General features: G+C 33.9%; 6 protein-coding genes and 2 long non-coding RNA genes across 8 annotated transcripts in view; 7 read left to right on the forward strand and 1 right to left on the reverse strand.

Moving 5' to 3' along the window:
* The first annotated feature begins 8,383 nt into the window (after positions 1 to 8,383).
* Positions 8,384 to 9,695, forward strand: LOC142613985 (GATA transcription factor 15-like). Its single transcript, XM_075786511.1, has 3 exons — positions 8,384 to 8,719; positions 8,835 to 8,957; positions 9,176 to 9,695. The coding sequence occupies exons 1-3, from the start codon at positions 8,702 to 8,704 to the stop codon at positions 9,452 to 9,454; spliced, it is 420 nt and encodes a 139-aa protein (XP_075642626.1). The 5' UTR covers positions 8,384 to 8,701; the 3' UTR covers positions 9,455 to 9,695.
* A 3,080-nt stretch (positions 9,696 to 12,775) lies between these two features.
* Positions 12,776 to 15,218, forward strand: LOC142612292 (uncharacterized). Its single transcript, XM_075784403.1, has 2 exons — positions 12,776 to 12,964; positions 14,667 to 15,218. The coding sequence occupies exons 1-2, from the start codon at positions 12,776 to 12,778 to the stop codon at positions 15,216 to 15,218; spliced, it is 741 nt and encodes a 246-aa protein (XP_075640518.1).
* A 5,562-nt stretch (positions 15,219 to 20,780) lies between these two features.
* LOC142612294 (uncharacterized) lies at positions 20,781 to 24,685 on the forward strand. The gene is made up of 2 exons (XM_075784404.1): positions 20,781 to 20,796; positions 24,066 to 24,685. Exons 1-2 carry the CDS (start codon positions 20,781 to 20,783, stop codon positions 24,683 to 24,685), a joined length of 636 nt encoding a protein of 211 aa, XP_075640519.1.
* A 6,281-nt stretch (positions 24,686 to 30,966) lies between these two features.
* On the forward strand, positions 30,967 to 31,428 carry LOC142612295 (uncharacterized). The gene has a single exon (XM_075784405.1). The coding sequence runs from the start codon at positions 30,967 to 30,969 to the stop codon at positions 31,426 to 31,428; it is 462 nt and encodes a 153-aa protein (XP_075640520.1).
* An 8,715-nt stretch (positions 31,429 to 40,143) lies between these two features.
* LOC142612971 (uncharacterized) lies at positions 40,144 to 41,174 on the forward strand. Its single transcript, XM_075785146.1, has 2 exons — positions 40,144 to 40,405; positions 40,497 to 41,174. Exons 1-2 carry the CDS (start codon positions 40,325 to 40,327, stop codon positions 40,944 to 40,946), a joined length of 531 nt encoding a protein of 176 aa, XP_075641261.1. The 5' UTR covers positions 40,144 to 40,324; the 3' UTR covers positions 40,947 to 41,174.
* Positions 41,175 to 64,211: 23,037 nt separating this feature from the next.
* On the forward strand, positions 64,212 to 65,369 carry LOC142612755 (uncharacterized). Its single transcript, XM_075784905.1, has 2 exons — positions 64,212 to 64,881; positions 65,028 to 65,369. Exons 1-2 carry the CDS (start codon positions 64,442 to 64,444, stop codon positions 65,041 to 65,043), a joined length of 456 nt encoding a protein of 151 aa, XP_075641020.1. The 5' UTR covers positions 64,212 to 64,441; the 3' UTR covers positions 65,044 to 65,369.
* A 4,745-nt stretch (positions 65,370 to 70,114) lies between these two features.
* LOC142613016 (uncharacterized) lies at positions 70,115 to 71,316 on the forward strand. Its single transcript, XR_012840220.1, has 2 exons — positions 70,115 to 70,347; positions 70,891 to 71,316. It is a non-coding gene; the product is annotated as an uncharacterized LOC142613016 (long non-coding RNA).
* A 523-nt stretch (positions 71,317 to 71,839) lies between these two features.
* The window catches only part of LOC142613017 (uncharacterized), a 2,020-nt gene continuing 1,770 nt past the window's right edge, over positions 71,840 to 72,089 (reverse strand). Inside the window, exon 2 of the long non-coding RNA XR_012840221.1 lies at positions 71,840 to 72,089. This exon is cut by the window's right edge and continues 202 nt beyond it. This is a non-coding gene — a long non-coding RNA (uncharacterized LOC142613017).

Raw genomic sequence — 72,089 nt, forward strand, 5'->3', positions numbered from 1 at the left:
GAGATGGGAATAGCAAGCCCCCTCGCGCCAAGCACTTCTCTAGCGGGAATACTTTTCTGAATGCATTGCCAAAGGAAGCATTTGATCTTGGGCAGAGTAATAGTTTTCCACACCCAATTTCCCATAAAAGGCTCGTACAAATGGGATTCTTGACTTGCACAAGCTAAATTATAAGCCTCCTTCAGATCAAACTCCCCATTAGGTGAAGAACGCCAAGAAATATGATCTACAGCCGTAGCTGCCATTGGAAGAGGAATTGCTTTGATTCTCTGCCTTAGGGAATATGGAAAGGAAAAAGAAATATTTCCCAAGTTCCAAGAATTATGCTGAATCACATCCTTAATACTCAATGTCTCCTCTCCTCTCAGCAAAGCTCCCTCGATAAGGCTTCTAATGGTACCATCCCTCACCACTTATCATGCCAAAAGGATAAATTACTATCTTTTCCCGCTATCCATTTTATACCCTTGTTAAAAATAGACTCACCTTTCTTGATTGCTGCCCAAGTGGTAGAACAGGACCTGAATTTTTTTTTTTTTTTTTTTCACTCTTAGCTTTTTAACTTTTTTTTTTTTTTTTAACTTTTTTGATTTAATGGTGAAAAGTTAATTTTTTAACTTTTGATTTGAACTGTTGGGAATGTATTGCATAGTAATCTCAATCCGAATGGATGACACTACTCTTTTGGGTATAGGTGATATAGACTTTATGCAAATGTATGAAAAGACGGGAAAAGTGGCAGTGCTTTGAATTGTGTAACTGCTTCTCGGTGTAAGTACAGCTGGGTTGATATGACAATGGGCTCATTCATTGTTGCCCCCACACCACGCTGCTCCTCTCTTGTTATATTGAAAATTTGAAATACATGGCTCTTGATTTCATTTATTTCAAAAACTCACTTGCCATGCATGTATGCTTGGCAGTTGGCATAGCTGTTGTCAACAACTACTGAACAGGTTGAATGATATGATTACATATCTCTGTATTAATAGCATTTTGATCTTCTTTGGTCCAATTCGGTCCGTTCAGTTTATTTGGTTTACTTTGGTCCATTCGGTCTATACGGTCTACGTTAGTCCATCTAGTCCATTTCTGTCTATTTCGGTCCATCTTAGTTTACTTCAGTCCATTTTGGTCTAATTCTTCCACCTTGGTCTAATTCGGTCCACCTCAGTCTACTTCAGCCAATTCGATCTAATTCATCTAATTCGGTCCATCTCAGTTCAATCAGGTCTACTTCGGTCCATTTCGGTCTAATTTAGTCTACCTTAGTGTGCGTTTGGCTCCAGCTTAAAAGACCAGCTTATTTTTACTATTATTTATGGGCCCCACTGCTCTTTTTGGTACTATTTATGGGTTCTACTGTACTATTTTAGTTAAATTTTACCTTTATCTACAGTACTTTCAGTAAAAAAATTTCAGTTTCAACAATATAAGTGGATCCCAAATAGATCCTTAGTCTTTTTTTTTTTTGAGAAAAATATTTGAGTCTAATTCAATTCAATTCGGTCTACTTTGATCTATTTGATCCATCATAGACGCCAAAAGGTGCAAACTACTTGAGTTATAATACTCTTAACATTCGGGATCACGATTTCATTTGATACTGAAATTATTTGTTACGATGCATGCTTATCTATATTGAAGCTAGCATAAATATCATTTATTGTATATATTTTACAAATGTGTACCATATTGTACACATTTTGTGTGTCTATATTGTACACCTTAGTCTACTTTAGCGTGCGTTTGGCTCCAGCTTAAAAGGCCAGCTTATTTTTGCTATTATTTATAGCCTCCACTGCCCTTTTTGGTACTATTCATGGGTTCTACTGTACTATTTCAGCTAACTTTTACATTTATCTACAGTACTTTCAGTAAAAAAATTTCAGTTTCAGCAATATAAGTGGATCCCAAATAAATCCTTAGTCTTTTTTTTTTGCTACTATTTATGGGCTCCACTGCCCTTTTTGGTACTATTCATGGGTCCTACTGTACTATTTCAGCTAACTTTTACCTTTATCTACAATACTTTCAGTAAAAAAATTTCAGTTTCAGCAATATAAGTAGATCCCAAATAGATCCTTTGTCTTTTTTTTTTTTTTTTGAGAAAAATATTTCAGTCTAATTCAATTCAATTCGGTCTACTTTGATCTATTTGATCCATCATAGACACCAAAAGGTGCAAACTACTTGAGTTATAATACTCTTGACATTCGGGATCACGATTTCATTTGACACTGAAATTATTTGTTACGATGCATGCTTATCTATATCGAAGCTTGCATTAATATCATATATTGTATATATTTTACAAATGTGTGTGTCTATATTGTACACCTTAGTCTACTTTAGTGTGCGTTTGGCTCCAACTTAAAAGGCCAACTTATTTTTGCTACTATTTATGGGCCCCACTACCCTTTTTGGTATTGTTCGGGGGCCTTTTTCGGTTGCTCGGCCACGTGTTATCCACTAGATTAGTGACCTTGCTAGGCCCGGGTTCTTTTTGGGAGAGTTGCGTCCCGGAACTCAACATTGGGCCATGTGGCTTAACGGCTACCGGTGTACCTTTTAAGCCTACCAAACTATTAAAGCCAAAATCTAAGAATCACGATAATGATTGAATAAATATGTAATATGTGCTTGATATAATAGGTTTGATTAGTAGTTGAAATAAAGTAGTATTCATTTAGAAGTAAAGTAATCATGTACTCAATGATGTAAATTTAAAGATAAGGAGGCAAAATCACTTATCTTTGTATGGTTTGTAGCCCAGCTGTGTAGCATCAGTGAGCTGATAGGATTCCAGCAGAATGCCAGAGGTAGAGGCTAGTTAAGCTTACTCTTCTTGTCATGCATTTAAATGAGTTTAAGCCTTGGTTAATAGTTGTAATAATAGTTGGAATAAAGTAATATGTATTTAAATGTGAAGTAATCACGTATTCAATGATGTAAATTTTAAAGACAAGGAAGCAAAGTCACTTATCTTTGTATGGTTTATAGCCCAACTGTACAGCTTCTGTGAGCTGATAATATCCCAGTAGAGTGACCCTAGCGGTAGAGAGGCAGTTTGCTATGATAACTTTAAGATTGAGGGGGAAAAATGGGTGTAACTGGAGGGAGAGAGAGTGTGCCCAGCTGTGTGTAGGGGCTGGTTAAGCTTGCCCCTCTTATCATGCACTTAAATGAGTTTTCCTCTTGACAATGCTCTTTTAGTTGTTGTGAAATTATGAATAGTGTTGCCTTCCATGAGAAGGGATTTTGTATAGAGTATTTGTGCCTTCTAAGAGAAGAGTTTTATGTAAGATGAATTTCTGCCTTACATGAGAAGGGCTTTAATGTGAGATCTTGGTGCCTTCTAGGAGAAGGGCTTTAGTAATAAAAGTTTATGACTTCCATGAGAAGGGCTTTTATAAGAGAGATAGAGAAGAGTATTGATATGTGTTTATGAGCAGCAAAACAATAGAATTTCAGAGTGAGAGAGTATAAGAGTGGAATTTAGATGAGTGTAGTGAGTCATATGTAATGGTGTAGTAAATGTGTATGAGATTGTGTAAGAGAAGTGGAGAAAGAGATGTTTAGAGATATGAGTGTTTGTAACATGTATGATGTATGGAAGTATGAGAGATATGGTGGTTAAAGATAATAAAAATATAAGATTATAACCATTGGAGAAGTTGTAGAGATTGCTTTCCAAGAGGAAAGATTTTGTAAGAGAAGAGTATGGAGATGTGTTTAGGTATTTAGAGGTAGCAGTAGTAAGATAAGTGTATTTTTAGAAATAGAGAGTGAGATAATGAGTATATGAGAGGTAATAGTGCTGCAGTGTGTTTAGCAAAGCTGCTGAAATTTGCTGCTGGGCTTTTTTGCTGGTATGTACTGCTGGGATTTTCTGCTGGAGGATGGATGAGGGCTTATGAAGGCATTTATGAGCTAAGGGTTGACGAGTTAGTTCTTGATTTTGAAACTAAAAACTCAGAACTTCATTCAGAGCTTAGAGAGAGAGAGAGAATAGAAAGGTTTGTGAAAGAGTTCTTCTCCCTTGGTGTCCCTCCCTTGAGGTGTTGATGAGGGGTCCTATTTAAAGCTGAGTTTGAGGGGGTATTTTAGCAAATAATATCAGCCAGAATCTGTCCCAACTTGCAATGAATCTTCAGAAAATCCATCTTAAGATTTGGGCAAAATGGTAAGTTTAACTTCAAGGTGTTCTTGCTGTTTTGGGTAAGAGCTGCTGGGGACAGAGCAGCAGAAAAGGAAGGTATTTCAGCAAGAGAAAAGATAGTTACATAGTTAGTTTTGATTTTAGCCAAATGTGAAAAAAAATAGTAATGCTAAGGCTGCTGGGTCAGCTGTTACATCTGTCTTGAAAAACCTGTCCCAACTATCAGGAAAAGCTATCCCAGCTGTCCCAGCTGTCAGGAGTAGCTGTCACTTTGGGCAAAAGCAAAAGAGGTCAGCATGGTGATTGAAGAGTATTGGAGAGGTCATTCAACATTTACTTTATGGTTTTAGCTGAAAATGGTAAAATCTCTTTCAAGGGCATCTTGCTATTTTAGGCATAGCAGCTGGCAGCTGGGATTTCAACATTAAATGGGTGCTGATATCACTCCTAGCCAAGTGTCAAGTTCTGGATACACTGCTGGGGGTCTGCTGGAAATGTTTCCCCTTTTGGGTGTTTGTGTTTTTAGTGCAAGGTTCCATTACAACACATTTCTAGCAAGTAATAGAAGCATTGGTTGAAAGGTAATGAAGGTTTAGAGATTTAGTTGAGGTCCCATTGTGCTGTGACATAATCTTGGTGGGCAAGAAGAGAATTTAATGTTCTGCTCTAGCAGCTGGCAGAGAAATATATGGTTTGATTATGGCAGACAGCAGCTGTGTATGAGAGATATAATGAATATTTTGCATATAGTTAGAGATAAAAGGTAGCCAATCAGATTAGGCCATGTGTTTGAGTTGAATTTTAGCTGAAAGCAGTAATGAGATTTATGTAGAATAATATAATGAAATTTCTAAATTTGTATAGTAACAGCTGAGGATTGAATGAACAGTTATGTTCCCAGCAGTTAGATGGCTGAGGATATTGAGTATGTGTCATGTGATGAATATTAAGCTTTTAGGAAAAGAGCAATGGAGAATTTTATCATTTTAAGTGCTATGTGATAAGAGATGCTTACCATATGTTACCTGCTACACACGGACTCGTCAGAGTTTAGGGAGTTGAAGAAGACACGCCAAGTAACATGTTTCTTTTATCAACTTTAAACCGCTGGAGCTTTACTGAACATACCTCTTGGCCCTCCAAACCACGACTCCCAAATTTTTCCCAAAGAAACTTATGAGCTTGGATCATAAGCCGAAGATGAGATAACATACCTCGGGTTTTGTTGTCATTTTGTGTGAATATGGGCTCTTGTTGAAGAAGCCGCTTGCCATGAGTGTGAGAGAGGTAATATGGATTGTGAGCTTTGATTCATTACTTAAGCCCAATCCATATGTTGATGTTGATGATGTTATGAGTTATGATCCCAATTGATGAAATGGAAATGTGGACCATGAATTCGTCTCTTGAAGTAAGGATCTTGTGGGCCATGCTAGCCCAATCCATGAGATATAAGCTTATTTTGGGCTTCATAGAGATTTACCTAAAAAATAAGTAATGCGTTGATGTAGCATGAGTTGCCAATGAAGTGATGCCATGTGGGCCGAAAAAAGAGTCCTCAACAGGTATTATTCATGAGTCCTATTATACTATTTCAGCTAACTTTTACTTTTATCTACAGTATTTTCAGTAAAAAAATTTCAGTTTCAGTAATATAAGTGGATCCCAAATAGATCCTTAGTCTTTTTTTTTTTTTTGAGAAAAATATTTCAGTCTAATTCAATTCAATTCGGTCTACTTTGATCTATTCGATCCATCATAGACACCAAAAGGTGCAAACTACTTGAGTTATAATACTCTTGACATTCGGGATCACGGTTTCATTTGACACTAAAATTATTTGTTACGATGCATGCTTATCTATATCGAAGCTTGCATTAATATCATATATTGTATATATTTTACAAATATGTACAATATTGTACACATTTTGTGTGTCTATAATGTAAGTTTACATTGTTAATACAATGTAAACCGAGAGTTTTCCTATTAGAAAAAAAAAAAAAAAAAATTCCAAACAATATACGATGAAAAAGCAAACAAAAATGTTTATGTTGTGTTTCAAAACCACAAATGATGAAAAAAGTCTATCCCTCTTTTGCCCCCCAGGAAAATGGAGGTAAATGGTGGAATCGCTTATAAACTTAAGCAAATAAACCAACTCACGAATCATTTGGGAATTATTTTGTGGAGGCAGATCAACAAGAGTACCCTCTATTCCTCATTGTTGTTTTTAATAGTTTTGTTCTGTCTGGGGTCTTTGGACCACACTACAGGAAAGAAGTGACTGAATGGGTTCCACTCTGGCTTTTCTTTATTCTTTCTGGTCTTTCAGACAAAACACAAATAAAGAAGTGGTTGTCTCTATGCGCATATGGACCAGAATATATGGCCGGACTTTGTATGTTCTTGCATCTTTTATGCCCTTGCACTAGTTTTCTTTCTTCCAAATGATTAATATTTCGTGTTAACTGCTTACCTAATGACTACCAAATTCTCATTATTCTAGCTCCTTCCGGTGTCTCTTCCATTATCATCATCCACATACAGCATACAGAATTTAATGGTGGTGTAGTTTTTCTTGTTTCAGTTTCTTACACAGTGTGCTTGGTCTTTTGCCCTCACTTTCTAACTTTTTGCATTAATTTAATATTGCTAGAGTGTGTTGCATAAGCAAAATTAAATTTTAAGCATTTTCTTAATGTATACTTTTTGTCTTTAATGCAAGAAGCAAAATCAGTGATGCTTAGCTTTAATTAGCCTTTTAGAAAGGCTAGTAGGAAAGTGATACAGTAAGTCAAAGGACATTACTAATACCTTATATTTCTCTTTTAGTTATGAGTTAAATTTGTTGTGCACAGACTGTTTTGAACACACTTTTAAAAGTAATTGAAATTGATTCCGATTGCATTTGGGACATGGGTAAAACTGTGTAAAAACACTGCTCTTTATTAGTTATTAAGATTTTCTTTGGGTGAAACAATATTGTACTTCTGCGGTTGGTCTGACATTTGTTGGCTAACTCCTAAATGGGACCAAATCTATTTTATTTAAGCTATATAGGGATAAATGAGGCTTATCCTGCGAAGGTGTTGGATGTTGGTAACCAGCGTTTGGTTCCTGTACTGCTCTAGAAAAGGAAATTTGGGTTAATTTTGTACTGTGCAATATATCTTTCTATTAAAGGGCAAACAGGTATACGAGGATTAAAAAAAAAAAAAAATTGCTCTTCCCGTTGAATTTAACAAAAGCACGTGTGGATCTCCAAGATGAACAAATTACCAAAAAATAAAAATAAAAAATAAAACAAGTAATTCTTTGAAACTGATTCTTGAATTCTATTTTAAATAACACCTCCTCCTACTTATAAGACTCCCCATAAAATACTTCACAACTTATTATCCAAAAATAGAGACTAATAAATTAAAATCTTTAAACAACACACACACACACACACACACACATATATAATTTGATAATTGAGAGAAAGAAATTGAACCTTAATTCATTCTGTTGAAAACATCGAGTATCAGTTGAGTTACAAAACTTTTAATTTATATTTATAGTAACTGTCACTTACAATGTCAACTCTTCTTGTGGTCTAACCATGTCAAACTGTTTATTAATATTAAATTGAAAGTGTAGCTACAATTCTAACTATGGCTTGTCTTTCATTATAGAGCATCTCTCTAACAAGATCAATTAATTATGACAAGTTGATCAATATGTAGTTTATGTCGTTGGTTTCAATTAACTTAATTAATATGAAATAAAACATAGTTTATATTAAAAATCAATTAGTAGCCCTTAAACGCTTTCCAAGCAAGACCTCATTTTGATGAAGTAACATCAACATGTCATTAGGGGGAAGGGTGGCTTGACCCCAAGATACTCCACAAAACGAAGTCTTGTTGGCCCAAGGCTCCAAACACTAGGCCACCAATGGCATTGGTAATACCCTCTATCTTACTATCATATCCTCAATTAATATGAAATTCCGACATGTTTGAATAATTTAAATGGCTGAGATTTCTCATGCGGTTAGATTTAACAAAACATACAAAAAGTACCCGTGCATGGTGGAATGACAAATGATTCCAATGTTTGGGGAGCTTAAGTGGTGTTTTCGTCATTTTAGAACATATTAGAGCTAGGGTTTTTGTGTTCTTTGTTTTGCGGCTTTGCTTTGTTTATAATTGGAACTTTGTCTTGGCCTTTTTCATTATGTTATTTCTCGCAGCTTCTCTCCCCCTGTTTCGCTCTGTTCGTCTTTTCTTTTCTTTTTTTCTTTTTTTTTGCCTAAGCCACATTCCTCAATACTCAAATTCTTCTGACTTTCTCACTCTCCATCCCAATTCGTCTCAGTTTCTCATTAAGATACTCACTCTCTACCTATGTCTTTAACAAGCATCACCTAAAGGATTTGTTAAACTTACTACACCAACCATTTTTCTCGCTAGCTAGACAACCAACCAAACTTAGCCATTATTACTGGGTTTTGTTCAGCTTCCTAATAAGAATAGGTGGTAGTGATCAATCATGGAATCAAAGACAAAAGTGAGTATATGATCTCTTGCTCTATAAAGGGGTTGAGTTCGTTTCTTGTTTAAAATGTACACTATTCTACCTTATTGTTCTGACTTGATTACATAACCTTATTCCTTTGAAACAGAGGTCAGAGTCAGAGGACATGAATAGCACATTGTTAGGTGGGGCTGAAGAGCTCAAGAAAAGCTGTACAGATTGTCATACAACAAGAACACCTCTATGGAGGGGTGGTCCAGCTGGGCCAAGGGTAAATGATTAGTCTTATTCATATTTTGCCCTTTGTTAAATCTCAATCAACATTTTTTAATTCCTATTTTTCATTTATAATTCGATAGTTACAACATCGGATTCCATTAGAAAAAAACAACGGAAAATGCAAGTTGAGCTACAAAGCTTGGCTCTCTCTACATTTTTAATATAACAAACTATTTGATTCTTTTCTCATATAATATTCTATGTTTGCAGTCTCTTTGCAATGCATGTGGTATCAGATACAGAAAGAAGAGGAGGGCGCTTCTGAGTTTGGACAAAGGAGAAGCAGAGAAGTGCAAGAAAAATAGCATTAATAGAAGCAATAAAGGCAAGGTGGGAGTCAGATTGAAGCTGGGATTGATGGCTTTAGGAAGAGAAATGGGCTTGCATAGATCATTGGGGAAGGAGAAGCAGATTATGAGGAAACTTAAAGAAGAAGAACAAGCCGCCATGCTGTTGATGGCTCTATCTTGTGGCTGTGTCTACAACTAGCCCAAAGAAAAGAAAAGAGAATCAGAATTTTATTTTTTGCTTCCTTTCTTTGTTTGGGTGGAAGGAAATTAAAGTCTCGGTGGTCTTTTTTACTTTTTAACTTTCTCTTTGACCTTTGGATCCAATCTTGTTACTGCTAAATGGTTCCATTGTTGAGTCTTCATGAAGAATTGGAAGTGGATGTAAAGAAAAAGCATTTGGGATTTGACACGAAGAGATGGTACTCACAAAGATTGAATTACTTTTTCTGTTTTATTATTATTTTTCCTATGTAGACCTTTGCTTTTTAGCACGAGGGGACAATGCATTGTTTGTGCTGCCAAATAAGTAGCATTAATAGAAGCAGAGAAGTGCAAGAAAAATAGCATTAATAGAAGCAATAAAGGCAAGGTGGGAGTCAGATTGAAGCTGGGATTGATGGCTTTAGGAAGAGAAATGGGCTTGCATAGATCATTGGGGAAGGAGAAGCAGATTATGAGGAAACTTAAAGAAGAAGAACAAGCCGCCATGCTGTTGATGGCTCTATCTTGTGGCTGTGTCTACAACTAGCCCAAAGAAAAGAAAAGAGAATCAGAATTTTATTTTTTGCTTCCTTTCTTTGTTTGGGTGGAAGGAAATTAAAGTCTCGGTGGTCTTTTTTACTTTTTAACTTTCTCTTTGACCTTTGGATCCAATCTTGTTACTGCTAAATGGTTCCATTGTTGAGTCTTCATGAAGAATTGGAAGTGGATGTAAAGAAAAAGCATTTGGGATTTGACACGAAGAGATGGTACTCACAAAGATTGAATTACTTTTTCTGTTTTATTATTATTTTTCCTATGTAGACCTTTGCTTTTTAGCACGAGGGGACAATGCATTGTTTGTGCTGCCAAATAAGTAAATAATAACAAGCTATTGGTCAATTGACCTGGCTAATTTATTCACAAGTTCGATTATTTTTCTCGCTCAGATTTATCCGAAATTTTGAAATATTCATGAAACCGAGGAATAAAATATTACTCCGTAATAATAGATTTGTGTATTTGTGTTAAGTTCGGTTCTAGAAAGTAGAATCTAGAGTCAAAAGCTGAAGTATATGGACAAAATTGATATACGAAATCATCGTTACTAATTAGGAGCAAACCCGAGTTGCAATGCCCAACAAATTTAGTCCATTTCATTAATTGTTCATAACTTTACTTGATGGTACAACTTTAACTAGACTTAGCTTAAGAGTACTTGATTATTGATGATATGTAAGATCATAGTCGTGTACAAGCCTGTAGGTAGGAAGGTTTCTACTCGGGCCTTAAGGCGAAAATTAATTATCTTGTTTTAAATGTAAAATTATTATTAATTGACATGAATTACTTAGATTTTTTTTTTTGAAATTTTATAGACATAATATTTAATAAAACTTTTCACATTTGTCGATGTGCCATATTGATAGTGGTAGATAAAACAGTGGTATTCATGGTAGACCGAGATGAAAACTAGTAAAAGTTTGTTAACTCAACTCTTAGGGTATGTTTGGTTGGAGTGAAAACATGGAGGATGGAAAATAGGGAGAGAAAAATAGAGTGAAAAACGACATTTTTCATCGTTTGGTGCAAGAGAGAAAATAAGAGAGACAGAAAATGGGGAGGAAAATAATCCCTTTAGGCCCATATTTTTTTATCCTCCCAATTTGAAAGAAAAATGGAGAGGAAAAGATGCTGAATGATGTAATTTACACAAATATCCTCACTTTATTGTACTTACCAACCCCTTTTACTTTATAACAAGGACATAATAGTCAATTTATATAAACAACATTTTCCATCCTCCCATTTTTCTCTCCAACCAAACAAAAAATTTTTCCAGTCTCCCACTTTTCCACCATCTAACCAAACACACATGAGGGAAAACCAAATCTTTTCTATCCTATCATTTTTTTATCCTCCCACTAATTTTCTATCTTCTTACTTTTCCACTTCTCCAACCAAACAGACCTTTATTATTACTTTATTTTTTAAAAGTGTAACATTCACAATATTTTTTATAACAAATCCTAGGTTTTAAGTTGCTTCTTATTTTCTATTTGAAAACACTACTATTATTATTATTTTTGCTATCAATAATAGACTGTAACAACTTGCTACTTAGCATTTGTTGTAAAAATATTGTGAACGTAGTATTATTTTCTCTTTTTTGTTTTTTTTTTCATTTGATAAAAAAAATTACTTTATTTATTGATTATAAATAACCCTATTGATTAAAATTTGGGGACATTGTTTTTACTTGGGGTCTTAAGCCACCGCATCTATTGCTGCTACCATCCAGCTGGCCCTGTTTCTACTATCAGCCGACCTTATTAAAGTCAAAGTATTGGGCTTTGAAATTAGAAAAATGATAGGTTTACAATATTTTTACAACAAATTATGTGGTAAATTATTATTGGTTTTAATTTAAATTTATTACTAAAATTATTTTTTTAATTATAGGATTTACCATGAAAGTGTTGTGAAAATATTTTGGACATAATATATCTCTTAAAATTATTTCATATTTTTACTAAGCTAGATCTAGTGAATAGATAGTAGTATAGTATTGGTGGTATCTAGAACCAGAAACTAGGGATTACTGTGATTCAGTCTCTCTTTAATTTAATGCAAAATACATGCAAAAAGTATTGCGACTACAATATTTTCACAACAAATTTTATGTTGCAGGTTGTTATTGAGATTAATGGATTGTATTTAATTGAAAAACCTATACAAAAAGAAATATATCTAAATTTTATCCACACTATCCGTGAATTTTTACATGCTATGGAGGCATTGAATTTTGATTCTATTCGTCTATGAATGAAAGTGATTCCTTCTTCAAAAGAAAAAAGAAAGTATTCAATTATTTGCTGTACTGGTTGAATTTAATTATCCTAAAAAATAAGATTACATTATTTATAATGTATGAGTAGATACAATCATGTAAACTAATTGATGCAAAGCATGACATGAACTCTGAGCTGACCAAATCTTCGAGAGCCTTCCATATCATTCCGAAAGCTTACTCTACTTTCTAGTCCTAGATACTGTGGAACCAATTTCTCCATCTTTCTAGGCTTTTGCCTGGAATGGCTTCTGGATGCCTCCCGTAAAAATAAAGTGCATCAAGGAACTGTAATCTGCTTCCACGTCATTACTCTAACACACGTGACTTCTTCACATAACTCTCTTTAATTTCAAAACCTTGTGATCCATTTCTTAGTCTCCACTTCTCAATTAGACCAAAACCAAAGAAACCCAAAAAATTAAGTTGAGCAAAGCAAACCATTGATTAATAATAGCTAGGCAAGCCAAAATGCAATCAAGATTAGCAGGCACAGCCACAAGGTGGTCTTGGGTTTTAGCTCAAGCCAACAACAAACAAGCTCTCCGTAGAGGACTTGCCTCGACCTTGGCTGGTCGCACTGCTGACCCTCCCAATGCCATTCACTCTGGTGAGGTTGAAGCTGGCCCTGCTCATGCTGTTCATTATAGAAAACCCGAAGTAAGATTCTTTCTTGGCGAAATTAATAATTTTCATTCTTTAAATTGGGTCTAATTTTGATTTTTAATCTTTTAATTATCTTAATTCTTCAAAGTTTTATTATAGCTCAACTCATACCTTATAGGCTTTTCAATAAAGATTTCTAACAATCAAACTATTATAAATAAATAAATATAGCTCAACTCATAGCTTATGCCTTATAGTATTTTCAATAAAGATTTCTAACAATCAAATTATTATATATAAATAAATAATTCACGCTTGTTTGATAAGAGTTTATTTTAATTGTTAATTGAGCTAAAAAAAGAAAAGAAAAAGTGGATGGATATACTAAATAAATTTATTTAATTATGCCAAGCTAAAATTTAGGTAAATCAAGTTCCTAATTAAATTTAGGGAAAACTAAAATAGAAACATTGACAGGGTTATAATCGATTAAATGCAACACATATATGAGAAATGTTATAGCCATTATATTTTCATAACAAATCTTACGTGGCAATTTGTTATTGGTGGGTAAAAAATTAATTTCAGTTAAGTTCAAATTAGATCGAATAACATCTCACTCCATAGATTTGGTGTGAAAATATATGAATGCCAACTCAGATTAGCTCCTACCCATTTTTTTTGTTCATCAAAAACTGCAATACATATGTATGTTTGAATTTAATAAAAACTTAGTGTACAACTGTAATTTTGTTTTTGGAAAATTTATAAAGTGTCAATTTTAATCATTCTATTTATCTTTTGTTTGTTCCAATATTTGAAAAGTGTCAATTAGTATACCATTAACATAAAATGAAAGAAAGTAAGAAACTGAGGCATGTTTGTTACATGTGTTTAAACGCATATTTTTAGTTTTTAAACAACATTACACATATTTTTAGACATTTTTTCGCCTACTTGTATTTAAAAAAAAAAAAAAACAATTGTTTAAACATACGGACCAAATGGACTCTAATTTTTTTTTTTTTTTTTCCGTTTAAAAATGAACTCAATGACTTTTTAAGTTAAATCAAATGTAGGCACTTTTTTTTAGGGGTGGCAATTCGTGTTCGCGTGTCGGGTTCGTGTTGTGTCAAGTCATGAGTATTCGACTACATAGGTCAACACTAATCCGACATGTTTATTAAACAAGTCAAGATTCCTCAACCCTAATACGACCCGTTTATTAAACGGATAAGTCGTGTCGACCTGTTTATCAGATTTTATCAAAATGAAAAATAAAAATTAATGAAAAAATAAACAAATAAATATTTTTAATATAAAATTCAAAATTAATGAGTAACTGCATCACAAATAATCATTCAAAATTAAAGCATATCCCAATATCACAAATAATCAATCACAATATGTCAAAGAAAATAAATCACAACAACTAATAAGTTTATATACCTAGAGTTTGAAGGGTATATTGATAAAATATCATTTAATTAAACGGGTCAGACGGGTCAAACGGGTTCTATGTGTTCAACACTAACCCAACTCATTTATTAAACGAGTTAGCCATGTCAACCCGAATATAACATGAACCCGTTAAGCCTCAACCCATAACCTGCTAATTTCGTGTCGTGTCGGGTTCGCGGGTCATATCAAATTTTGCCTCCCTTACTTTTTTTCAGCTTTCTTTTCTCTCAGACTCCGAGCTTAAACTTGAAATATGTAAATTAAGTTTGAGAATTTGTAATTCACAAATTCATAGGGCCAAGGAAACGTGGTGGATGCTGATACTGAGAATCAAGAAATAGAACTCAAACCCAGTAAAGAAACGGGACCATTAGTGCCTCCTGGAACGCCTTATGGTTCTCCGCCGAGGCTAGAGAGCACCGGTTTGAGCCAAGCCTCGAACCCCATCACTCAGCAAAAGCGTAGCCATAGCCATAGCCATGCAACGAGCCTGGAAAAGGTGAGTTGTGCAGGGCTTGACGGCACACCATGGCCAGAGGAAATAGAAAAAGAGCAGAGTGACAGAGAGAGACAAGCTGAAGATGACAGAGAATACTACAAGCATCACAAGGCCTCGCCTTTGTCAGAGATCAAAATGGTTGATACGAGAAAGCCTATTACAAGGGTAACTGATGCTTCGAAATTTGAGGTTGGCGGAGATGTGATTGGGTGGAGGCCGGAGCAGCTTGACACGGCGGAGGAGGCGCTTCTGAGAGCCGTTCGGATTTGGAGACAGAATGCTATGCGTGGAGACCCGGATCTTCCACACGGACGGGTTCTTAGAGAGCTTCGTGGTGAATGGTTTTGAGGTATTAATTGTTGTACTAAACAAAACAAAATGGCTTTTGTAATTTTAGAAAGCCAATATCTTCAAGTGTTTTTCTTTTCGTTTTTTTTTTTAAGGAAAGGTTAATGTTGTGAAGGTATTAGTATATTTGTGGACACTGCCCCGGGAATGGGTCTTGAAATGCGACAAAGATTTAGCATGATCACCCCAATTTTTGAATTTAATGGCTTATGTCGATTTTAACTTATCTACACAATTAAGTCTTAATTGTTATTATGATTAGACAATTTACATATGCATAGATACACAATTATAATAGCAAAAAGTGTTTATGAAGATAAAAACTTAAGACTGATCAAAAAAATTCTCTAGGGTCTATAGCTAATTTTATTAACAAGAGTAGCTGTAATTAATCTCATTTACAAACTCTTCAAGCTATATAAATGACATATTTGAGGTTTTTGTTCATGCTACAACTAATTGTACCAATCTTTTTTTCCTTATCAGTCACTGGTTTCTATATATTGAGTTGTTAATCGCAACACCGAGTCTTCTATGTCACTCCAAGACTTTTTGAAGGTTTGGGATTGCTCTAATGGATTTCAGCACTAAACAACAACAAAGAACACTCAAGATTTTCGTATGTGTGTAGTTTTAATCTCCTTTTAAAGGATTTGTAAATTTGAGAGGGGTGAAGGTAGATAGAACAAATGCTTTTTTGCTCTAGGATGGAAGGATTGCTCTCTATAGGTCTTCAATATGGGAATTTGGTGTAAAATCTCGTGGGTTAAGATCACTATATGAAAGGGCTCGGTGGATGGGTATAGGAGAGTGCGACTCTAACAAATTTCTCTTAGGTTCGCAATCTTGCTTGACCAAGAGAGGGGCAAGTGTTGGGCAAGATCACTAGATAACTATTTTTCAAAAACTATACTTTACTTAACATGCAAATTTCCCTCAAATGAGATTCTCATTGCAACAACTTTAACTTCAGCTCTTGACTTCTCAACCAAATACAAAGTAACCTACAAATGTAAAAGTTACAATAAAAAATTCAAAATACAAATAAGAAAATATTAATATACATGAAATTTTGGTATTGAATATGCCAACGCTAAGATCCTAATAAGTATTACCAAAACTGGACAAATCTAACTTGAATATTGTAAAGATGTTGTCACTTGATGTATATCCTCACTCTCAAAAATAGAATCTTGAATTATTATTTCAATGAAAATAGAAATAACTCAAGATTGGCAACTAAAACCAAACAAAATCAAGAATGTGTTTTTTTTTTTTTTTTTGGAGGTGGTTGGTAATATAAATAATTTGTCATACTTTTTGCATTCCACTTTATATTCTACTAATCACAATTTATTAGGTATTTTTTTGTCTTTTCTTAGACAATAACCAAAGTTTAAATTAAAAAAAAAAACTTACATGTGACATACTGTGTTTGGTAGAGTATAAGTGAAACATAAAAAGTGAGACAGAAAACTTGCATTCATTTGTGAGACTTCATTTGTGAGACTTTACGGTATATTGGGGAAAATTTTATTTCTGATTAACTCAAAAATCTATTTTTGAGGCCCACTTTCCTTCACTTCAGCTCATTTACAACATCAACTCATCTGTTTGAATCTTGGTCCTTTTATTTTATTTTCTTCTTTGGTAGGCCAGATACCTCGCTCACGTTCTGGGCTTAAGTAACACGTTATTTTTCTCCATAGAGACAAAAAAGGACACGATATGGGCTTAGATTAGAGTTTTATGGGTTCGGGCAGGGACGAAACTATTCAAAGGCAGGGGGGCATGGCCCCAACCTTTGGAAAAAAATATACTAGTATGTGTATTAAGAAAAATAATTTTAATTTTGGCTCTTAAATTTATATAGTTGGCTCCTCCCAAAAAAATTTACAGATTGACCCAAGAAATCCTACAAATAGATAACAAGCAAAATCTATAAAAAAAAATATGCATATCCAGATAATAAGAAAAATCTTTGGACAAATCATAAATCCAATCTAAGCAAAAACAATAACAAAAAATAAATTTAAATCCTAGCAAAAAAAAATCACAAAAATCCAATAACCCTTACCCAATTTCTCCCTCTCACTTGAGAGTTCTATGTCACTCTCAAATGACTCCATCCTCATAGCCATAGAGACAACTTTTATGCCACATATTGATTGCTTCATTCACATATTAGTTAGACTTTGAAAATATCAAAACGTACCAATTGACTTACAAAACTCTTGATTATAAAATTCTATTATTAAATTTTTTTTCAAAAGAAAAAATTCAAATAAAAATTAATAAATTAATGCTAATAATGCAACTTTGTCAATCTCTAGTATTGATATTCCAATTTTTTAAAATCTAAGAACAAAGAACTTTGGCCCCCCTAAGTTTGAATCCTAGTTCTGTCCTTCGGGAAATATTCATCCTTCTTCCGTACTTTGGATCTTGAGACTGGTCTACTCGCACATTTGATTTAATTATATTAAAAACAGTCAAGAGGTCAAGATCTTTATAATTTAATGGGGTGGGTTCATCCATTACCACAGTAAAATTTGTTTTATTTTATTTTATTTTTAAGATAAAGTGGATAGTATGTAGTTATTTTTAAGATAAGTTGAGAACTTGAGAGTAGATAGTGGGGGACCGGGAGGTAGAGTTCAAATCAAAATTGAATAGAAACTTTTCCCTATTATCGTATCCAATAAAGCAATAACTATGAAGTTCTAATTGTGACCTTTGTTGTCACATAATCTCCTAGTATTAAAGAAGCATTGGCACTTCAATTACAGATGTTTTTAATGGAGGCCACTTGTGAGGTTATAAAGGACTAATCTTACCTGTTTAAAGTAATGCTTAAATCCCTTTTAAAAAAGTAATAAAATGAGTGTTGAAGTTTCAAAAACAACTAGAGTCGCCATGACACGTTTAAAGTTTGGGCAAATTTTATACATTATATTTCTTAATTAAATTCAAACATATACTTGAAATGTATTTACTTCTCTATAATAAAGTTAACATGATTTATATTGTATTGATGAAAATAATCATAATCATGTGTTTAAATTTAATTTAAAAAAAGGCTTATGTCTATACGTACCTAAGACACTTAAGTTTTGTCCTTAACTTTAGAAGAAAAAGAGGGATTGAGATACGGTGATGAGAAACTGGCAAACTGCATTCATTTGCAGTTTTATAGAATTTAACAACATTGTTTTTCACATAGGAATTACTAGTAGGACCAAGAACTTCAAGCAGTCGACGCTGCCTCAGTTCCGTTTGTTCTCTTGTAGTGATAAAAAAATCGTGCAAAATGTGGACGAAATTAGGGCAATCTTCTTTTGCTATCTTTTAGGATTAATAATTTTTGTTCATTTTGTTTGTTACTAACGCTGGTGTTACCAAAACCATAAAAGATAAAACACCGACAAATGGTGCGGTCACCAATACACATGCACACTCCTATCTCCATCTCCCTCTCCCTCTCCGTCACAACCAAGCCTACATTGTCTTTATATTTCTCCCCCTCAACCCAATTCCTCACTCTTTCTACCACTTTGGTCTGAAATTTGATGAAACAGTATTCAAACATAGGAATTGCAAACCCCATAAAAATGTTACCTTCACTTTTCACTCTCCTTATCATCATCTTACACTGCAACCTCTCCTTAGCCACACCAACAACTCCAACAACAGATTCCAGTCAAAACCAAACAGTGTCCAAAAAAGACCAAATAGCATGCACAGTGTGCAATGAATGTGAGAACCCATGTCCTGTGCCATCAACACCACCACCACCACCAGTGGTTGAGTGCCCGCCACCACCACCGCCTGCTCTGCCACCACCACCGCCTGCTCTGCCACCATCACCGCCTGCTCTGCCACCACCACCGCCTGCTCTGCCGCCACCAGAACTCCAGGAATGCCCACCGCCACCACAACTTCCGTGTCCTGATAATTGTAACACACCACCATCACCATCAGGGCCTACAGTGGAACCAGTTCCACCAAATAATCGGCCTAACCAACCTCGTCCACCAAATGGACCAAAACCGTACCTATCACCGCCAAACCCAATGGTTCCTTACTTTCCATATTACTATTGCTGCTCTCCACCAGGGTTCTCTAACTCTGTGCATTTGAAATTGAACCCATTTGTTTCCTCCATTGTTATTTTCCTTACTTCTCTCTTATGCTTCTTCTAGACGCGTTTTATTAACTGTTTTTAAGTGGTGGGTCTTAGTGGCTCTCTCTCTCTTAATTCTTTGTCAGTTAAATTTCAAGGCTGAGAAATTTTCTGTAGAAGGAATTGGTGATATATTTAGCATTCCTTCAATTTAGATCATGCCACGCTTCCCATTGGAGAAAAATAAGTGCAAATAAGGCTTGGTGGTTGAAGAAATCTTTCTTCCCTGTCATTTGTATATTGTAATTCAATTGTTCTACTCTATCATGTTATGTTATTAACGTTGAAAAATAAATCAATTTATAATATTCTTGTTATTATGTGCTCGTTACTCATTTTCCTTTAATTTTTTTTTCAGTTTATATGCATAACTTATTTCATGTTCTCAAAAAGATTTTTTTTTAAGTAAACTTTTTTCTTTGAATCTTCATTGGCATCTTTCGTGAAGTCTACTCCGTTTGTCTCAGTTTTTCTATTCATAGGAAAATTTGAGGTATAACTTTTATAAAAAGGAAATTACACTTTGGCCAGGTGTAGTTTGCCAAAAAATACTTTATTTACATGTGGTTTTAAAATTGACATTTTACTCATCTGAGGTTAGTTTCGTTTGTCTCCCGTTATTCATCTCTGTTAAAAATATGAGTAAATTTGTAATTTTGTTATCCTTTTATATTTCTCTCATCTCAAAACATAAAAAACTAAAAAATCAAGGGAAAAGAAAATCTAAAAGTTAGGTTTTGTAAAAATTAAAACCTAACTTTTACATCTTCTTTCAATACAAATAAAAGAACAAAATTAAATACTTAAAGCGAAAGAGTTGAATCATACATAAATCCTTAATACAAATTGAATAATCAATTCTAACAGTGTACGAAAGTTAAATCAGGGCTATGTTAGTTTTGCCAAAAGAACCAATTCTATAATCATGAGAGTCGTCCACCTTCACAATTTCGTCACTGCCATCCACACCAATCAACTTCCCAATGGTACCACGTTGCACACCAGCCATAATTTTAACCTTGTCATTTTTCCTTGGTGTCACTACGTCCATTTCATCAGGAAGAGTTGTCATGGTTTCACCATTATCGCCAAGAACAATCCTACAGGAACCATTTATAAGCACCTCTCGAACAATTCCTACAACAGATCCCAACCTGCGTACATTTACCACTGTCTAGCATGAAATATGGTCCTTCATTGTCACCACTTATAACTGGAGACCTTGTTTCACTAACTTTTAATTTTTATAAAACCTAGCTTTTAAATTTTTTTTCCCTTAATTTTTTAGTTTTTTATGTTTCGAGAGGAAATAGACATAAAAAGGTAACAAAAATACAAATTTACCCATGTTTTTAATAGATGTGAGTAACGGGAGACAAATGGAGCTAACCTCAGGTAAGTAAAGTGTCAATTTTTAAACTACACGTAGGTAAAGTGATTTTCAGGCAAACCACAGGCAAGCAAAATGTAATTTTCCCTATAAAATATCGTTATTTTAAAGGTATAACTATATTTTGTACAATAATTAGCATAGGCAAAATAATCTGTATCACATAGCACTCAATTGAATCGTGTTTAACCTTTTTCTTTTTCTTTTTATAATCCAATATTTAAGAAAGAAAAAATTTTAACTTAAGATATTTCCAAAAAAAAAAAAATCAGTTAATGTACAAGACTTTTGACATCATTGTGTTTAAATTAATTTTCCTCTAAAGAATCAAACTTAAAATTTATGTATGAGTATACATATTAAATTCTTTCTTTGCATCAGTAGGTTTATTGTTTTTAAATGATCCGATCCAGTTACAAAACACAACTTAAGCAGTTAATTAATTATTGTCAAGCCTTGCACCCTTGTATTGTCTAGTTATGATAATCTTAGTACTTTTGTATATTTACCTTGTACTTGCAATGTAAATTTACACTGTAAACACATAAAAAAAATGTTAAATGTTATACACATTTGCAAAAACAAATATACAAAATTTACTATTTTTTTAAATATGTACAATATTTGCCACTTTTTGTATATCTATAATGTAAATTTACATTACAGGTATAATGTAAATATAGAATTTTCCATAATCTTATTATTATCCCATTAGTAACATTAATGATACAACATCAAATTTTCTTTTTTATTTTATTTCTTATACTGAGATAAATTTGGGTAGCACAAAAGAGAAAAAGTAAAAAAGGAGGATATGGTTCAGCTTTTGTTGGTTCGCTTTAGAAGGAAGGTTCCTTTAACATAGAAGGAAGAGTGACATGAGGTGAATCTTTTTTGTGAGAGACTTGAAGCTGATTCTGCGCACCAATACGGATCATGTCCATCATTTTTTGTAGGTTATAATGTAAGCTAGGCAATTGACGCCTCATACCAATGGATCCAGATAGGGTTTCTAGTTTTCAGAAATGTGCTCTCATCACATGTCAGTGGAATATTTTTATCACGTTCTACTCCTAACTTTGTTTTGAGTATAAAGGGGTGAAAGAAATGACATAACGTAATGCAGATCGATCGGGACGAGAGATAGGATAATGGGCTCGTGGGTGGGCATATTGCTGCGGGTCCACCATCAAAGTGCAAGGATTTGGCTCTTCTGTAATAATTGTAGGTCCTTCTGTTATAAAGTATACATCGCCCACTTCATAAAAAATAAGTCTAAATCGCCCATTGCGTAGACAGGTTACATTTTGTGTGGTGTTCTAATGAGAAGAAGCTATCCATGATATTGGTAATTAGCTCAAGTGGTAAAGTTTTTTATTGTTAAATAAGAGATTTAGAGTTTAATCTCCTGTCTACCCCAAAAACTAATTGACGGTGTAAAACTGAGAGACTCTTGAAGAGAATAGAAAAATCTTATTAATTATCAATAGCTTTTGGTACCTACACTATTATACACTAAAACAGAGACTCAATTTCCCGCCTAAATAACTAACTAACAAACTTTCAACAATACAACCAATTAGTGTTTGATACTTGTTTTCTTCAGTGCTAAACAGCTGTCACTGATTTCTTCTCTCTTCTTTCCTTGACACGTGCTATGCCTTTGCCTCTTTCTGTTACTTTCTTCTTCACCTCACACGTGCTACTACTGTCCACTTCTTCAATTTTAACAGGCGGCTTGGTTTGATAATAAGGAGCTATCATTATAAGCGAACGCTATAGATTGAAACTTTTTCTAAAAAAAATGTTATTGGTAGAATATAAAGTAAGAAAACCAATAAAGTGGGACAAATTATTTGTATTCTTTAACAAATCAACATGAAGGAATAAAAATCATCCATATATTTCATCAAAAAAGAAATCATCTATTTTATTTTTTGTGCTTCACTTTATACTTGCTAGTTATGAAATCCCATGTGTCTGGGGTTTTTTTTTTTTAAAAAAAAAAAATTCTAAACTGGTAATTTTATAAAGAATATAAAAAGAATAAATAGACTTTATGCTCCATCAATTGTGATTTTCAATGTGTCCGATTTTTTTTTTCCATTTTAAACTTCAGTTATTTTATATTAAAAAAAGTAAATAGACTTTGTGATCCACCATTTGTGATATTCCATGTGTTTGATTTTTTTTTTCTTATCTTAAAATTCAGTTATTTGAGACATACAAGAGAGAGGATATAAGGTTTCAACACAATAATGCATCATAAATTCCACTAAAAAAATTATTGTAACTTCTAAGGAAGAATGAGATAGATTATACTATACACAATATACTATTTTAAACAATGTGAGACAATTATGTTGTACGAGGTACGATCCCAGGCCCACTGGGCCTTGGGCCTTGGGCCGAACATTATCTAGGATCAAAACTGAGCCCCATCCTCATAGTAAGCCCATTTCATTTCAAATGCATGATAGACAAGCTCATATCGATCAATTATAACCTGATCAGGAATGTGCTTGCTTGGAGCAGTCATGCCCTCGGCAACTCGGTATTGCCTTGGGGAGTATCGCTGCTGAGCAATCTTTTAGAGGCAGGAATCAGTTCCATTGTCATTACCACTGTTTTCAATGGAGCATATTCCTTGTCATGAATAATCAAATTGGACACCACCTACACGAGTGAGACCAAAAGCTAGAAACAAAGAGTGATAGAGAGAGCATACTATCTAAAAAGAGGAACTCAAAGAGAGGAAAAGGCACGTTTGTGAGAATTGAGGGGTATAAGATACTTGGTAGGGAACTACCCTTAGTAGGAAACTCTAAACCCACCATTCAAATAAGTTGTGATCCCAATTCTAAGCCTGGTCCATTAAGTAGGATTTTTGTACGCACAATTGGCGCCATCTATGGGAATTTCCTACGTAGCTGTAGTTCTACCGAGAAGTGAGTAAGAAAGATGTCTGAACAACACTTAGCCAGCTATGCCACTAGTGGTTCGGGAGGATCTTCTCGGGGTTCAAGTTGGCGAGAAAAAAGGCATAAGAGAAATAAGGACCGGTGTCACGACTAAGAAGGGGGGCATTTTGGTTCTGCAGAAGGATCGTTGCAGACGTATCGATCAACGTCAAATGTCTCCGGCCATGAACACCATGACAGGAGGGACTAGGAGTTAGACCGCATGTAGAGAAGGATAAGGGATTTGGAGCTAAAATTACAAGAAAGGCGCTGACAAAGGTACCGTGATGAGCATGCTGAGGGGTTTGAAACAGTGAAGGGTTGCCATGGAGAATCATTCCACCAGTCAGGTTCGCATCGGTCTAGGGATTGGTCTTGGGGTTATGGCGACAAAGACTCGATTTCCCTTGACCGACAGAGGCCCCGAAACACCACGCTAGATGCTATGAGCCAGACGTTACGCAGAGCTGCCCGGTCCCCATTTTCGGAAGAGATTGAACGAGCACCAATGTCGAGCAGATTTACCAGACCACCGTTTATTTCGTACTATGGGAAAACAGACTCGGTGGAACATGTGAGTCACTACATCCAAATGATGTCTTTGCATAATCATAATGATGCCCTGATATGTAAAGTGTTCCCCTCTAGTCTCAGGCACAATGCTTTGAGGTGGTTTAAAGGGTTGAAGAAAGGCTCGATTCATAGTTTTGGAGAATTGATTCAAGAATTCAGGGCCCGGTTTATGACATGTAGCCGTGTACCACAACTCGTGGATACTTTGTTCTCTATGAAGATGGGAGCTGGGGAAACTCTTCGGAGTTATACCAGTAAGTATTGGGAGTTGTATAATGAGATCGGCAGGGATAACGAAAAAGTGGCGACTAGTACATTTCAGCTGGGGTTGCCTAAGGATTCCAAATTACGAGAGTCTTAGACAAAGAGGCCTCCCAAGGATATGAGGCAGCTTATGAGGCGTATCGAGGAGTACAAAAGATTAGAGGATGATAGGCAGCAGAACAAGGGCAAGGCTCTGATTGTAAGTCAATCAAGGCAAGGGGGTTTCCAATTGATACCTAGGAGGGAATTGAGAATACAGGAGCCGGGAACTCAACCAGGGGAAGTAAATGTGACGTTCAAGGAACCATTACACAAAATCATGGATCGAATTAAGAATGAGCCATATTTTAGATGGCCAAAAAAGATGGGGGGTGATCCTTCTAGAAGAAATCAGAATTTGTATTGCAATTATCACAGGGAAAAGGGACATACCACCAAGCATTGTAGGGCGTTGAAAGATCACTTGGAGCAATTAGTAAGGGCGGGGCATTTGAAGGAGTTTGTTGCTGATCCGAAGAATTAGGAGACCTGGAAAGGTGCCCAACCACAGGGGAATCCTCTTCTGCCCCCTTTGGGAGTAATAGAAGTCATCCATGCTGCTTCTAAGGGTACGTTAGTGACTCGGAGGAAAGGGGTATTGACCGTGGTCCCGATGGAGAGCAATTAGGACACGCAGCCATCTGAGAAGAGGTTGAAGTATACTTGGGAGCCCATTTCCTTTGATGATGATGATCTAGATGGAACGACCCAACCATATGATGACACGTTGGTAGTAATAGCATGAATTAGTGGTTTTATAGTGAAGAGGGTGTTAGTAGACCAAAGAAGTGGCACTGAAGTTGTGAGAGACCTCGAAAGTGCACCTCAAAAAAAGAGAGATTTTTTGTGTGCTTTTGGGGCACCTCTCTTTTTGGGTAAGTGGTGTGGAGTCGCCACTTATTTTTTTTATACAAAAAAACAAGAAAAAACTAAATACAAAACACATGACTGAATTGTTCCATTCCCATTGATTGAATAAAAAAGAATACATGTTTGATAAATTGAAATTACATGGCTTTGGGTCCTAGTTACAAACTACCAAATAATTACATGGCTTTTTGTCCTAATTACAATCTACCCAAAATAAAATAAAGACAATGCTAGATCTACTTAACCAATGACCTAAATCCGAAGGCTAGGTTATGGAATGGGAAGGAGTTAGACACCTATTTCGCCCAGACAAAATCTGGTCTTCTAGACTTTTGTGACCAATGTACCATCTATGCATGCTATGTATGACATGTTGTGTATACACATGAAAAACTAAATCACATAAGTTTATTTATAAATGCATCCTCTTCTTTGTTAAAAATTCAGATATGTTTTTGACAAAAAAAGAGGATTTTAGTTTGTAAAAAAATGCCAGAACTATTTTTGTATGTGTAAAAACATGGTTTTTGAAAAGAAAATTCAGATATGTTTTTAATTAATAAAACAAAGACTTTTGGTTTGTTAAAAAATTCAGATTCTTTTTTGAGAAATAAAAGGAATGATTTGGAGTTTTGTAAAAGATCAAATTTGTTTGGTGATGATAAGAAAAATGATTTTTGGTAAAAAAAAAAAAAATCAGATCTGTTTTTTACATGTTAAAAAAATATGAAAAAGATTTTTTTTTTTTTAGAGAATTTCATTCATAACATAAATTTATGCTATATGAACCAAATAAAAAAAACATAAACACAATCATGCATAATCTTTTTCTTTGTTTCAAAATCTGCATATGTAAAAAAAAAAAAAATCAAATTTGTATCTAAGAAAGATACAAATCAATTTTTAATTTGAGAAAAAATTAGATCTACATCTAAGGAAGATGTAAATCTGTGTTTATTTGGAAAAAAAAATCAAATATACATCTAAGAAAGATGCAGATCCATTTTTTATTGAGAAAAATTTAGATCTGCATCTAAGAAAGATGCAGATTTGTTTTTGATTAAAATAAATTCAAATCTGCATCTAAGAAAGATGCAGATCTGTTTTTTAATTAAGAAAAATTCTGATCTACATCTTAGAAAGATGCAGATTTGTTTTTTATTAAGAAAAATTCAGATCTACATCTAAGAAAGATACAGATCTGTTTTTAATTAAGAAAAAGAATTGATTATATGCAGATTATTGAAATTAAGAAAGAGATCATAACAACTATATATAAAAAATCAAGATCATGCTTTAAACAAAACAATGATTAACAATTCATGTTATGGATAAAGAAAAACATGCATCATCATAAAAGAGAAAAACATAAAGAAAAGGAAAAGGGTGATTGAAAACAACCTTCTTGTATGGAGCACTTCTTGTTCTTGAAAGGATATTTTAGGGTTCAAAAAAACTTATTAGCAATCTCAGAGAGGATCGGCAAATATTAGCAATCTGAGAGTCTCAAAACGTATGCCTCTCAAAGTGTTAAGAAAAAAGGTGCTGAATTATGAGACCCAGCCTCTATTTATAGGGGCCAGAAGACTCTAAAAAATAGACATAGACGATTAGGATGTAAATCCAAACACATCTTTTTGCGAAAAGATCAAAAAGGGTGTGCCTTATCGTCACCTGAAGGCTGTTGGGCCAAAGCCCAAAAAGGGGAAATTTGGCCCTTTTGGAGTGCCGTTTAGCACTCCTAAAGTGCCGAATTGTCTCTTGGACACCGAACGCTCTTTTGTGTTCGGGTGTCATTTGGACTCTCCTTCTAGGGTTTTTTGATCCAGTCCTTGCACCTAGACGTGTTTTCATCCTCCGTCCATGATTTTTTTATTATCTTTTTTCCAGATAATTCTGGCTTTTTAAAACAATTATCTTGTAGATAAATATACTAAAATAAATCTTAATAAAATTCAGATTATCCACAATTTTATTCAATTTTAAAATTCAAATTATTCAATTAATTTTAATTGTTTAACTAATCAGAATTAATTTAAATTAATCATGTGTGGTCGACTCTTCCTATACACAATGCATATGGACTGTGCAAACTTTATCATGCGATATCTTTTGATCCGATGGTTCGATTGAGAAACCGGACACACTGTTGCGACCATTAGAATCTCAAGATCATTTTTATGATATGCAATGAATAAACTGATACATGCAATACAAGAACAAATTGATGCATGTGATGCAATAATGATTTTTGGGTACATGGATGGTCATTCCAGTCATCTTCCTTGATTAAATTATGGGTGCAAAATCGAATGTCTACAGAAGTAATGTATCCAGATTTGTTTAGGGGGCTTGGTTTGAACATGAAGATTTGTCTAAGTTTGATGGTCGGATGGTGAAGTATACACACAACCATTTGAGAAAGGTTGAAGTATACTCGGGAGCCCATCGCCGTTGATGATGACGATCTAGAGGGAACGACCCAACCACATGATGACGCGTTGGTAGTGACAACCCAAATTAGTTGTTTTAATAGTGAAGAGGGTGTTAGTAGACCAAGGAAGTGGCACTAAAGTGATGTATCTAGATCTGTTTAGGGGGCTTGGTTTGAAAAATGAAGATTTGTCTAAGTACGATACACCCTTGGTTAGGTTTGATGGTTGGATGGTGGTCCCCGAGGGGCAGATCTCACTCCCCGTGAACATGGAAGGAAAGGAAGTGATGGTAACCTTTATAGTGGTCAATTCATTTTCACCGTATACGGCGATTCTCGGAAGACCATGGATTCATGCAATGGGAGCAGTTTCGTCTACATTGCATAATAAGGTCAAATTCCATACCGGGCACGGTATTACTACAGTAAGGGAAAATCAACAAGTAGCCAGACAATGCTTGGTATCTGCTGTTAACTGAGAGATTAAGCAAAAGGAGTCTGCCAAGGATGTTCCCTTATAGCAATTACAAGAACCCCAGGAGGAAGAGGGGTCTAGTTGTGCCAAGGAGTTGATAATGGTTAGTATTTTGCTAGATGAGAATAAGAGTTTTTAGGTAGGTGCAGGAATGTCTGATGAGGATAAGGTGGAGTTGTTGTTGTTACTTGTACAAAATGTAGATGTATTCGCCTGGAGCCCTTTCGAAGCACCCGGGGTAGATCCAGAGTTTATAGTGCATAGGCTTAATGTAGATCCCCTCTTTCCACCCAAGAAGTAAAGGCTGAGGAGGTCGGCTAAAAAACACGTTGAAGTTGTCAAGCATGAGGTAAAGAAGTTAATAGAAGCAGGGGCAACAAAGGAGGTTTTTTTTCTCGGAATGGTTAGCAAATACCGTGGTGATGAAAAGAAGAATGAACAGTGGAGGCTATGCTTGAACCGAGCATGCCTGAAAGACCCTTTCCCTGTACCAAAAATTGATCAACTGGTAGATGCAACATATGGACACCCAAGGATGAGTTTCCTGGATGCTTTTCAAGGTTACCATTAGATCGCCCTGGCTACCAAGGATTAGGAGAAGACAGCGTTCATTTCTCTTGATGCTAACTATCATTACACTATGATGCCATTTGGTCTAAAGAATTTTAGGGCTACTTATCAAAGGATGATGACGAGAATGTTTAAAGAAAAGATTGGGCATACGGTGGAGGTATATATTGACGACATGGTGGTGAAAAGTAAGAAGGAGCAGGGCCACATTGATGATCTTAAGGAAGTGCTTGAAGTACTTTGGCAACACAAATTGCGTCTTAACGTCGACAAATGCACCTTTGGGGTGGGGGCTGGCAAGTTTCTCGGGTACATGATTACTCACCGAGGAATAGAGGTTAATCCCGACCAAATTAGTGCTATAGAATGCCTTAAGTCGCCAAACAATCCAAAGGAGGTCCAGGTGTTGACGGGCATGCTAGCTGCGCTAAACCGGTTTATCTCTAAGTTTGCAAATCGGTGCCGTCCATTCTATCAGCTTTTGAAAAAATGGAAGAGATTTAAATGGACCGAGGAATGTGAAAGGGCCTTCCAGGATTTAAAGGAGTATTTGATGCGGGCACCAATGTTGTCGACTCCACTGCCCAGCAAGGATTTGTTCATGTATCTTTCAGTATCCAAGCATGCTGCAAGTGCCACGCTATTGAGGGATCAAGGAGTGAAACAACCAGTATACTATGTTAGCAAGACCCTGGTCGACGCCAAAAAAAGATATTTGCCCCTAGAGAAGTTAGTGTTAGCCCTAGTGCATGCCACACAGAACTTGCCCCACCATTTTCAAGCTCATATCGTCTACGTGCTGACCGAGTATCCCCTACAGTCCTTGTTGAAGAGATTTGATTTTATGGGCAGGATAGCCAAGTGGGGAACCGGGTTGGGCTCTTTTGACATAAGGTATAGACCCAAAAGTTCAGTGAAAGGGTCAAGTCCTTATTGATTTTGTTGCAGAATTCTCCCCAAGAAGGGAAGTGGAGATCGTTTGCCATGTGGAGATCCAGCCGTGGAGAGTATTTGTGGATGGTGCGTCTAGTGCACTAGGGGTTGGGGCAGGAATTGTTATTATCACACCGAAGGAGATAAGGTTGGAACATTCCTTCAGGTTGGACTTCAAGGCTTCCAATAATGAGGTTGAGTATGAAACCTTACTTGCCGGACTAAGAGCGGTTTTGGATTTGGGTGCACGAGAAGTGGAGGTTTACTCGGATTCTCAGTTGGTAGTGAATCAGGTGCAGGGAAGCTTTGAAGCCAAAGATCCCCGGATGATCGATTATTTGCAGTTAATAAAGTAGACTATGAAGTAGTTTCAAGAGGTGAAAGTCGTTCAAATTGCCTAGGGAGTTCTGTGGCTACATTGGTGTCATCACTAAATGAGGAAGTTCCGCGGCTGATCAGGGTGGAGGTCGTGAAGGAACCCAGCATTGATGCCAGGGTGAGTGTCTCAGTGGTGGCAATGTCTAGGCCTTGCTGAATGGACCTGATCATTGATTTTTTTTGCCGAAGATCAAGTGCCGAAAAACGTAAGGGAAGCAGACAAGGTACGCCGCGTAGCTGCTCGGTATTGGTTGTCGGCGGACAACATTTTGTACCTTAGGTCTTTTGGACCGTATCTACGATGTTTGCACCCGAGCAGGGTTGATGAGCTCTTGACCGAGCTCCATGAGGGGGTCTACGGTAGTCATGTTGGGGGACACGCATTGGCCCACCGTGCAATGACCTAGAGATTTTGGTGGCCAAATATGTCTGAAAGTACGAGCAATGTTAAAAGCACGCCCCTTTGATACATCAACCAGCAGGAAGTTTGAACCCTATTAGTAGTTTGTGGCCTTTCGTATAGTGAGGGCTAAATACTATTGGTCCATTCCCTCGGGCTACAGGAAACAGTAGATTTGTTCTGGTTACCGTGAATTATTTCACCAAGTGGGCGGAGGCCGAAGCATTAGCTAACATCTGGGATGTAGATGTTAAGAAATTTGTATGGAGAAACATAGTAATGAGATTTGGAGTCCCTAAATCCTTAGTATCTGATGACAGGTTGCAGTTTGACTATAAAGCCTTCCGCAAGTTCTACAGCGACCTCGGTATTAAGAAAAAGTATTCAACCCCGGCGTATCTACAGAGCAATGGTCAGGCCGAGGCTGTTAACAAAGCAATTGTAAATGGGTTGAAGAAAATGTTGGAGGGGACTAAAGGGATATGGGCAGAGGAGTTGCCGAACATATTATGGGCCTACAGGACAACCACTAGAAGGTCCACAAGAGAAACTCCTTTCTCACTGATGTACGGAGGGGAAGCCGTAATATCGGCTAAAATAAGCTTATGCAGTGCTCGGGTTTCAAGATTTGTTCCTGCCGAGAATGAAGAGCTAATGGTGAAGCAACTTGATTCATTACAAGAATGCCGAGAATCAGCAACCATAAGGTTGGCCGAGTATCAGCAGAAGCTTGCTCACTAATACAACAAGGACGACAGAAGTAGGGAGTTCAGTGCCGGAGATTTGATACTGCGGAAAGAAGTGGGGACTACACGAGATCTCAACGCCGGAAAGTTGGCTCTGAATTGGGAAGGTCCTTATAGAGTTACTGTTGATGCAGGTGCTGGAGCATATTACTTGGGTTACAAGTGATGTATTATTGTTGTATAAAGAAAGATGTTTGTGCACGTAATATACATAAGTCAAATTTCCATCCTTATCTAACTCTTCTCTTATTTATCTAAGGATGAAAACCCATTCGGTTCGACCAGGTCACAAAATAGGTGGAAACTTTATCTACATTTATCTAAGGACAAAAACCTATTTAGTTTGACCCGGTCACTGAACAGGTGGAAACCTTATCTACATTTATCTATGGACAGAAGCCTGTTCAGTTCGAGCCTAATCATCGAACAGGTGGAAACCTTATCTACATTTATCTAAGGATAGAAACCTGTTTGGTTCAACCCGGTCACTGAACAGGTGGAAACCTTACATCTATCTTTTCTAAGGACGAAAGCCTATCCTCGGTTTGATCCTCATCACCAAATAGGTGAAAACCTAATATCTACTTCCTCTTAGGACGGAAGCCTGTGCTCAGTTCGATCCCAATCACCGAATAGGTGGAAACCTAACGTGTATTTTCACTGACAAGAACCTGTGCTCGGTTCAATCCCGATCACCAAACAGGTGGTAACCAAATCCCTATTTTTTCTGTAAGAACAGAATAAGTCTCTAAAAGAGGTGAAGTCCTTATCCCTGCTGTGCTTAAGGCAACTATGCTCGGTTGAGGCAAATCACCAACCAAGAGTAAATCTTAATTCGGTTTCATGATAGCTATAATTGAAAGAATAAAATATAGCAAAAATAATTTAACAACAATGCAAAAATTATTCATAAAAATAACCAAAGTAGATGTTCTGTCACCATATCATAAGTGACTAAGTAAACTAAAATAAACACAAATTAAAATAAAACCATTGTTCTTTCACCACGTCCCAATGACAAGAAGCAAACTAGCTAAAACAAAAAACAAAGGCAAGACAAAGTAAAGAGAAAGATAAAGTAAATGAATTAGGCAGGTTAAACACTTTTTCATGCATAAGCGGCAGGTTGGGTCTTTACGGCAGGCTAGGTTGATGCATCCCTGGCGGGCTAAGCAGCTGAGTATGGTAGAGTTTGGGCGGCTTGGCATATTGGGCACCAAAATCTGAAGGTGGCAATGAGACCATTTGTAACGCGGCATCAAGGTTGCTGGTGACTTCAAGATCAATTGACTCCGCATAGGAATCAATTCTTGCACCAACTCCTTCATGCTGGGAGTGTCCTTTTCATCTTCGGCATTGGAAGGATCCTAAACGGGAGGAAGAGGCCCTGAAAAAGGTATTTGCTCAGGATTCCTCAGCGGGGAATCATCAGGCACCCCCATAGCTTGACGTGCGGCCATCCATCCCTCCCCGACTCGTGCCTCCGTGCTTGGTAGACAATTGGTTCCACGGAATTCTCGGCGTTCGTGAAACCGGCGTTGTACCACTTGTCTTCGCAAGCTTCAAGGGCAGCTTTTAGATTTGTAATCTCGTCAACTTGCGCCAAGTTCAGACTTTTCATTTCAGCCAATTTGAGCTCCATTCTCCCTAGCTTCACCTCCATTTTTGTCAGCCTCTGCTCTGCCAGCATCCGAGCCTTCTAGGAAACCTGTGCTTTCTTCTCGATAGCCTCGGCAGCCTTGCCCTTGTCTTTCGCTGTGGCCACAACAACGTCCTTCAAAGCCTTCTCCTAGTCAACATCCTCAGCAGCCTCCTTCAATCGATCATCTATCACATAAGCCAATTGTGTGACCTGATAGCACAACAACAATAAACATGAGAAGAAAGGAAAAATGCAAGTGCATTCATGCAAGGAAGAAAGAGTAAAGTATATTACTGCTATTTTGTGCCACTGCAACTGGGCAACTAGAGACCCATTAGTGCTGCCCGAGAAAAAGTGCACATCCTCAGGCAGTTGAAGGCCCTGCGCAGGCTTTGGGTGATTCGGCCACCTTTGCCTTATGCCCAAATCCTGACACTAGCCGTCACAGAAGAGGCTCATTCCCAAGCTTGAAGATGGTCTGCCAACCCACTTCTGGCCGGGAAGAGGACGCCACATTAGACCCGACTTATGCGGTTGGTCGAGTGTCACCAGCAGGCTCTCGAATGACTATTCCCCTTAACGCTCGAGGAGGTGGAATTTTCGAAGGAGCATCCCTCGAGCCCCTGGGCGGTTGGTTGGTTGTGCGTTGCCTTTTCTGGGAGTGGGTAGGAGGAGGAGGAGGAGGGGGAGTCTGACTCCTACCTTGGGGTTATTGCTGTTGTGCCGCTGGACGGACGCCGGGCAAAAAACGATCAAGGGTCATTGTCCGTTTGACTACCATTTCATATTCACCTTGGTCGGCTTTCACTTCCGAAGAGTTTACTAACTCGGCTACTGCTTGCTCGACTGGTTGGATTTGGGCTTAGGGCTCTTCAATGGGTTTATGGATGGAGCGATTTTGGGAGACAGTATTTGTTGAACCATCCCTTACAAGTATTAATGACTCCGCCCTTGCTATCCAGGGGTCGAAATTCCGAGCTTCACCAACAGTCGGATTAGGGGGAAGAAGATTAGGATGCCACACGTCAATGTATGACAACAAAAGGTTGTCCACCAGTAAGGCTTGTCTGTAGGGCTGCCAATTGGAGTAAACTAGATTTCAACCAAGTATGAGATGGGATGCCCAAAGCTACCCGTCAGAATTCACAAATATCTCTGACCGGAACACGAAATTTAGATCTCTCACGTGCACTACTCTAACGCCCGGCTTAAACCTTTTGCTTTCTGCACCAAAATAATATGAAACTGGTTAGTGTCTGTTTAAACAAAATAAGCAAGGGTAAAACACTAGATTAAAAACAATTAAAAGTGCTCGGTACCAACCAACGTCAAGTGGCAAAATTGGGCAGGTGAGCTCGTCGGCAAGCCAATTGTCGCTCACTCGAACATATTCTCCCACTGAATTTCTATTAGAATCGGGAAGGCATGATATGAGCTGTACCCCTACATCCCTAACCTTTAAGTAGTAGTCAAATCTAATGTTGCCACATGAACTATACATAAAATTTATGTCATGGTGGTTTAGTTGTAGCCTGTATATCCAGTTTAATCTACTGACACAACTTACAACTGGGTAAAAATTAGGGGAAGTTGGTCTGGGCATAAACCACAAAACCCAAGGGTACCAAGTATGAGAGGGTCCACTAGAAATCTAACCCCTCCCTCTAAAATGGCCATCAAAGTAAAAAACACTATGTTAGAACCAAAGCGTCGCTAGAGAGCAGTGTTACCCTCGTGACAATAAGCAACATCTACATCTCCAGGAATATCATAGATGCTCTAAAATTAGCCAAGGACACTTCAGTAGAAAGAAGATGTGAATAACCCATTCTTAACTCTAGAGTGAGGGAAAAAATTGAAAAAGAGAAGGAAAGAGTAAAGAAACTTACTATGGGCTCTAGGAATTGGTGATCTTGGTCGAAAAATCTATGCACGGGAGGAGTATGCTCAGTAGAGAGAAAGTTGAAGGAGAGAAGAAGTAAAAAGTAGTATGAAGAATTAGAAGAAACTATTTATAGGGCTAAAGCATTTTATGAAAAAGAAGGGGTAAAATCTTTTTAAATTATTTTTCGTAACTCCCACACGAGTGGCCTCGGTTCACGAACCGTCAAGTCATGATTATGGTTAGATTTGACAGTCTGGCATAACGCTCCTTTTAAAAGGGAATTAATAACCGTCTTGTTCATTTAATGGCTGACGATTGGGCTTCTCAGGGAGTCTTTAGCACCTGTTAGATTGTCCTTGATTTGTTCTCGGTAGTCGGACACGAATAAAAAGGGGGCTATTATATGGGATACAATCCCAGGCCCACCGGGCCTTGGGCCTTGGCCCTAACATTATTTAGGATCAAAACTGAGCCCAAACCTCATAGTAAAACCATTTTGTTTCGAATGCATGATAGACAAGCCCATACCGGTCAATTATGACTTGATCGGGAATGTGCTTGCTCGGAGCGGCCATGCCCTCAGCAGCTCAGTATTGCTTTGGGGAGTATCGCTGCCAAGCAATCTTTTGGAGGCAAGAATTGATTCCAATGCCATTACCACTATTTCCAATGGAGCATATTCCTTGTCAGGAATAATCAAATTAGACGCCACCCACACGAGTGAGACCAAAAGCTAATCATAGGCATCCCACCAACCTCAAGCTATAAATAGGAGGAAGGAGTAAAGAGAAGGGGCTGTTAGTAACGTCCCAGTCAGTTTTAAGAAAGAAAAAAAAGAGTGTAAAGTCAGATTTTAATGGACCACATGTGCCCCCCACCTAACCCCACTCCCCACCACTCATTTTCACCCACCTCTCTTCTCTCTTGTTGGCCGTCTCTCTTTTTTCTTTCTTTCATTTTCTTTCTTTTCTCTTTACTTAAACACACACACTCACTTCCACACTCACCCACCGGACTCCATTCCAAATCACACCATCTCACCATAATTTTTCTGGCAAGATCACCAGAAAAATACTTAGGAACCCCTAAGCATCTTCATTCTTTTATTTAAGGTAAAAATTTCTATTCTTTTTGGTGGGTTTTACACTCTTGCTTCAGGTTATTTTTATCTAAGCTTTAATAATGATAGCCATGTGATTTATGAGCATTGGAAGTGATATTTATGTGTTTTCATGTATGGGTTTTGTATTGGTGGAATTATTTGATGAGTGGGTATATAATTTGTGCTAATGATGGCTACTTAAGGTTTATGTATGGTGAAAAATTTAGGGGTTTTAAGTTATAACATGTGATGGTTGGTAAATTTAATTTTTCCATTGCCATTGGGTTTATTTAAAGTTAGTTGAAGTCCTAAATCTCTTGTCTTGAAGGATATTTTGATTTTGCTTTCATAGGTCTCTTATGATGTAGTGTAAATTTTATGGAAGCTAGCCATAATGTTGGAGATGATATTAAATGGGTTAACTTTATAAATTGAAGTTTATGCCTTGTGAATCAATTTGTTGAGAAACTTTGGAAGTGGAATATATTATTATTGATGAGGTTAAATACTAGGCTTGCCTAATTAAGTGCTTATTTGGCAAATCCTAAATTGTAGCTAGATACAATTTCAAGCTCTATGCTTATTGTGATAGGTTTACTTGATATTGTTTAAGTTCTAGCTAATCTCCTTGGAGCTTGGAGAATTAGGATTTTGCGGTTGCGAGGTAAGTAGCTTTTTAATGGAAAAATAACCATGTTGCATAAATGTTATTTTTGGGTTAGACATGCTTTTGGAAACTATCTGTGGAAACTATATTTTCCTAAAAACTATTGTGTCGTAACCTTAATATATTTATGATTATATATGAAAATGCATCATATTTGGTATCACATTTGGGGAAATGCATGAATTGTTGATATGGAAAAATGAGCATCTTTTATTTAACCTTTGATAAGGAAATCATGGGTTTGAAAACCTTACAAACTTTGTGGAAGTTAGATTATTTAAGGCTTTCTTGAAATTACCCAGATATAAACTATGTATTTGAAAGTAATGTAACCTGTGAGCTTTATGTAGTTTTAGTTAGGGGTGTGCGCAGTTTGGTAAGTGTGGTTTTTGTCGAAATTTATTACCGAACCGATAGAGATCGGTTTTTTCATAATTGGAACCAATGCACACCTCCTAGGGTCAGTTTTCTGACCTATAGCGGTGCAGTTTTTTGCGGTCGGTTTGGTCGATTTGAAATATTTATAAAAAAAAACTGTTTTTTTTAATAATAAAAAAATTGGGCTTTCAAGCCCAATATCAATGTATTAACCTGTTCAACTGTTTTTTTATTTAGCAAGCCATCAAAAATCTAGTTACACATAAAACAGAAGCAAAAGAAAAGTCAAATAAATAAAAAAAAAAAGAAGTAAAAATGCAAATAATATTTTTCTACGTCCAGCCAACACACCTAACATATTCCAACTCATACTTATACCATAATTACTATTTACTCAATCAGACACTAACCATATACATTACTCAATCTCAATATATATAACCTAAACAACTATAAGCAGAATCGCCAAGTCAAAATCCCCAATAGTTACACAGTAGTTACACTAAGTGTCTCAAAATCCCCAAGTAAAAAAATATAAAAATAAAAACACAAAAATACTGAAAAAAAATATTGAAAATACTAAGCAATATTTTGAATCATTAGTGATTATAGCTCAAAATCTTTCTCAGTGAATGATTGAAGAGTGATAGCTCTCTCAGTCTCCCTCAAAATCAAATTGCTGGAAAAAAGAAAAAGAAAAAAAAGATGTCAATTCTCATGGACTTAGGAGTATAGAGAGAGAAGAAACGGGTTAATTGTTTGTGATTATGAAACTCACCGGCAGTGTTGCGGCGGACTGGCAGGGGGTGAGCACTGAGTAGCAGTAGCGGTAGCAAAGAGGCGAGAGAGAAAGAGAGGGTTCTGAGGTAGGTTACGTGAAAAGAACCATTTATATACTAGCTAAAATTTGTAACCCTAAAGTAAAACTACGTTGTTTTATTGGGTTTTTTTTATTTATTTTATAAATAGCCCTATTACATTGAAACATTCCATTTCATTAAGTCATATGTTAGGAAATAGATTCATAGCATCATCGTCTTTATTAGAAATTTAGAACTGCTGGACTCAGATCAGAAGAACTGGAGAAGCTGAGAAGTGGAGAATGATATACATACAGGTATCGGTTTGGTTCAGCATGTATCGGTTTAGGATTTTCAGCTCCGATCACCGCACCGCACCAACATCGAGATTCCCTTCGCACTCCGATTGCCAGCATCGGCTTCGTCGGTCGTTTTCAATGGCGATGCGGGACGATCGGCCCCGGTCGGTTAGATCGGTGCCGGTGACCTTCTGTCACCCCTAGTTTAGTACCATGCCATCTGTGATTACCCAGTAATCACCCGATTTGGTTTTCATAGTCTTTGTATAACGGAATCAAATCCAGGTCAGTGTCCTTTCACTTTGGATGACGCGTTCTTCCCTGCTGCCCATGGGGGAAGAGATTCTTTGATTGTGTGTGGGAGGCTACTGTCCATGGGGCCAAGAGACCACAAGCAAGAGAGGTCCTATTTGACGCGCTCTCTCTCTGCTGCCCATGGAGGGAGAAAAAAACCTTGAGGGTATGGGTGAGGCTGTTGTCCATGGGGCCAAGAGTCTACATACCATAGAGGACAATATTATGACAATTGTGAATGGGTGGATTTCCTGACTGGTCTATGTGGTAGTGTGGTATATTTGTGATAATTTACTGTATGTTAGATTTTATGGCTTTGAAAATTATATTGTTAGTGCTCACAGATTATGGTATATAGTTTCAAGATATTTACTTTGAGAAACTTTGTGTTTCATTACTTAATCATTCTTGTTATATTATTATTATTGAAGATGAAACTTGCATTTCCCCTACCCCCATTAATTATGTTGCTTACTGGGCTCTGTCTCATTCCATTATTTTATAAACTTTTCAGAGTAGGCAACAATCTTTTAAGAAAGTTTTTTTTTTTTTTTTTTGGGTGGCTAACAGTAGTTAGACTAACTACTGATGGAGGTTGAACTTTTGAAATGGAGATACTAGATGATGTACATCTTAGAATATGCTTGACTCATTCTTTGTATATTATAATGGTTGTAACGTTATTCCCACTGATGGGACAAGCTGATGATATGTAATTATTTATTTAGACCTCTATTCTTTTGTGACCAATGATCCTTGTAATTATTGCTTAGAGCTCTGACTTACTTTGAGAGTATATTCAATGGAATTATTATGATAATTATTAATGTTGGTGCTTGATAGGATTTATGTGGGTTGAATTGTCAAAAAGGAAAAAAAATGTACAGGTACTTGAGGTGTCTTTCTCATGCATGACATTGTTGATTCTGGGTAAGAAACGGAGAGTGATAGAGAGAGTGTACTATCTAAAAAGAGGATCTCAAAGAGATGAAAAGGCACGTTCGTGAGAATTGAGAGGTGTAAGATACTTGGTAGGGAACTACCCTTAGTAGGAAACTCTAAACCCACCTTACAAATAAGTTGTGAGCCTAATTCTAAGCCTGGTCCATTAAGTATGATTTGGGTAACATATGTTATTTCACTTTAATGTGACAAAAGAGTTGCAAACGGCCCAAGTTTTTACTAAACAGAAAGGAGGTTTCAGTGAAGACAGAGAATGCGGAGTAGATCTTGGATCTTATGTATCATGCTTGGTTGATGACTTGATGGTACTAGGTAGATGAGGACCCATAAAATTTACATTCACATTAAAATGGAAAAGTCGTTTACCATTCTTACAACTATTTTGGTAGAAGAAGCCAATGATCGATATTTGTACCATTGCGAATCAAGCAAGCAGGGCAATTAGAGTTTGCTCATGAAATTATATATCTATTGTATTGTATTGTCTTGTCTTTTTTTTTTTTTTTTTGGATGGGTTATTGTCTTGTCATTTGTTTTGGCAACAACAAATCATTTTAATCTTATCACCAATTTTTAGCCCACGATCACACACACGTACAAGTACGAGTTTGGAGTCTAAATCCAAAGTGGAAAGTGTGTAACTTGGAGAGTGAAAAACGGCCCACTTCTCGCCTCAAAAACCCACCAATCAAATACCTCTACGTGACCCACAATCACAACCATCCCGCCTTTACAAATCTAAATCCAAAATTGAAATTCAAATACAATCTCAAAATCCCTCTTAAAAGTCTTTAATCTCTCTTACAAAGTACACAAACAAAACAGTTTTTTTTCCCCCCTTACTCCAGAAGACTTTCAGAAATGGCGAAATCAAGCAAGGACAACAAAAACAAAGCCACCAATTCACAGTCCAACTGGACCCTCCATCCTCCATACTTTGAGGTCCCTTAAAATCCCTTTTAATTTTTTCTTTTTAAATTTTATTTTTGAACAATAATTTTGATGCTTACTTTTGTTGTTTTTTGTTTGGTAGATGATAAGCGAGGCAATATCAACACTAAAGGACCGGACAGGGTCGAGCCAACAAGCGATAGCGAAGTTCATAGATGACAAGTACAAGAAAGAGTTGCCACAAAACTTCAAGAAAGTCTTATCCGTGCAGTTGAAGAAGTTTGTCAAGTCTGAGAGGCTTGTGAAAATCAAGAACTCTTTCAAGTTGGCTGTGAAAGAGACCCAGAAAAAGAAGGGCAAAGATAACGCTAAGAAGGCCGTGACGCCCAAGGAAAATGAGGCCAAGAAGATTTCAGAGAAGGGGTTGAAGACCAAGAGGCTCAATCAGGTTAAGACCCCAGAGAAGAAGAAAAAGAAGGCGGTGGCGGGTACGAAGAAGATGAAGCGGTTGAGTCAGGTTAAGACTCCAGAGGGATTGAAGAAGAAGAAGAACTTGACACCAATGAAGAGGAAGAGTGCTTCAAAGAACTAGCTAGTGTTGTTCTTGAATAGTGGTAGTAGTAGTAGTAGTAGTATTTATTAAGATTTAAGATAGAAAATGCTGTATTGTTTAACTTCGTTGCTACCTAGGTGCTATATCGTATATACTCCCATGTGGTATTGCTTAAGTTTTCATGTGGTCCATTGGATATGGTTGTGGAATGTGGTTTGTGTTTGTAGTTGATGTTGAATGATAAATGGAATTTATGTTTGTAGTTAATGTGGAATGTGGTTTGTGTTTGTAGTTGATGTTGAATGACTAAAAACAAAATTGCTTTCTCAATCTAGTTTAGTGTGAATTTAGCATGGGTTGGGTTATGTATAGGTTATTCAACCCAATATTTTCTGAGTTAAGAAATCTCTTACTCAACCCAATCCATTATACTTCTTTCTAAAATCTAATTCAACCCAACTCGCACGGATTGAGTTGATTTGAATCATTTGAGTTGGGATCATTTTAAAATATAGGTTTTCATTAAACTATTTAAGTATATTATTCAATAAATAATTACAATTTACACAAATGAGTACTGGTTTCTAATATTATTAAATTAAATTTAACATGCCAAAATATCAAATTAACAAATTTAAACTAAGTCTCAAAAATTCAAAATACATCCATTCACAATTTAATATACATACATACATATATATATATATATATATATATATATATATTTTATGTTAGATTGAGTTATTTGGGTTGGAATTTTGCCAACTTGAACCCAACTCAAACCAAATTACAAATAAAAATTTTCATCCCATCAACCCAAAAAACAAATAGTCCAACATCTGGTCGAAATAAATTAAGTCAACTCATCATGTTGATAAGTTGAAGGCATATTTCTAAGTGTGATTTTCTTTACGCGCTTGATTTTGAATAATTTTGTTGCCCATAGTTTTTTTTTTTTTTTTTTTGCTGCTCAATTGGCTTTTGCTTTAAATGCAGTTCACATTTTCCTATTGCACCTTGTTGACAATAGAGATGCTTGGCCATCTTGGTTGTTATCAGCTTATAAAACATGAATTGATTGCTTAGCAATTATGACTGGCATTTTATTAAAGTAGGAGAGAATTTGGTTAACACCGAAAGATAATGGGGTTCAATTAAATGTGAAAATAACCTGTACATGGGAATTGGGGTTGGCGAGGATCTTTTATTACGAATTTTGCCATCATACCTATTTTTCCTTTCCCTGGGTGACTTTCAAGCTAGGGAACCCCTGTATTTTCATTGTTTCTAGACACTAGAGGTCTGTTTAAATATCGCCTGTTTGTTAAAAATTAAAATCTTATGGCTTAAAACACTGTAATAAAATAATTTTTAAATGTGTAAATAGTGCTGTAAGACCTAAATTTACCTTAAAATTTAGGTTTTGTTGAGTTTGGTGATCCCATGAACAGTGCCGTGGGACCCCAAAAAAACACAAAACACAACTGAAATATAATTTCAATGCTGGGCAAACGCACACTTATGCTACTCTTAATTAGCTTTCATTACACGGAATGGAATTCAACTTCAAAATGCCATAATGCACCTCTTTGCTTTATTTTGCTCTCTTTTAATACGTTCGGTAGAATTTATATTTATTGTAAAATTTAAATCTCAAATCTTTTATTCGACAGTTAAAAAGCTTATTAGTTAAATAACTTAAACTAATTGGAATCCACTGCATCTCTTTTTTTTAAATTGATTAGGCAAAGAGCAACCTGAAAAAGAGGTACCATCAGTGGTGACTCCAGGAATTTTGTCCAGGGTGTTCCTATTTCACTTTGAAAAATTTTTGGGTCATTTTGGTCTATTTTGGGTGTTTTGGGACATTTCGGTAAATACCGGCCGAAATTCAAAATTTGGCAAGCATGACGTTTGTACTTAAAAAAAAAAATTCTTAAAACCAAAACAAATTTGCATTCTATACACCGAAAAACCTCAAAAGGAAAAAAAATAAAAAGAAAAGAAATTAATGAACAAAGATACCGGTACAATAAACTATAAGTTCATTTGAAATATTAATAAAATTATTAATTATTGTTGTTTAGTTGTTTCATAAATTTGTTTGTCTTTAATAAACTATAATTTGTTGTATTATTGTTTTATTAATTATTGAATTATTAATTGTTGTTTAGCCTAACATAATTTAATTTGTTTGTCTTTTATAATGTATTAGTTAATTAAATTATTAATTATTAGTGTTTAGTTGCTTCATTCATTTTTTTTACTAACTATTAGAAGTCTAGCACACACTCCACTGTGCGTTAGCATACACCTCATGTGTGCACACACCCCTGCCTCTACATGCCTTTTAGTTCAAAATTTGTTTGATATAAAATTTTTGAGGGTGTTCCTAATATTGCTTGAGGGTGTTCCTATTTTTTTTTTTTAAGGGTAAACAAATAAAAAAATTAAATTATTATATATAAAAAAAAAAAATTCAAGCCAGGGTGTTCCTAGGAACACCCTGGCGTCTGAGTGGCGTCGCCAGTGGGTACCATTCATCCACACAAAAGAATTAATTGATGGCGATTTAAGAAGTATAGCAATTTTTCTTTAAAGGTATTGCAATTTATTAATGTTTCTGCCGAGGGAAGCATGCCTAGATCTCAAACTCCCAACCTCTTAACGTTAACGCGTCCTCATCAATTTTGGGTACCACTATCTTCGGCACAAACCACAACCTTATGGGATGTGGGCCACACCGACCTATGCATAATGCATTCCCCCTTTTAGAGAGTCACCACCAATTCTCAGATAAATGTAAATGGAACATGCTTTAAAAAAGAGAGCCGAAAAAAAAAAAAAAAGAAGAAGAAGAGGCGAGTTATGCATTTGGGAAAAAGGCCAATGGCAATCCTAACAGAAAAGCTAAAACCAAAATCATAAGCAAAACCAAAGTGAAGCCTTGAAAATCAATTCCAACCGCATCTACAAAATAGGCAAATTTTATTGCTCATCTACAGTCACTCTCTTTGTGTGGAGAGTAAGAGTAGTGTAGATGAGGAAAACAATTTGTTAGCTTAAAAAAGTTGATAGGCAAAAGAGAAAAATAATTGTTTACTCTTCGAATAGTACCAAGATATGGCTAAGATACTGACCTTAGTTTAATACTGATCCACCATGATGATAAAGGCACGGAGCTAGTTGAATTGATTGCAAAATATATATATGGTCCATCCTGCTTAAGATGCAGGCAATTTTTCTTCTAAAAAAAATTACAGTCAATTTCTTTTACTTTTTTCCTTTTAAGTACGAAAATAAGATAGGCAGTAATTAAAAATTTTAAATACCAAACTCATAAAAAGACTTATTATAACTTCTAAACTACTTTAGGCACTTATTTAATAACATTTGCTTCATCATACTTTTTGGTAATTTGGTTAAAGATATTGTAGGGGCGGGTATTGAGTCCGAAGCCCAAGAAGTGACTAGATTAGGGCCCAAAAAGTCCAACACAATGAATTTGTAGAAAATTGGCTTAAAAATTAGGCTTCAATGGATTGAGCAACGCGCACAAGGGTTTAGGGACAATAAGAAAACAAAGAAAATTTAAGTTGTGTGCAAAGAAAATCCCTTTTCGGCAAAGTCCGAGGAGAGTAGTTCTTGAATATATTTCTTCAGACTTGATTACAATTTCAATTCTTAGTTGCTACTAAGGTTGTCAAAATCGGGATCCTACATAGGATTGTTGAAGGTAGGAGGGATCTTAGATCATAGAATCGGATCATGAATCGTAAGATCCTACACATTTTTAGATTTAAAGCAAAAAACACATTGATAATGGCTTTGTATGTTGAATAATCATATAAATTATAAATACATCCATAAAAAAAACTTAGATTTACATCATATGATGTAATTTGAATGTCATACATCCCTAAGTCTATATTAACGAAACAAATATATTTAAGTTTAGACCTAATGTATCTAAAAAGTTCAATAAATGTTTAATTAGCAACCAAATACCAAAATATTTATCAAAACATATGGAAAATATTTTCCAAATTCTAAGTTCCAAGTTCCAAGTTTGAAATCCAAAATAAGTTATCAAATAGAAACTAGCTAACTACAATATGAAATCCAAAAGCAAGATAAATATTTAGGTGAAGTGAATATTTAATTATTCTCATTCTAAAGTTCTTATAGTCACCGTCCTAAATTCCTAATCATCATCATCCATTTCATTATCTATGTAGACATTATATATTTGTATACTAGAGCTGCAAAATACATCAAAATACAATTTCACACTTAACTATTCAAGTTATACCACTCAGCAACAATTAAAGAGTATGCTCAAAAAATCAATCAATCAATATACAAATACAACCATAACTGATAAAATTATATATAAAAAAATAATTTAGTAATATTAGAACACAAATTAGTATATTGATCAAACAAATTTAACAATAGTATAGCTTAAAAGGCAGCAAAGCCAACATCAAAATTTTCATTTAGAAATGATGAAGCGTTTCTTCATTTTGATTATAAGTGAACTAGAATCTAGAAAACATTTGCTTAGGTTAACATAATTTTATAAAATAAAGAATAAAAAGTCATACTATCACAACATGAAAAAATAAAAACCCTTAAAGTTTCATCAAAACAAAAAATTTATCCCATAAAAAAAACTAAAAATTTATGTTTTTAATAGGATCAGTAGGATCCTACACGATCCTATACGATCCTACCATTTTTACGATCATAGTGCGATTCTAAACATTTTGGTGTAGTGGGAACGTAAAATCGTGCGATCCTACGATTCAAATCGCGATTTTGAAAACTTGCTACAGTATCCTTTTCTCCCATTTTTCAATGATCCTCCCCCTAGAAGATCTTTTACATTATATAGCCTCTTTCAGCTGATCTTGGCCTTCCACTTGTTGATCGTACAGGCCGTTATTCGAGTGGTTATCCCATCAGATGCCCTTCCCAGGTCTTTTGTGAGTTACAGCAACCAATGCAGCACCATTCAGGGGTCTTCTTTACATAAATGAGCCAGTGGGTTTGGTGGGGTGCATTAAATGTGGTGCAACCATCTTTTCAGTCATGTCAGGGTTTATCCCCATCTCTGAAGTTCTTCCTCTACAATGAGACCTCCTCTAGTGATGTGCCATCGATGTGGCCATGGCTCACCTCCCTGGCCTTGCCATCCAAGGATATGGCCTTCTCGGAACTGCACTGGCCTTCTCGACATCAAGTATGACACGAGGCACTATTACCATATTAAATTTCTGTACTTCACAGATATAATTGTATATTTGAAGTTCTTTCTTACTTTAAATAATTAAACTAAAATTTTTTTAAAAGCACTTTAAAAAAATTAACAACCAAAATATTTTTAACTATAAATAATTTATAGCTAATAATATTTAGTAAATATATCTAATTTTTTAAAATAATTTTTAATTGTAAAATGATACTGACACTTCAAAATTTATTCTTCATATTCAAAAAACAATTTAAAAAATTATTTATTGAATGTTAAGCTTAATGGACCTAAAGAACATGTCATTTAACCATCTTCACCATTCACCAACACTAGCGTATAACCAATGCATATGCACAATACAATTAAAAACAATTACAATCACCCTCATATAAGGGTTCAATTATACATAATGTAAGAGTTACCCATTTTTGTAAGCCATAGATACATACTTGAGTCTTACTCTCTCTCTCCTTTTATTTTTTATTTTTATATACACATGAATTTACTCTTTTTTCATTTTTTATTGGGATTTTTTATGGTTTATTTATATTAATTATATTCTTCGTCTTTTGCACAACATTAACTCACCTAGAACAAAATGTTTTTAAAAAATTAGATAGGATAGATGACACAAAATTAGACAACAATTAGAATCTAATTTAGAATTTAATTGGATATTCTCCCAGCTTTGACTTTAAATATATAATAGTATATAACTCGTGCATATACACGGTATAATAAAAAACAATTACAATTGCACGCATATATAGATTCAAATTATACCTAGTGTAAGAGTTACACAATTTTTTAAATCATAAATGAGTTTTACTCTCTCTCTCTCTCTCTCTCTCTCTCTCTCTCTCATTATATTTTTTTAGTTTCTTTCATATACACATGAGCTTACCTTTTTTTTTATTGAGTTTTTATGGTTTATTTATATTAGACTCTTCATCTGTTGCACAACAATAACTCACCTAGAACAAAATTTAATTTAAAAAAAAAAAACTTCAATAGGACACGTGGGGCAAATTGGACAACAATTAAAATCTAATTTAGAATCTAATTGGATTTTCTCTTAATTTTGGTTTTAATTATATATATACTAGCTTTTCTATTTTTTTGAGAAAAATTAATAATTTGCATTCATTATAATTTGAGATTACAATATTTTTCAACTTTCACCAAAGAAAGCCACTTTAAGTCTGCTTCTTGAGATGTTTCCTCATATTCTTGTATTTGTGGCTTTTCATTTCCTCTTCCTTTTCTTCTTCTTCTTCTCACCCTGTCTGCCTACACAATCCTTGAATCGTCCATGCTATACTTTAGTTTGCTATATACTTATTAAAAAAAATTACTTAAAAAAAACACAATCCTTGAATCATGCATGCTATACTTTAGTTTGCTATATACTTATTTAAAAAATAATATAAAAAAAATAAAAAAACTTTAGTTTGCTATATATTGAGATATTCTATAAGACTTTGAAATCTACTGAACAATTCAAAATGATTTGAGACATCAAAACTTCCAAACTTTTAAACCCAAATTCAATAGAGTATACAATCCATATAATATAATCAGAGTAAATCAAAGGCATGAAATATTGTTGGGTTCTAAGACTTTAGGTTCAAATGTATTAGAACTTCATTTTATAATGTTGGCAAACTATGATCAAAACGTTTAGTCTTGTTTTAGTCTTACTCAAAGTATGTTTAAGTGTAAAAGTTGGAATCGAGGTCACTACAGGATTTACTGTGTAAATCTGCCTGATTCGATCGATCAAAAATTAAATTTGATCGATCGAAGCTCGTGCAAATTGTTTTTCTACAGAATTTTCCAACTCATCCCAAGCCCGGTTTGACGTGTAGGGTTTTATGTTTTGTCTTAAGTACAAAAGAAAAAACCCTAGCCACGTTTTAAGGTTGCTCTTTATGCTGTGTGTGTGAATCTCTTGTGAGATCTAGAGGTGTTTGCCTTCACATACACTTAGGGTTATCAAGATCTAGATTGATGTCAAGAGCTTGGTGATCAATTCAGTTGCAGATTCAAGAGTTTAAAGATATACAAGCGAGAGTGTCTGTGCTTGCTGGGAATCCAAGAAAGAAGTAGTCCGTGGACTCGGAGCTGTCACGTGGTCGTAGTAGTAAGTTTCCCACTCGAGGCAGCAATAGGATGTTAGTGGTCTAAGTCGCTATTGTGTAAACCTCAATTCTTTCATAGTGGATTTATTTTACCTTGAGAATAGCTAGGTTAAATCCTCCCTAGATTTTTTACTGGTTTGGTTTTCTTGGGTTATCATATCATTGTGTTAATTATTTTCCACACTTGTGAATGATATGATTTATATTTGTTAACCTAGATCTGCATAATTTACCTAAGTTAATCACTTGGCTAAATAACTAGGTTAATCTGGTTGTGTTTTAAGGGGTCTAAAAACCGTACAAATATGATGCACAAATATTAAAAAAAAGGCAAAAATGCAAAATTGGCCCTCTAACTTTTCAGTCTTTTTCATTTCAGCCCTCTAACTTTCAGTTTTGTCATTTCAGTCCTCTAACTTTCAATTGCTATCAATTTGGTACTCCGTTAAACCCCAGTTATGTCCTGCCGTTAATTGAGCCAAAACGACATCGTTTTGGCTCTTTTTTTTTTAATAAATTTTGAAATTTAAAGAAAAATTAAAAAAAAACTGATATTAAAAAAAAAGAAAAAAAACATTTAGGGGTTCGTCATTCCCCTTACCTGAAATCAAAACCAAGGAATCATTCCACACCCAAATCCATAACTTAGAGAAATTGGGAAAACGATTAAGCAAACCCAGTTTAGTTCTAAAAAACTGTCACTAATTAGCACAAACATTCATAAACCTATACTCAAATTATCAAATCCAGTGACCAAAACATACATATATATTCAATGACTTTCACCATAGCAATCCAACAGAGAAATAAAAAAATGAAACAAAACTCAGATTGCATTACCGGAGTCCGATGAACGTTGAGTCGAAGCTTAACGAAACCCATTAATGGCCGGGAATGCCGCTTCATCATCTCGGCCTAGATTTTGGCCTTCGACATCTTCAACAAATCAGAAGGCTGCAAATCAAAGTGACTAGAGGGTGTGGATTTCTTGCCCCACTCCTTCCAGGCCTCGTCCTCCTGGTCAACGACATCGTCAAGATCATCCGTTATGTGGATGCTTTGCTTCACCACCGCTTCAGTTTCTCAAACCGGTTTAAGGTTTTGAGAAAGGAGGAGGAAGAGGAGAATGGTTATGTATTTCGCATACTCTCTCTCTCTCTCTCTCTCTCTCTCTCTCTCTCTCTCTCTCTCTCTCTCTCTCTCTCTCTCTCTCTCTCTCTCTCTCTCTCTCTCTCTCTCTCTCAATGTTTCTTTGGTTTGATTTCAGGGGAAAGGGAACAACTCATCGTTCCCCTTAAATGTTTTCTTTTTATTTCTTTTTTCTTTTCTTTTTTACATTTTTTTCTTTTTTTTCCTTCTAATTCCAAATTTTTTTTTAAAAAAAAAAGAAAAGGAAAACGACATCGTTTCAGTGACATTAATGGCAGCCATTTAACGGAATCCTGCATTGACAAAAATTGAAAGTTAGATGACTGAATTGACAAAACTGAAAGTTAAAGGACTGAAATGAAAAGCGCTAAAAGTTAGAAGGTCGGTTTTGCATTTTTGCCTAAAAACAATTTCTCCTACATTCGTGTATATCGTGCAGAGTGAGTGTTGAAACAAGCAACATAGTGTTCTATATTTTAAGCACATCTTATATTCTCAATAAAATACGAACAATCAAAATGAACCACAAAATATTATCCAAACTACAACATGTCTCCAATTGGTGGTAGCAATAAATTTTATCTTGTTGTAGCCACATTAAATTCTTTTGGTGAAATTCCCATTCCCTTGTTCCCTTGAAAACTTAGTTGATGAAACACCATGTTCTATGAATTCCCACACATTCAAACTAAAAATGTAAATTACCAAATCCAATGAATATAATAGATATAGAAATCTAAACAACATATTGGGGGGGGGGGGGGGGGGAAGTACTCATCCAATGGGACAATTTATGGAACAACTTTTGGGCTTCTTCAATTACAATAGCAAGTAGTAATCTAAAGAACCAATAACAACATGAAAATAAAAAACAAATGAGAAATTACATATCTATTCACAAAATGTACCTATAAAAATCCATCACTATAACAAAAAGAAAACAGAAAAGCACTATCATACTCTAAGAGAGAATAGTAGAATACACTTCCTTGCAAACCGCTTTTACTCAATCTCCACCACCACTTTTCTCTTCTTTTTCTTTTTCAGCCTAGAAGAACATTTAGAAACTTTCAGCCTGGAACGATCTTTCAAGAAAGCATCAATAAATAATGATGACGACACTAATTAGAAGTAAGCAAGATTGAATTGGTTACTTTACATTTAATCCTAAAAGAACAAATTACATTTCCATTAAAGTCAATATTAAATGACACAGCAACAAAACCATTTATTTAAACCCAAAAATATATATGATAATCCAGATTAATCCAAGTTTTCCTTTCATTTTTTTGTTTTTTGTTTAATTGAAAAATAAAATTCCTTTCCTTTCCCATAATTCCTAGCAACTGAACGTGAATAAAATTAGTGACATTGGAATGACAGCAAAGAAGAGGACCTTTTTTAAAGCAGTGTCTAACAATATGAGGCAAATTGGATTAGTCAGCCATAGCCAAACATGCCACCCTTTTGAATTTTAATCCTCCACATTCATTGAAAATCAAAAACTCCGGAAAAAATACATATAAGAAACAAGGCACCAAAACAGATTTAAGAAACATCAGTTTTTGAATTTAGAGACAGTTATTGAGTTACATTGGCCATTTGATCAGAGGCAGACTCTATGTGACCACTCTAACTTGGAAAAAAAAACAATTATTGTATAAATTTTAAAAACTTATGATTTTTTTATCCTTAAAAAAACTTTGTGACCACCCTAAATTTTTTTTAGGCCGAACATAATTAAATTTTGGACAAAATTTGGCAACAAACGTAGTTGTAAACTAAGGCTACAAATCTTACTACAAAAAAATCGTACTACAACGGTGTTTTTTTCCCGACGCTTTTCAAAACTGCTGTAATAGATTAACCTATAGCAACACTTTTAGAAACCATTGGTATAGGACACCCTATTACAGCATTTCAACACCAGCGCTTCATAAATCGTTGCAATAGGAGACCTATAGCAGTAGTTTCCAAAACCGCTGGTATAGGAAGCCCTATTGCAGCATTTTCAAACCGCCGCTATAGGTCAGAATTACCGATTTTTTTTATAATTATTTTCTTATTCGAAAAGATCCTATCCCAGCGCTTTAAAAGCGCTGTAATAGGTCAACCCTATCCCAGCGCTCTCGAAAGCACTGGAATAGGGTTATTCCATTCCCTTATGGGAGATCTATCCCGGCGCTTTAAAAAGCGCTGGAATAAGATTAACCTATCCTAGCGCTGGAATAGGATTACTCAATTCCCTTATAGGGGAGACCTATCCCAGGGCTTTTAAAAGTGCTGGAATAGGGTTAACCTATCCTAGCGCTGGTAAAAGCGCTAGAATAGGGTTTCTTCATTCCCTTGTGGGAGAGACCTATCCCGGTGCTTTTAAAGGTGTTGGAATAGGGTTTCTTCATTCCATTATAGGGGAGACCTATCTTGATGCTTTTGAAAGCGCTGGAATAGGGTTTATCCCACAAGAAATGACCAATACCCCCTAAAGCTTAAGCAATGACCAAAGTACCCCCCCAAAACATCAAAAAGACCAAAATACCCTCAATTACTTGAATAAGACCAAATTACCCTCATAAATCGAAAAAGTGACCAAAATGCCCCAGTAAACACAAAAAATGTCCAAAACACCCCTGATACCTAAAAAATGTCCTCAATATTTTTTTTATTGAATGTGAATTTTAACAAATTTACCATTTAATTACATTTTCTTCTTAAATCCTCCATACTTGCAAAATTTCAAGAAGATAAAAAATCAATAGCTATGTCGTCAATCAAATATTTAAATTTTGAGTTTTTGTAGTCTAAATTATACATAAAAATAATTTTACGGATCGAATGGTAAATAACATCCGATTGGCATGAAATTTAGACATGTTTAAGAACATAGAGAATATGCAATTCATCGATTAGATTTTTAAAATATATAACAATATTAATTTATTTAGTGAGGGTAACTACAACTGAGTTTGTAGCCAAATTTTGTTCTTAAACTTTGGTCTCTTAACAATATATTAGGTCCTTATAAAAAGAAAAATTCAAGAAAAATTTTATTTAACTAAATTTTTGAAGAAATGTGGCTTCAACATTGATAAGGAGACTATTAGGTAGCAATTTCAAAATAAAAAATTTGTAGAAGGAAATTGTAAGATTTCATGTACTTGTGTGTGTGTGGATGGGTGTGTGTGTGTATGAAGTTCTCTGTTTATTAGATTTTGTATAATTTAAGTTTCTTAATGCCACCCTCAAAAAAATTCCTAGAACTGTCACTGCATTTGATGGGGAGGACTAAGGAATGAGGGAAAAATTAAAGAGAGGGTTGAAGAAGAAAGGAGACGTGAGTTGAAGAAATTAATAGATGCATGAGTGTGTTTTTTAGGGGCTATTTGGTCGTGGGAGGTTTTTATGGTAGTGGTCCTAGTCCATTTAGAGATATACTTTTACGAAGCGGTCCTCAAGTTTTTGTATTTGTTTAAACTTAGGATGTAAAGGTATTTTTTAACCACAGAAATGAGGATTCCAAACAAAGGAAGTTCCTTAAATAGTAGTATAGATAAACATGAAATTCGAATAAAAATTAGTGACATTGAGTAACGAACCTTGTTCTCTGTAGGCATCCCTTTGATTTTGCTTAACTATATTAATTTTCAACCCCTTCAATTCTTTTTGTAACTACAATATAATTATATAAAATGCTAAATTGGTGTAATTATATATAAAAAAAAATAATGGTAAAAGTTTTATAAATATATTATATAAAACTTACCATCATTAACATCAGAATTTATATGACTTGGTCCAGCCTCAAAGTCATTTGCCATTATGGTTGGATGGGTTGGAAGGAGACCTAAATTTAATATAAACATTAAGTTAGCATAGCCGTTGACATTGACATACAACTAACCTACCACAAACAATAGATTTTCTCAAAATAATAACATTCCAAGCAATGAAGAATGTTTAAAGATACAAAACTATAATCTCACCATTGGCTTCTTACACAGCACTTTGCTCAACTAGCATATTGTGTGCCAAGTTACAGATATGTGTAAGCCGACAACTTCATCCAACCTCATGATTAGGTGGTCTTAGTGATGAGTTTGTTGATGTTGAATTAGAATGCACAACATCTTCATTTAAATTTATTGGGCTTCCCACTAAAATGTGATCACCACCCAAAGTTTGTTGTCTTTGTCTTGAGTAATTGCACGACGTCTTGCCAATCAAATAATTTTGCTTTCATTGTCTTCTCTTTGTCTTCTTAGGCGAGCATAATATTTTTATCATTCTCGAAGTTCTACGTCATCGGTATTCACCATCGTTGTATTTGGTGAATTCATTTCTACATAAAATTAAATTATATTTATAGTGGTCATTGTACATACATACACATTAAGCAATAGATCTTTCCTTGCCACAAATGGGGTGTATTAAAACCTTAAAAAATTGAACTAATTTTGAACAAATCACATGTAAATTGTAATAATATGTGCAATTGTTTCTTAAAATCATTAAATTATTCTTTTAGGTTGAAGTTTTAAGAATATATTTAGATTTAGGTAATGAATTGTTAGATCAATGTGACCAAAATGTCTAAATTTTATTTTCCAAACTTATTTCTACCTAAAATTAGATTAAATTTGCCAAACTCATTGACACACTTTAAAACAAAATCATGCCTTTTTGTAAGGCCAAGTTCAAGTTCTAGTTAGCCAGTGAAATTTGGTTACCCATTGGAGTTAATACTAATATATTATATTGCTTTTTTCATTTTTTTTTTTTAATGTAGAATTCTGTAGTTATATTCAAATTTAAGTCCAGGTTAGTCCTGTCCATTTTACAGTCCCAAATAATAAGCGTGGTAGAGTGCAAGGCCAATTGAATCGTATCTACCATCTAAAATATAAAATATGCTTAAATAATAATAGTATTACTAAGTTAAAATTGTTAAAACCCATATCTATTCCTTTTTATTATTAGTACTGAATTCAGTCCAATATTTGAGAATTCTTCATTTTGAAATGATTCATTTATCCAAACTTTTCTTTACATCTCTTTCCTCAATTGTTTCTTTTTTTTTTTAAGAGAAAATTTTGATTTATTTATGGGAGTTATCTACTTATCTTTAATCCTAACATTTAGCCACTTACTACACATCCATAACAAAAGTTAAAAAGAGCTACAATTCAGGTTTTAACAACTACCTTTAAAAACAAGAAACTGTATGTAACATTTTTTGAGAGTCCTAAACTAGTGTATATGATAGTCCTAAACTAGTGTAGCCGCTTAGGTCACATCCATAATAAAACAAAGTACAAAATTTTAATAGTTTTTATTTATTTTTGTTACGGTAAAAGGCTCACATTTTTTTGTGTTAGGTTTTTTTTTGGTCTTTTATTTTTGATAAATGAAAAGCATCCAAGATTCATGTCTATTTTTGTTTGGGTGCTGTTGTTGTTTTAATTTTATTTTATTTATGGCAGTTAACAATTTTTGTTTAAACCTAAAATATAGTGCTTTAATCCTAAAATTTAGCCATTTACTACACATCTATAATTTTAAGATTTAGCAACTACTTTTTTTTCTTTTCTTTTTTTACAGTAAAAGGCTCACATTTTTTTGTTTTAGGTTTTTTTTTTTGGTTGAAGGAAAGTCTATAGGATGCTAAATCCAAGTTTTGTTGTTGTTGTTGTTTATTTTATTTTTAATTTTATTTATGGCCTTTATCATTTTTTGTTTAATCCTAAAATGTAGTTTTTTAATCCTAAAATTTAGCCACTTACTACATAAATTTAAAATTTTTCTTTTTTTCTAACGAAAAAAGGTTCACATTTTTTTTTTGTTAAAGGAAAGGCTCCGAGATCCATGTTTTTTTTTTGTTGGTGTTGTTGTTAAAAAAAAAAAACAAAATTTAATAATAGATATCAATTTTTGTTTAATCCTAAAAGTTAGCCACTTACTAGGGGTGGCAATTCGTGTTCGCGGGTCAGGTTCATGTCGTATCAAGCCATAAGTATTCGACTCTATGAGTTGACTCGAACCCGACCTGTTTAGTAAACATGTCAGAAATCCTCAACCTAAACACGACCTATTTAATAAACTGGTCGACCAAACACGACATGTTTAACTTGTTTAATTAAAAATTCATGTAAAGATCAATACAAATGACCTATTTAATAATCTATTTGATTAATAGGTCATACCTAACCTATATAATTTTTATCAATTTCCATATATCTAAAATTAAAATACAATTACAATCATAAATATAGTAATAAACATATAAAAACAACTATAAATTAAGCAATAATATCAAGATAACTAATAACTTTTTAAGCTAAATTGGTCAAACGGATTAGACATGTTTGCATGTTGAACACGAACACAACCCATTTATCAAACAGGTTAGCTATGTCAACCTGAATATAACCCAAACCTGTTTAGCCTCAACCCATGACCTATTTATAAACCGGTTAGTCGTGTCGAGTTTGCAGGCCATGTCAGATTTTGCCACCCCTACTTACTATACATCCATAACAAAAGTTAACAAGAGCTTAAATTTTAAATTTACCAACTACCTTTAAAACCGAGAAAAGGTACATAACATTTTTTATGGAGTAGTAAATTAATAATTATAAAAAAATGTAAATTGAATTTCACATAAAATTATACAAATGATAAATATAGTTTTTGTTACAAAAGAAATTTTTTTACAACAATTTTTTAGATAACAACCACTTCATACAATAATTCTTGTAAAATCTCTCACCCGAACTTATCTAATATTTCATTCCAATGCCTCCTCAATGAAATCCAATAAATTTGTGCATACATCAACCTGAGAGAGATAAAAGAATTGGGGTTAAACCAATTTAAAAAAAAAAAAAAAAAGTGGAAACTTTAATCAACAAACCAAGTAGCTACCGTGCGTGTTATTAAAGATATAGTGTAGGTTTGTTAGAGTTTGTGTTTGATTTAAATTGGGAAACCAAGTAGCAGCGTAATCCCCTAAAAAAAGTAACATAAATTCCTATAAAAAAAAAAGTAGCATATATTCCGAAAAAAAAAGTAGAGTTTGTGTTTGATTGCGGGCTTAAACAAAAAGAAAAAACCCTTACCAATATCCTCTCAAAAATAAAAGTAACATAAATTCATATGAAAAAAAAATATTTAAAAAAAAAAAACCAAACCAAGTAGCGTTATCCCCCCAAAAAAAAAGTAGCGTATATTTTGAATAAAAAAAACCAAAAAAAGAGTTTGTATTTGATTGCAGGCCAAGAAAAAAAAAAAAAAGCCCTTATCAGTATCCTTTTTCAAGTAGCCAGTTCAAGCACAAACCCTCCTTTTTGAAATTTCTAAGTCAACCATGGGTAATAAGCAACTGTCAAACACCCTTGAATCCCTAATCACATTAACCCAAAAGTAAGTACTCCTCAAACTTTGAATACTTGGTAGCTATGACAGGTAAGAACTCAAAGAAAGTCAATGATAAACAAAAGAAAAGAAAAGAAGAAGAACTTGTAAAAGATAAAACCTGAAAAGCTGTTAGAACCTTTAACAATGTCTGTTTAAATTGTTTAGAAACCAAATCTGAAAGTATAAGAGGAAGAAAGAAGTGGATGTAGGGTTAAACTGAATGTCTTCAATATGAAGAAGAATGAGAGATAAAAACTAGCAAAGTGTAGGTGAATTTGTGGGTTTTAAAGTATAGAAGTTTTAATTTACATACTTGTTCCTCGTAGTTGAAAACTTGTAAGTGAGTATGATGAGGGTATTTTAGAAATCAAAGTTGAGATCCTAGAAAAGGGAAGCCCCTTAAATAGGAGTATATATATATATCGCAAAAAAAAAAAAACCATCAGCATTAATCCAAAGCAAATCCAAAAGGCATAGAAGAAACATTCACCTCTAAAAAGCAAATCCAAATAGCAAAAAGTCGATTAGACCAAAATCACTTATGGCTCTGCCAAAGTCCCCACTTCATCTTCCCCACAGCATCAATAAAAGGTAAATATGACACACAATAGCTATAGTGCTTGGTATTAATAATAGTATTATTACCGAGCTCTGCATGTAGCTATTTTCTTTTTCTTTTTTCAAAATTTTGAACAGTAATAAAGAGTGATATATGGTGAATTATTTTTTGTTATTTCTAGCTATTGTGCTGGTTAATTTAGCTGAAAATGGATTTATAAAGCCAGATGTGAGTGCTCAACATATGCATTGTTAATTGAATTGATGCTGATGGCAGTCTTACCTAAAATAGTGTTGACAGTGATGGCAATATATAAAGGTTCTAGTAATAACTCATTATAAACTCACTGCAAATGAACTCTCATTACTAGAATCCTTATATGGTCCATGCCTAAGTGATGATAGTGTATTTTTCATAATTTGGTAGTACTTTATTAGTACTAGCTTGTAACACAGGTGTACCACTAACCTAACTTCTTTCTAAAAAACAAGTCTCCTAACTTTCTCTTAATAATGAAAAAAAAAAAATTGGCTACAAACTTAATTGTAAACTAAGGTTACAAATCTTACTAAAAAATTAACATGACTACATATTTTGAAAATCAAACTATTGAAATGCATGTTCTTTGTGTTCTTATCATACATATCAAATTTCAGGGCCAATCGAATATTATTTATCATTGATCTATAAGCTTTTTTTTTTTTTTTGAGAGAGTTGATCTATAAGCTTATAGGCTATAGCTTTAGACTACAATAAATAAAGAATAAGAGGAGACTTCTAAGTCCTAACTTAAAAAATGATAAAGTTTAACTACAAAATTAGTTGTAACTTAAGGAAACAACCTTACTCAATAAAATAAACATTACTACATATTTTGAAAATCTAACTATTGAATTGCATGTTCTTTAAGCTCTTAATACATATGTCAAATTTTGAGTCAATCAGATATTTTTACTATATGATCTATAAACTTATATTTTATGTATAATTTTAAAATACAAAAATTTGCAATTTAAACAATTTATTGATGACATAGATATTGATCTTTAATTTTTTAGAAATTTTGCAAATATGAAAAATATAAGAAGATTTTATTCAATAGTAGATTTGTCAAAATTTACCTCCAATAAAAAGATATTAAGTAAGATTGTAACCTAAGACTACAACTAATTTTATACCTAAATTTTGTCCTAACTTAAATGGCAACTCACAAGCATAAGTTATTTTTTTCCACAAGTGAGAGAGCTCAGACTCAATCCATGGGCTTGTTCCTTTACTTAAAATTGTAGTAAAAAAGCTTGTAACCTTTGTCATGCAAGTAATTTTTTATTTTTTATTCTATATCAATTATATAAATAAATCTATCTATTATTTTTGGAGTATATTTATTTTCTGTCTAACAAATAGAAATAAACAATATTGTAATTTTCACCCTTATACAGTTTCTCTACAAACCAGAACGAAGGAGACTTTTCTATGTAGTTCAATGGCAGCATCAGGTTTCTCAAAAGCCAAACAGATGTAAACCTTATTATTGTGGTCCCTAAGGCATGAAACTTGGGATGTGGCAACAGCTGCATATGATATATCACGCAGCTCTCTCTTTCGCCTCCTACCTAATATACTAGTAATAAAAAGTTGAAAACCACATCAGCTCCCACTTTTTTAAGCAGTAGTCATAGTCATAATACCAATCATGATTCTTAAGCGAGTGGGATCGAGCACCGATGTAATTGTCAACCCTCAATTGCTATTTGTGAGTTCCGTATATCATCATTTTCTGCTTTATTTATTTTGTGTACTACTCGTGTAGTACTTTTGAGTTTGACAATTCAATACTTACGTTAATCTTATATTCTTATTCTTTTTTACAAATACAGTTTGCGGTAATATTTTTTTTTTTTTAAGTTATGTTAACGAATGTCCTTAGAGTATTGGTTAATAATCTATTTTAGGAAAGTTTTGACATCATTTTTATGGGAAATAAAAAAAGCTGTCAAAATATTAATTATTTTTCTTTCTTTTCCCATAAAAACTTTCTTTAAATAGATTATTAAACAATGTCCTAAGGGGCATTTGTTAGCATTTTCCTTCTTTTAATATTATTATAAAGCCAATTACAATAATACCCATCTAATAGTCAACTTTCAAATTAAACCGTTTTTTTTCAAAATGTTTCAATTAAAATCGGAGCTGGGCTATCTTAAAATCGGAATTGTTTCAAAATGTTTCATACTTAACTAAAAGTTATGAGTCATTATTAACTAAAAGTAACATAAATTCAATTTCCTTGAATCTTTAGTCATATTATATCTTCTTTTATAATAGAAAAAAGTATTAAAGTCTCATTTAGGGGTAAAAAAAGTGGGTCTTAAAGTGTTTACATAGTAAGACTCATAAATTATACAAATTAAAGAGGGTGATTATTGGAAGAGATCATGTGATTGCTTCATTAGAGGGTTCCAAACTTTCAATAGTAATGGTGGTTGACTGAGATCAAATTCGGAATCCTGTGAGTGGTTATTTTGAAAATATTGTATCATTGTTTCCTTAAAACATTCCAATATTAAATAGTTAAGCGCCTTGTAGGTTAGCCATATTGATAACGAAAATTAAATTTCCTTGAGTTTTTAGTAAGATTATAACTTACAATACAAAAAATTTTAAGTCTCTTTATAGTTAGGATCATAGATTATACAATCAAATATACAAAAGAGAGTGATTATTGGAAAAGATCACATGTGATTTCTTCTTTAAAAGGCTCCAATAGTAATGGTTGTAGATTAAGATCAAATTTGGAATCTTGGGAGTGATTACTTTGAAGATATTATATGATTGTTTCCTTATAAAATTCCAATATTAAATAGCTAAGAGATTAGAATTTGTGATTACGCCAAGTAGCTTCACCAAATTACAACAATATTTTGGATAAAAAAATTTTAGATAGAGACAACAACTTATTTGTTCTTATCAATTTCTTTAGAGAAAATAATAATAAGTTTTTTAACAAAACATGGAACATGCATTTAAGTTTCAGTTGATAACTAGAGACAATAACTTATTTGTACTTATCAATTTCTTTAAATAGTGTAACAATAAGTGTTTTAACAAAAGATGCAACATGCATCTAAGTTTCAGTTGATAGAGACAATAATTTATTTCTTCTTATCCATTTCTTTAAATAAAGTAACTATAAGTGTATTAAAAAAAAAACACGCAACATGATTTAAGTATCAGATGATAGAGACAACAACTTATTTATTCTTATTAATTTCTTTAGATAAAGTAACAATAATTTTTTTAACAAAACATGCAACATGCATCTAAGTTTTAGAAATATAAATCTTACTATAACTAAAATTCTATTATCAAAATTTCAAAACTTTTTTTTTTTGGGTTGCTACTAATTATGCATATGCATTTGTATTGGAAGGATATACATGTATAGATTCATTAAAGTTGATAAATTTATATGATACTCTATCTCTCTTTCTCTCTAACAATTTTTTTTTCCTAATAAGCAACTACTCTCATTAATTATTAAATTAATTTTTTTATTAATTGCTATGATATATTCATTCAAACTAAGGGATAAAATTAATAATAGTTTAATTCACAAAAAACTTTATTATTTAAATTTAAAAAATTTTAATTCTATTCAAACTAAAAGTTTATTATAAATTTTTTAACTTCCTTCCCTAAAAACAAAATAAAAAATATTAATATATGTGTTCTTTACTTAATTTCTCTTTCATTTTTTTTTAAATTTCAGAAAATTGGATTGTTTTTCATGTGTAATATTAATATATGTGTTCTTAAAGGTTAAAGCACAATATAACATCACTCAAGTTGTAGATATTAGGGTGTTAATTATTTGAATAAAAGCAACACTAAAATAGATGATTTAAATATCAAAATAAGACTTAAAAATGAAAATTATTTTAGGTGTACAAATACAATTGATTTTTTAATCTTAAGTTTGGAATTAATTATTTTAGGATAACCTTATTTGTGTAAGTATTAGAAAATCTTTAACTGCTTGAATTCAAATCACCCTCTTCATTAATAAATAAGGAATTATAAAAAATAATAATTAAAAGAATTTTATTGATAATTTTAATTAGAGATATTATATATAAGGACAAATATACAAAATTATGCATTTTATATAATAATAATCATTTATTTAGTTAGAAACGAGTTCTAAAATTATATAATAATAACTTATTTAGTTAATATTTCTTAAAAACATATTTATAAAGAAAATTCATGATTAAAGCCATGGACTTTCTCTAGTATGTTAGTAAAAAAGAACGTACAAAGTATTGGTTTTTTTTTTTAAATAGAACAAATACTTGGTGTTTTCAATAAATAATTATATTAGGGCATTTACAACGTTTTATTATCTTTATTATAGCACAAATAGCATATGGAATCTATATGGAGGGATTTTTAGTAAACAATGTATAGATAGTTAAACCTCGTTTGGGAGGAAGGAATGGAATGGAATAGAAATGAATGAAAAGAATAATTTAAAAATATTTTTTTCTTCTCTTATTTGGGAGTTTTAATGGAGGGAATAGAAAGTTCATTCCTTTGTTTAGAAGTTTAAGTACGATGGAATGTAATAGGTAGGAGGGAACATTCATTATTCTCTATTCCCTTAAAACCTCAAATTTTCATTCCTCCCGAAATTGGGAGGAATGAGAGATAATGAAATTAAATTTAATGATTTTTTTACTAAAACTCCCAAAATACCCCTATATATCAAGGAAGTCAATACCGTACCGGAGGTCGTACCGGTTTGGCCACCGGTACGATATATTTCGGATACCGGTCAATACCGGTGTACCGTTTCGGGTTTACCGCTATTTTATACACACACACACACCAAAATCTTTAGAACCATGTTTATAAGCATATAATATTTCACTAATATTATAGTAAATATAAAAATTTATCATAGAGCATTACCTCAATTCAGAACAAATTATTCATAATTTTAGACTTTAGTATCTGTAAGGACCAAAAGCTCATAAAATCAATCTTCGAAACGTTATTGTTGCTCTATTCACTTAAGAGTCCTCATACAATACATTTGGTAGAGAGGGTTCAACAACAAAAAAGCCCCCTCCTCGTAATCTCTTGATTCCTATTTATACTATTCTTTGCTTTCATCGTAGCCTTACACCTTGCAATCTGCGGTCCTTTTCCCGTGACACTTGTCCGTCGGCAATGGAACAAGATTCCACTTTGCATCCGTCTTGTTCAGGTCATGTCCACATTAATGCGACGGATAGAGGAGATGCTTGCTAATTAATGCGGCCAAAATGGTTGTTGCCCAGCATTTAATGCAACCTTGCAACCTTCCAAATCAGCCTATTACAACCAGATATTTGTAACATGCCCCTTATTTAGTTATCGTCCACGCCACCTCATCTTCGGGCACACCTGGAGAGACCTCATCTTTCATTCTTAAATGTTGGCCTTCCTTTCTTCGGGTCTTCGGGTTCTCAGGTCCTCGGGTCCTCACAGTATCAATTAAAAGAAAAAAAAACACAATATAAAAAATAGAAAGCTTAGTTGTTCATTGCATACTAAGAAAACAAATAATACTAATAAATTAATGTAAATAAGTTGTCATTATACCCTTACAAAAATTCAAAAATTATAAAACTAAAAAAAAAAAAAAATTTCCTGTACCGGCCGATATTGCCCGAAATTGGCCGATATGGCTAGTACGCGGCCAGTACTACCGGTATTTTTTTCGGTACAAAATAGAAGTGTACCGGTACCGGTGCACTAGCCGGTACGGTATGTACCGGCCAGTACGGCCGGTACCGGTACGGTATCGACCACCCTGCTATATATTCAACCTTTTATTTTAAAATATGGGTTTAATAGTAATACTGTTATAAAATGATTCGATTCGATTCGATTCGATTCCCTCCATGTTACTCTCAAATAAAATTACTTACATTCCATTCATTATTTTTATTACTTTATTTTAAAATATCCAATCAAGGTTACTTAATTTAATTTCATTCCATTCCATTCTTTTCCATTACTTAAATAAATTCTATTTTATTCCATTCCTTTTTATTCCCTTTTGATCATTCTATTTCATTTCACTTCATTTCCTTATGAACTCCCAAACAAAGCCTTAAGAAAAATCTTATCAAGGATTTAGATATTATTAATATTAGAGTAATACAACAGGTATAAACTATTTTAAAATATTTTTACAAAATGTTGGTATGGCCAACCTTTTATTGGTTTTCATCTAGGTCCACCATTAATATCACTTTTTTATTTACCAATAATCACTCACCACATTAGCAGTTTATAAAATAGTTTGTATCTTTAGCATTATTTTTAATATTAATGTATAAACAATTAGGATGAGATAATTTGAATTCAGGATGTTTCTATTAGAAATATTATAAAAAAAAAAAATTCAGTTCACCTATAAGACTCTTGGAAAAAATAAATATAATTAAAACTTTTAAAAATATTATATCTACATAAAATTTAAAACGTTTAACTTTTAGTTGAACTCAAAATATTTTTGCTCATCCATGAATTTTTTTTCTTTTGAGAATCGCTCATCCGTAAATACATACACGTGTATATGTAAGTTTTTTAGGTTGATCATGATGTAGGGTTTAAAAAAGCTTGATCTAGAATAATTAAAATATAATCCAATGGCCATGATCTTCGGTGTGTGGCACGTGCCATGACAGCCTCATTGAATAAGGACGGCAATTTGCGAGAAATGCAGGTACGTATTGGCATCTCTCATTTATGATCTCCGTCCCCACCCTTTAATAAACTCACATATCTAATTTATATTTATGCCCTCATTTACTCACACATCCTAAATTGGATCGACTCCCTCGTTATATATCAATCTCTCACACCCTCCTCTCTTTATTTGTTCTCCGTGACTCTTTTTTTTTTTTTCTCCACAGAGAGAGAGAGAGAGAGTGAGAGAGAGCAAAGAACAGAAACAACAATGGAAGGGATATCTGCTGGGGTGTACAAAGGTTTAAGAAGGTACTGGAGGAGGAGAGGCTACGAGAAGCTAAACGGGTCGGGTCGTAGGCGTAGGACGAAGCATGTGGAGCTGGGTTCGAACCGGAGGAGAAGGTTTTGGCGGATCAAGATCAAACCAAAGATTCGTTTGGGTTCGCCAAAGAAGTTCTTCGTTTGGCTTCGTGATGGGTACATGAAGATGATGATGAGTTTAGCTAACTCACGCACTTTCACCTCGAGTGGCTATGGTTTTGCTACTGCTGGGACCATGTACGATGGGATTAATGGGCTCACCAGGGGCCCACTTAAGGAATACGATGATAAGATGATTGTTGAGCTCTACAAGACTATGATGATGGCTCAGGGAGCTTTGGTGCCTCGCGATGCAGCAAACCTTGGCTCACAAATTGTTTACCAACGGTAAAAAAGTGTTACAATTAAATGGTTTTTTTTTTTTTTTTAGAATCTTAAAAATCTTGAGTCACATAGTATTAACTGTATTGTTGGGGAATTTTTAGGTACTGATAGTATGATAAATTGTGTTTTCTTTACTCTTACATTTACAGTGAACTCCATTCATGAATTTAATGAGAAGAGAAAACGCCTTTCTTCATGTTTCAAAAATACCCAAAAATGACTCGTATTGTAGTGGCTTGCTGCTCTCAAGAACACGAAGTGTGTTTGGTCTAAGAATACAAAGTGTGTTTGGTATAAAGGCAGCAAATCATGCAAATTGGATATTCCCTGCATAAGGTATTGCCAACAGAAAAAGAAAATTTACTTTCGACTCTTTGTTTTTTTTTTTTTTCCTTCATCTTTTTATGTTGTTATTGTAATTGTAACAATAATAATTAAGTAGATTTTTTCTGCTGGCAATAATGTTAAATTAGTAATGGTTATTTAGTGAAGCGTAATAGTTTCTCTCAAAATGAAGTCCATAGTTAATTTTATATGCCCAGTTCAATTATGTATTTATATTATATGCACTATTTGGTCTTATCTTAATTTTTGATACAAGATAGAATTATGCTCTAGTCTAATCTAAGTGTATCTAGTCTAATCTAAGTGTATATGTGTGAAACTCCCTCATAGAGACTTGAATCTTGGCCCATGCCCCCACACCTCACAAACACTTATACTTGTGGAGTAACCATTGCACCAAGGGTGTGTACGGTGATGGTCTTATCCTAATTAAGTTTATATATAATTGAATTTTTTTAGCACCCAATTATGAGACATTATTTGAAAGAATACAAAAAGAAAATGTTAAGTGAAAATTGTGGGGCAATAAAAATAAAAAGATAATTGGGATCCGTGTGAAAGACATTTTTATACTATTTAAGAAATTGTTTAGTCGTGAGTTCAACTGGGATAGTCTCTTATTCTCAATAAAAAAAAAATATATAAAGTCTCTTATTGTATTTTAGTCTAATAATAAAAAATAATTATAAAAACAATCTAAAATAATAATAATAATTATCCAATTACCGAGGCATCCCTAAGCTATTTAAATATGGTGGGAGTGATAAGGGATGACTAAACAATGGTCATGACCAGAAGAATCCAAGACTAGCTAGAACTAAATTAAGAAATATTAATTGTTTTATATAAATATTTTGGGGAATCGTTAGCTTTGGCCATTGCTAAAATATTATAGATTAGGAATTAATATATCTCAAGAATAGTTACCAAAAAGGAATATTGCTTCCTAAATGAAAGAATACAAAAAAATTATAAACTGCCTTCTGAGCTGTGGTACAATTGTGACCTTGCTGTACCTTGAGTGGTGGTTGAGAGATCTTCTTAAGATTGTCATGTACCATTAGTAAATTATCAAAACCAGTGCGATGCATGCTGCATTTCTTGCGCTATTGTATTTGTTTAATGGAAATGCAAAAAGAAATTCATTTTGATAGTATAATCTTTGTTAGCTTGCTGCATTTTCCCTCTTTTTCCGCTAGGCATACACATGGCTTTTTCAATATCATATATTATTTATGTTTTTTACCACCCCAAAAAAAATGGTAAGACCACAAAAAATCGACAATTTTGTCATAATTTAACACATGATGAGTTGTGAGTAGTGGAAGTAGAGTGGTGAGTTCACACCTTCACTACTCACAACTTATCACCTGCTAAAATTGTGTCAAAAATTGTGAACTTTTTTGGGGTTTTAGTATTGTTTTAAAAAAAATTAAGTTAAAAGGTAAAACTCACTTTCTAAACTTTACTAGAATTTATTTCATTTATCTAACTTTGATTTTGTTTATTTTAGTCCGTTTATTTTCAAGTTTATTCAAATAAAGAAGCTTTGTCAACTTTTGTTAAATTTAAAAAAAAAAATTCAAGAAAATATTTTTCAATCATTAATTGGATTTTTGTAATTTAAAAAATTAAAAATTTGAATAATTAACCGCAACATTTAACAAAAGCTGACAGAGATGCCTTAATTGAATAAACTTAAAACTTAAAAAATTGAAATGAATTCAAGTGAAACATAAAGAGTGAATTTTGCATTTTAGCCACACAAAAAAAATCATATTTGCTTTCTTTGAAGTTCATATCTTTTATATCTGCTGCTATTTTTAGTGTTCTAAGGGCCTATTTGTTTTGGTTTATTTTATGATTTAATTAGGTATCGTTCTTAAAATTTTAATGTTTTTAGATACAATACTTTTATTTAAAATAAGTCACAGCCAAAAATCACGAGTATTTAACAAATTCTTCATCCAAACACAGGATTAATGGTATGGTTGAAAACTTGAAATGGTCAAGGGATACCTGCAAAAAAAAAAGTCTGGTAAGAGTAGTGTTAGCCACCAACACTTGGCTATTGAAGCTACTGATAATATTCATTAGTTAGAAAAGAGGAGTGAATTTATTTTGAGAGATTTTTCTGTGTTGTACTTGTACCTTGTTCATTGATCTCTTTCCTTTTTAAGGTCGTTTTCGAGAGTTTATTGATCATAGTGAAACCCTTTTTTATATAAATTTTGCTATCATGGTAAGTGGCTGATAGTGGTTTTTAAGTAACAATCCGATCTAAATTAACTCCCGATTTGATCTATCTTTGGGCAGACTAAGCAGAGGTCATTATTGTCTTTGCCGAACAATTTACCAAGCTTAATAACATGGCCTAACAAAGTAGGTCAGATCACGTGAGATTGAAAACCAACCACATACATATCATTTACCAACTTTTAAAGTATTTGTATCAGTCCCCCCGTAAAAAAATTCATGTCTATTTTAGTATAAAAATTTATTTTTTTCTATTTTATATATTCATTTTTCAAAATACTTCACACAACAACGATCTTAGTATTTTAAGTTAGCAGGGGCCAAAGTATGAATAATAATAAAAAAAATCCAAATAAACATCCATATAGTATTGAAAAATTATAAATGCACAAAATTGTTGTTTCTAAATACATGAAGATGCAATCATCTACCAAAAAAGACAAAAACGAAAACAAAATTATGTTTTTTTTTTTTTCAATACTAGGTTGGCTAGGATTTTTTTTTTTTTTTTTAAGTTAAAGCATTCACAGTAGTGGTATTAAAAATTTTAGCTTTTAGTACCTCAAAAAGCCACATTTTCTATTTTACCACCTTGCTTTATAATACACCTAATATAAAATGTTCTATTTTTTATCACTTCATTTAAAATAACATAAACAATTCATTAAAATAAGAATTTTACTAATGTATGCCTTAAGAGCACACAATAGTACACCATTTTTAGAAGAAGAAAAAATTATCGAAAATTGAAAAAATTTTACAGCTTTTTCAATTTTTCATAAAATATTTCCAAAAATAGATGGCTTAATGTGTGCCCTATGAGCACACATTAACCAGACCCTTAAAATAATAAGGAAGAGAGAGAATTTGAGTTTTTTAATTGAAGAAAGAAATATAATCTTAATAAAATATTGTATTTTATTTTTAGCAACTTGCTACAGGTATTTATACTAGTTTATTGTAGTTAAGGGTGTTCACCAAAGCGCATAAACCGCAAAAATCGCACCAAAACCGCCCACAAAATAGTATAACCACACCGCAAATAATAGTGCACCGCCCCGCATCACACTGCACTACACCGCATGGTGCAGTGCAATTTGTAGTTTTACAATAAGAAAACCGCACAAATCGCACCACACCCTCTCTATATATTAATTTATTTAATTATTTTTAATATTAAATATATTATTAATAGTTTAATAAGCCTAGTTTAAAAAAAAAAAATTTTGATAACCCTAGCAAGTGTTGATTAGGAAAGCCAGCCCAAAAAAAAAAAAAAAAAAACTAGCTCAATAGTTTAAAACTTGGACCAAAACAAAGGGAAAAATTAGTTTTGGGCTGGGTAGAAAAAACCAAAAATTTGAAAAATATACCAAACTTCAAATCATTCAAACCGCATCTTATACACCTTCCTGCATATATGACCTAAAAATGAGGTGAGATGCAATGCAGTTAAGGTTTTGGCTAAACTTTAAACCGCGCCGCACATGTGACCACAAAAATAAGAAAAACCGTGCCTTGCCACACATGTTGATTAGGAAAGCCAGCCCAAAATAAAGAAAAACTAGCTCAATAGTTTAAAACTTCGACCAAAACAAAGGGAAAAATTAGTTTTGGGCTAGGTAGAAAAAACCCAAAATTTGAAAAATATACCCAACTTCAAATCATTTAAACCGCATCTTATACACATTCTCGCATATGTGACCTAAAAAATGAGGTGAGATGCAATGCAGTTAAGGTTTTGACTAAACTTTAAACCGCGCCGCACATGTGACTACAAAAATAAGGTGTGGTGCGGTGCACCACATTGTGAACACCCCTAACTGTAGTTGTATAAAATGTAGTTTTAGCTTCTCCAATAACATATAATTTTTTTTTTTGATTCTTTGGTGGTAAAATAGTTTTCTTTTTTTTTTTGACTAAAATACAATCACCATTGTGAATATTTTTATTAAGTTTTTAGGTTGGATAAAAAAATGACTAAAAAAAAATTTTGGACCTAGGGGGCTCAAGCCCCCTTGGCCTTCGGTTCCCACCTGGATTTGTGCCTGACTCCACATCACATTATTTATTTTATATTAGAGTTTATCAAAATAGTATTTCCTTATTAATTTTTTTATTATTATTCCAAATCATTATCTCTCTCTCTCCCTCTTCTTACAATTAAACCAAAAGAAGGAAATAATTATTAAAATATTCATTTGCAAAGCTACAAGTATTCGCATTGATTTGTGCAAAAATGTATGTTTATTTCAGTATAAAAACTTACTTTTTATATTTTCTATAATTATTTTTTAAAAATATTCACGTCAAATTATCTATTCAAAATCATATTTCATTAAAATATCAAAGACTGATGTGGAGGATTACACGGTTATTGTAATACAATTTTTTTTTTTTTTTTATAAAAATACATAAACTGATATGGAAAGTTTTAAAGTTTAATTTGATTGGGCAAAATATAGGGGAAATTATTGGATAGTCTCGGACTACAAGGTCAGCATGCTTACCTTGTAGTCAGGCCCAATAAGAAGAAGACAAGTATTAAAAATTTGATGACATAAGTTTGTTGCCATGTCACCTCAGTACTAACCCACTAGTCGACTAACATTCCTAACGTCCCTTTTAATTCGTCAGTTTTGACTCTTGAGAGGAGATTCAACTCCTCACTTGGCAGCGATGGAGACTTCAACACTACCCCGCCCATTGCCACAGGCCACCTCCACGTTTCCTCCCCTGCAATTCCTCTCCTCCGCATCGTTGATAGACAAATAGCAATCCAAATATCCAAACCTTCTAGACCTGAGAGGTATGTTGTTCCTCCAAAAAGGATGATATTGCCTGCTCCAAGATTCAAGCAATGAATGGGTGAGTCCACTTTCTCCTTTTGTTGGTCAGATGAAATTCCTAGATTTTCTTCTTCCACAAAATTTTCTGCCATAGGTATTCTTAATTGTTTACTATTTAAATTTTTATTTGTGTTTGCTTTTTTTTTATTTCCTTTGATACTCATGTTGATCTCTTTGATGATTATGGTTAGTATTTGATGGACTAATGTTTCTTGAATTACTTTTTTACTCGTTATTTTAGAATTTATGGCCAATTTTACAACTCTGGCTCATTCCTTTTGTACTCCGATTGTTTGATAAAATTCTCCAATGGAAAGACACTTTTTTAAAGAATTTTGGTATAGACCTTCATGAAACTAGCTTATTACCGTCAGAAAAGCTTGATGTAATTATCATAACTCATTCTTGGACATGTTATTGATAGTGCTTAGACATATTGGAGTTCACTTGTGATGTTTATTAATAACTGTAAATTTCACTTATGCTATTTTGTATTAATCGTGTGATGAATATATATATATAGTCATACATTATTTAGTTTTGATATTCAATCATTATGCAGAAGAAGTTCAGACTTTAGAGAAGCAAAATGAGTAGAGTTGGAGAAAAAGGTTTCACTACTACAAAAATCTAGAAGGATATGTCAAGGATATAAGTCTGATGATGCTTTCATTTGTGGAAACAATTATACTTTCTACATTGAAGCCTTGCTGCCTAGTTTTCTTTTAGGAATCCTTTGTTTTTACTTTTCGGTTGCCATCTATCAAAGTGAATCTGTTTTTAGATTGCTTTAGTTTGAAAGAGACTTCTTTTTGTACTTACAGATTTACTCAAATTTGAGTTGGAGCCCATGGAAAGTTATGTGCTAATTTTATATGCTTAGTTGCTTACATTCCGAAGAAAAGCTTTAATGATCTTGTAATGTGTAGGTTTTTTGAACTAAAAGAAAGATGCCTTATCTTAATTTAGTTTCTTGGAATTTGAAATCATTTAGTGGAAGTGCATATTATGGTAACGCTTGATGTAAAAGAGTAGTTTTAGGACCACAAATTATTCCACAACTTTTTTACCACAAATTATTTCACAATTTTTTTGCCACAACTTTAACATGACAGATTGTGAATAGTTAACTATCATTTACATATAAACCCAAAATTTTTTCTTTACCAATCACATTCTATCCCGTCACAATTGTGGCAAAAAATTGTGAAAAATTATGAGGTCCTAGATTTTTTTGATGTAAAATGGTTAGTGTGATAAACTTCAAACACATATACAAGATTTGTTGAATTCCATGATTTTTTTTCTTTCCAACAATGGTATATAAAGCATTTTAAAAAAATAATGCTATAGAAAGCAGATGTGAGAATGTCATTGTAGCAAAATGAATCTTAAGGTTAACCTACCTCAACTTTTTATTATGGTTAATGGTCTTGTTTTATAGTCATGACCAAGAGAATTACTGTGTAATTTAAATTGTCAACCATGTCCAATGAATTCAATATTAGTGGGCAATGAAAACACAAACTCACATTACATGTGTATTTTGAAATTACAAGAATTCAAATCTCATTGTTTTATTGAGAGAAAAGATAAAATTGTTTTGAATATCTAACAAAGAAAACATAAACAAAATAAGACCCCGGGCATAGCAAACACCTAGCCAGGGAGAAATAGAAAAAGATGCAACTTTGGAAATACAGCCAAAAGAACCAATAACCAGAAAACTACATCCAGGAAGCAGCTTATGAATGTTTGTAG

The sequence above is a fragment of the Castanea sativa genome, chromosome 10 (genome assembly GCF_040712315.1).
Source record: "Castanea sativa cultivar Marrone di Chiusa Pesio chromosome 10, ASM4071231v1".
Taxonomy (NCBI): domain Eukaryota; kingdom Viridiplantae; phylum Streptophyta; class Magnoliopsida; order Fagales; family Fagaceae; genus Castanea; species Castanea sativa.

Bases quoted from the DNA above. Each gene is read 5' to 3' on its own strand.
- LOC142613985 (XM_075786511.1), top strand. The intron at 8,958-9,175 runs GTAAATGATTAG...CTATGTTTGCAG, and splicing joins GTGGTCCAGCTGGGCCAAGG to TCTCTTTGCAATGCATGTGG.
- LOC142612295 (XM_075784405.1), top strand. From the start codon at position 30,967: ATGAGATTTGGAGTCCCTAAATCCTTAGTATCTGATGACAGGTTGCAG.
- LOC142612755 (XM_075784905.1), top strand. From the start codon at position 64,442: ATGGAAGGGATATCTGCTGGGGTGTACAAAGGTTTAAGAAGGTACTGG.
- LOC142612971 (XM_075785146.1), top strand. From the start codon at position 40,325: ATGGCGAAATCAAGCAAGGACAACAAAAACAAAGCCACCAATTCACAG. The intron at 40,406-40,496 runs GTCCCTTAAAAT...TTTGTTTGGTAG, and splicing joins TCCATCCTCCATACTTTGAG to ATGATAAGCGAGGCAATATC.
- LOC142612292 (XM_075784403.1), top strand. From the start codon at position 12,776: ATGCAATCAAGATTAGCAGGCACAGCCACAAGGTGGTCTTGGGTTTTA. The intron at 12,965-14,666 runs GTAAGATTCTTT...ACAAATTCATAG, and splicing joins TTCATTATAGAAAACCCGAA to GGCCAAGGAAACGTGGTGGA.